General features: G+C 43.3%; 1 protein-coding gene across 1 annotated transcript; it reads left to right on the forward strand.

Moving 5' to 3' along the window:
* Positions 1-1,422: 1,422 nt before the first annotated feature.
* SMAD1 (SMAD family member 1) lies at positions 1,423-57,069 on the forward strand. Its single transcript, XM_040966933.1, has 8 exons — positions 1,423-1,427; positions 5,123-5,128; positions 11,372-11,785; positions 36,208-36,465; positions 38,731-38,847; positions 42,903-43,124; positions 50,687-50,943; positions 55,718-57,069. Exons 3-8 carry the CDS (start codon positions 11,386-11,388, stop codon positions 55,859-55,861), a joined length of 1,398 nt encoding a protein of 465 aa, XP_040822867.1. The 5' UTR covers positions 1,423-1,427; positions 5,123-5,128; positions 11,372-11,385; the 3' UTR covers positions 55,862-57,069.
* The last annotated feature ends 15,020 nt before the right edge of the window (positions 57,070-72,089 follow it).

Genomic DNA, 72,089 nt, shown 5'->3' on the forward strand with positions numbered 1-72,089 from the left:
ATCTGCTTTTCCAATGAAAATACGTAAATCTTTTCTTAAAAAATAAATGAAACTAGAATTAAAAAATAATTTTTTATGGTGCAGAAATTTTGAAAACCATGCAATTTTTTTTTGTAAAATATATTTTTCATATGGTTTTCTTTGAAGACCCCTTGAATGCTTGGATTTCAGTTATTTTTGCACTAGAATATGTATCTTTAAATTCCATTTTTCACAAGTTTTTTTTAAAGAAACCTCATGGAAGGTTACTACCAGTATAACATAGTACATTGTTTTATAGTAAATACATCTTTTTTTTTGAAATTGAGGAGGCACACATTTTAAGTTAATGATGGAAGTGTGGCATAGTAAATAACTGTCATTTATTGTCAAGTATTATGTACTGTGTATAATTAAACATGCTGTACATTTACGTGGATCTCAGTGTAGGAGACTGGTTTATACCAGCGTCACCGCACACACGTGAGCAGTGCATTGTGTTAGGACAGCTGCAATGTCACGAGGCAGCACTGCTTTTTTCAGCCCCATTGTAGTCTGCTGGGACCCCTGTCATCTATGTGATCCATCATTCACTGAAACGTCATTACAAAGCAAATGACCATAGTGGGAATTTTATTTGTTTAGTTTTATCAAAAATTGCCAGCAGAGCCAGCAGTTTAAGATGTCAGTTAAGCTGCTCGGTTCCCATGTCAAGAGTGTCTGGCTTCAAAACCTGGCTCTGCTTCGGATGCCATTTTCCTGCTAATACAGGTCCTGGGAGGCAGGGGTGGCAGTTCAAGGGATTAGGTCTCTGTCACCCAGGTGGGAGACTTGAATTGAGTTCCGGCTTCTGGCCGCTGCCCAGCCTAGGACTGATGGTTGCAGCCGTCTGCAGAAAGTGAAGAGGGGGGATCTCTTCTTTCATTGTCTTCCCCCACCTTGGCCACTCAAATAAATACAAATTTCATATGTTGCAAGTTCCCAGTTCTTGATTTCTGGTTAATTCAATGGTCTAGTTAATTGCTCATTAGGAATCTCAGCCATAATGATGGGTTACTCTTGATGTTTCAAAGCATTTACTGGCATTAAATCTGTGAACTATTTTGGGTTTTTAGTGTTTTAACCATAATCTGTAGTGTCTTCTCTTCTGTGAGCCTAGGTACATCAGATATTTTTAGGGTTTCTTTGCTGTAGTTGGGAGCCATCTGTTCTGACAACTCTGCCTCGGTTGATTCTCACTCCTGTGTGAAAATCAAACAGGTTAACCAGTGGTGGGTTTTGAAGTCATGAGCATTACCATTTTGAGTTCCCTGGCATTTTTGCGTTTGACCCTTGTGTATTTTATTTTAGCTAAGCATCTCAGAGGAGGCAAGAGTGCGTTCTTCCAGGTCCTGAACTTGATCTGATATGAGGTGGGGAGACACAAGCCAGCACCAAGTGTAGGACTAGTGGCTGCTAGCGCCGGTCCTTCTCTGCAGTACATCTGTTGGGGCTTTCTGTTTTTCTAGTGAAGTTTGTGGTCAGATGATTTTATAGGATTAAAAATACTGAGCTGTAAAATCTTACCGTATGCCAAGGATCAGCTTGAAGCTTCACGGTGAATCTGTTTTGGGAACTCAGGTCTTTGTTTTTCTGTGTATTTCAAGAGCGTTCCATTTATTTAAGAAGAAACTAGTGAAATAAATCCAGAACTATGTACACATATTTGTACATGCATTGTACGCGCACATATTATTTGGAGACACCCCTTCTACAAAGAAAAAAATGGGTCAAACAAATGTTGTACAAACTTGTTCTTTTCTTCTTGAATAGCTCATCCAGATTCTAAACCATTTCAAAGTGGAGTTAATCAATATCCAGTGCTTTTAATTCCTTAATTCCTTTGATCTTCATACCATGGTTTTTAATCATTAATTTTAAAAAAAGATTTATTTATTTTTATTGGAAAGTCAGATATACAGAGAGTAGAGGCAGAGAGGAAGATCTTTCTCGCATTGATTCACTCCCCAGGCGGCTGCAATGGTCAGAGCTGGGCCAATCCAAAGCCAGGAGCTTCTTCCAGGTTTCCCGCGTGGGTGCAGGGTACCAAAGTCTTTGGACCATCCTCAACTGCCTGCCCATGCCACAGGCAGGGAGCTGGATGGGAAGTAGGGCCGCTGGGATTAGAATTGGCAACAATATGGGATCCCGGTGTGCGCAATGCGAGGACTTCAGCCGCTAGGCTATGGTGCTGGGTCCTTTAATCATTAATTAAGATAGAATCAAGAGCCAAGGAACAAAAAGTGTGTGTGTGGGGGAAATTGTCTCATTGACAATGGACCATTTATTTTCTGCCAGTTACTGGTTTTTAGGTAATGTGAGTCTTTGATTTTCTTTTACCCCAGTCTCTTTTTGGAATCTATTATTCTTTGTTTATGTTATGTAATAGTTTAATTATTCCATCTCTGTTTGATGGGATTATTTGTTGGGTTGAGTTCACCGGATTTCATGCTAGTGTGAGAACTGCACAACAGTCTCTGGTCTGAAGGTGGTATTTGGGGTTGGGGTTGTGTTTGTCTCTTTGAAGACCTTGGCTTCTATCATCTGGCAGCTGTCTCGGCCCCACTCAGCGCCTTTTCAGATGCATGTTAGAGGTCTTTTCTCCTGCAGCTTTCTGTGAGCTTCCAGGGTCTCAGGGATTGAACAGCAGGGAGGGAATTTTGTTGATGCTTACCCACCTAGATAAACTGGATGAGCCAAGATAAAGAAACTACCTGTTATTGTGTGTTTGGCTAGTTTGATTTTCTTCATATCTACAAATTACACAGGACTTAAGAATGTTCTAAACATTTTTTCCCCATCTTTTAGTATTAAGAAATACACATAAGTTGTAGAATGCTGTAGTCGTGTCAGGAGGAGTTAGAGGCTGTTTCCTTATATGGCTTCGGGCTGTACTGATGGAAGTTTTTCAGTGAATAAGGAGAAAATCTAAATTCAAAACACTATTTTTAAGCTACTTTTTAAAATTATTATTATTTCCCAAACCAGATGTCATTATAAATCCAGTCTGACTTCTAAGTAGGCTGTATATGCAGCTTGAGTTCATTAATTGAATTCTGTTTGGGGGGTCGTAATTAGAAAATATTTGTCTAAAAAGACTTTTGAAAAATTTCAAAGCCGTAGTTTTTCATTAAAAAATATTTGAGACATTTGGAAATTTAGAAGAGAGATTATTGATCTTCCAAAAACATTCATTGATAGTATTTTGAGGTATTTGCATAGTTGTTCATGCTGTGTATACCATTTTATGTTCTACTTAAGGCTTTTCAAGTTATTATATAGTTTTCATTATTTCAATATATTGTCTAGCATTTATGAACATGAATTTAAAAAATCACATAATATTCCATTGAGTGAACATAGTTTAATTTTTAAATTTTCTTATTATACATAATGATCTGATAAAAATCTTGTGAAATTTTTTTCTTTATCACTATGAGAATATTTGCTTGGAGTAATTTCTAATGGTGAAGTTTTTAGGACAAATATTTTAAAATGTATTTTAAGACTGTTGGGAGGTTTTTCTGCATTTCTATTTCATTTTGTTTTTTACTTTTTAAACTAGATGCATGCTTTTTCTTTCTCATTAGTGTGAACTGTTTGTATTTAGGCCAGAGGGAAGGAAATCTCTGCTTGCTGACTCATGTTTTTATTTTGCACTTTTAACTGATAAGGCCATTTAGCTTTTGACATAAACTACGACAGGAAGTACAAAAAGGGGCAGAAAAAAGTTATCCTGCCAAGGCCGTAGTAGTATGGACTCCCTTGGGTTTCTTATGTGAGGTGGGTTACTTGTTTGACTTTTAAAAGCTGCTTGATTCAAATGGGGCAAAAATGAGTCACCAGCTTGCATTTGTTTTGTCTTTGTGCCTATGTAAAGAAAAGTCTGTAATTTTTTTTTACTTCAGCTTTTATGAGTGGCATCCATCCAGCTGGCCCCTGTAGTTTCAGGAGGTGGTAGGGTTTTTTATTATTATTATTATTATTATTATTTTGTTCCCAGTATGGAGGGAGAGGTGTCCTGTGCAGAGTGCACTGCCTTAGCTGTCTTTCTTATTTTTTTGTTAAGATTTATTTATTTTTATTGCAAAGTCAGATATACAGAGAGGAGGAGAGACAGAGAGGAAGATCTTCCGTCCGATGATTCACTCCCAAAGTGACCACCTTGGCTAGTGCTGTGATGATCTGAAGCCAGGAGCCAGGAACTTCTTCCATGTCTTCCACACGGGTGCAGGGTCCCAAGGCTTTGGGTCGTCCTGGACTGCTTTCCCAGGCCACAAGCAGGGAGCTGGATGGGAAGTGGAGCTGCTGGGATTAGAACCGGTGACCATATGGGATCCCGGCATGTTCAAGGCGAGGACTTCAGCTGCTAGGTTGCCATGCCAGGCCCCTTTAGCTGCCTTTCTAAAAACCAAGCTCTAATCCCAGTGATACCATGACTTAAAACCTCCCACTGGCCCACAGGATAAGCTGCATCATAGACTTTCACTGTCTTTCCTCTGCCTTCATACCAGTCTTGTGTCACTGCCAGCCTGATTTAAACCCTGCATCTCCATCAAATGTCTGTTAAGAACCTGCAATCTAGAAAAATGAAATGGTTTATGAAATCAGGCCCTAGAATCCAGCAGGATGGGTTCAAATCCTGGTCCTGTCACCCCCTAGCTGTGTACGTGACTGGCCAGGATAGTTCGCTTCTGTGTACCTTAACTTGGCTTGCCTGTAAAATGAGGGAAATGGTGGTGCTGACTTCAGAGTTTGTTGATAGTTGACAGTTGTAAAGTGCCTAAAGCACGGTCTGGCATGTAGGAGCACTCCATTGTTTTGCACAATTCTACTCATCCTTGAAGGCTGCCTGATATTTCCTCTTGGAAAAAACTTCCCGAAGTCCCTGAAATTAATTGTTCTGTTCTTTTATACACTTTATTATTATCTTCATCAGTTTGGGCTGTTGTCACAAAACATCACTGACAGGTGGGTTATAAACAACAGGGATTTATTTTTCACAGTCCTCGTGCCTGGAAAGTCCAGGTTCAGGGTTCTGGCAGGTCAGGTGTCTGGTGAAGGGTCACTGGCACCCCTCACTGCACTCTGCTGAGTTGGAAAGGACCAGGCATTTCTCAATGGTTTCTTCTTTGGCACTAATCCTGTTCATAAGGGCTCCACCCCATCACCTCCTCCAACACCATCACTTTGGGAGTCCAGCACATGAATTTTGTGCTGATGTCAGCATTCAGGACATGGCCTTGTTACACTTGCTTTGTAGTATTTATCACACTGCGTTCTAGTTAGCTGATATTGGGCAGATGCACAGGCTTTCTGTTCCAGTGCCCACGGGCCAGCCCTGGTGCAAGCACACCATTCCTGCCAGCTAAGACCCCTGGAAAGCATCTCAGCTCAGTCCCCCAGGGTCAGCATGAACGTTAGCTCTTTGTTCCCTGGGGTTGATCACTTCCATACCAGCCCCACAACTCTGAGTTCCTTCATGATGTGCTCTGCGTCCAGCACAGTGCCAGCGACTAGCCGGCACCCAGTTAACTGTGTTGGAGTCAGGTCAGTTGAAATAGGTGAAGTTCTAAAATGGTATTTCTTTCTTTTTTTTTTTTAAGATTTATTTCTTTATTACAAAGTCAGATATACAGAGAGGAGGAGAGACAGAGAGGAAGATCTCCCGTCCGATGATTCACTCCCCAAGTGAGTGCAACGGCCGATACTATGCTGATCCGAAGCCAGGATTCAGGAACTTCTTTCAGGTATCCCACATGGGTGCAGGGTCCCAAAGCTTTGGGCCGTCCTCGACTGCTTTCCCAGGCCACAAGCAGGGAGCTGGATGGGAAGTGGAGCTGCCGGGATTAGAACCAGCACCCATATGGGATCCTGGCACGTTCAAGGCAAGGACTTTAGCCGCTAGGCCATGCCGCCGGGCCCTAAAATGGTATTTGTTACACACTGTCTCATCTCCATGGGGTAGCAACTCCCCATCGGGATTTGGGATGACTTAGATGTGATGTCTTATTCTCCACTTGAAAACTATTCTAGGAGTAGAAGAAAAGGATATATAGGATAAGAATAAATAAAATCCCTCTACAAATTATATTTAGAGGACTGTGAAGAAGCTCTTTTCTCCTTTTGTGTGTGTGTATATCTATGAAAAAAACTAACCTTCATTAAAAAAAAATTGTCTTCTTGTAGGTGCATGTAGACCAAGTGTGACTTTTGCTAATATGCTTTTAAAAATATCTAACTTTTGGAGAAAAAATTTTTAAGATTTATTTATTTTTGTTGGGAAGGCAGATCAGATTTACAAAGAGAAGGAAAGACAGAGAGAAAGATATTCTGTTTGTTGGCTCACTCCCCAACGGCCAGAGCTGAGCTGTTCTGAAACTAGGAGCCAGGAGTTTCCTTCAGGTACTCCACGTAAGTGCAGGGTCCCAAGGCTTTGGGCCATCCTCTACCACGTTCCCAGGCTACAATCAAGTAGCTGGATGGGAAGTGGAGCAGTCGGAACACTGACACCCACATGGGATGCCAGTGCATGCAAGGCAAGGATTTAGCCATTGAGCCATCGTGCTGGGCCCTGAATGAAATTCTTTATTCAAAACAACAACAATTACAAGCACTGTCACAACTCTTATTATGTCCTGTTGGAGAAAGTTCAGGTCTACACATGACCCTCTGAGTTCTTCCGGGGAAATCAGTCATCAAACAGAATTTACTGCATGTCCACGCACCATACTAGACTCCAAAGATAGGCCAATAAAAGGATAGAATTCCTCAGTCATATGCGGTGGTCATTCCTGTGGCGAGAACGCAGATGTGTAGGTACTTTTTTTCTTTTATGTGAGGAATATGTATAGATTTGTTTCAGCTCCTTCCCTTTCTAATAAAAATGTCTAATCTCTTGGAAGGTAGAATAGACCATTCATCTGCTGGTTCACTTCCCACGGGCTACAATGGCCAGGGCTGGACCATGGGCGAGGTTGAGACCAGGAGCCTGGCACTACACCCTCATCTCCCATGTGAGTGCAGGGACCCCAAGTGGCTGCAACAGCTGGAGCTGAGCCAATCCGAAGCCAGGAGCCAGGAACCTCTTCCACGTCTCCCACATGGGTGTAGGGTCCCTAGGCTTTGGGCCGTCCTCGACTGTTTCCCAGGCCACAAGCAGGGAGCTGCATGGGAAGTGGGACTGCCGGGATTAGAACTGGTGCCCAAATGGGATTGTGGCATGTTCAAGGTAAGGACTTTAACCACTACGCTATTGTGCCAGGCCCTGAAGAAAGACTGCATCTTATGCTGTGCCACAAAACCATCTCCTGTGTTTAGGACTATAGATTTCCCTCTCTAACTGTGGGCTGGGACCATCTGTCATGATTTTTGGTTTAGAATGTGCTTGTAACAATTTAGTTAATGATTTGTTTTGACTGTAATTACTTTGATACATAGGTTATTATTTTTTAAGATTTATTTTTATTATTTTTTCATTGGAAAGGCAGATATACAGAGAGGAGAGACAGAGAGGAAGATCTTCCGTCCGATGATTCACTCCCCAAGTGAGTGCAACGGCCGATACTATGCCGATCCGAAGCCAGGAGCCTCTTCCGGGTCTCCCACGCGGGTGCAGGGTCCCAAAGCCTTGGGCCGTCCTCTGCTGCTTTCCCGGGCCACAGGCAGGGAGCTGGAAGGGAAGCGGGGCTGCCAGGATAGAACCGGCGCCCATATGGGATCCCGGGCGTGCAAGGCAAGGACCTTAACCATTGCGCCACCGTGCCGGGCCCCATAGGTTATTTGAAGTGTTCTTTTCAATAGTAATATTTTCTTTTTTTTTTTGAGTCATGATAAGATCATAGGATTGTATTCTCTGTGATTTTACTTCTTGGATACGTGTTGAAATTTGGTTAATGGTTTATGATGTGGCCAGTTTGGGTAAATAGTACATTTCCATTTGAGCTATTATGTGTTTTGCAGTTGTTTGGTGTGGTGCTATGCACATGAATTGAGTCAAGTTTTTAAACATGTTACTCATCTCTTTTCTTTTTTTCTGTTTGTTTTCTTACTATATTAATCTCCTAACATTGTGTGGATTTGTCTGTCATTTTACTCTGTCAATTCTCATTTTAGTTAATTTGAGACTACAATTAGTTAAAAAGTGGGGGATTGTGATGTTTAGGTGTTGGCTCAGCACTTTTTATCTGTTGCTAGTTTCCAAATACTGCTTTGTCAGTCTCTCTTCCTCACCTAGGAGTCCTCTTACGTGATGTTGGACATTTTTACCCTGTGCGTGTGCCTCTTCAGTTCTTTTATTTTCCACCTTTTCCCTCTGTTAATTTCAGCATGAGCATTTCATCCTGATCTTTCAGTTAGTAATCTTTTCTTACACTCCAACTAGTCTCTTTTTCAGCTCAAGTTTTAATCTCATTACTTTTTTGGGTTCCTGTTCTCCATTAAAATCCTTAATTTTCTGTTTCCTGAATACATTAATCGGTGATTGTTAATATTTTGATCTGAAAATGGTAACTGCAGTATCTGGATGAACCCTTAGGTCTGCTTCTGTCCTGTTTGTTTTGCTTCTTTGGTTGTGTCTTCTGATGTGCGTGATAGCCTCTGGCTCACTGCTCGGGTTATGAATAGACAGCAGTGGCGGCTTGGGCTGCTGCTGTCCTCCACTGAGGAAGCTGTGCTCGCCTTGATCCGTGGAAGGACTGAGCTGACCCAGGGCCTCATTTCATCTTAGGGCATACCCGGCAGGCATAGCAGCCAAAAGGGCCAGTGTGTTTGCCTGACCTCCCCTTTCTCTGCAGGCTCTCAGCTCTGCTTGTTTGTTCGTTTTTGTTTTGTTTTTGTTTTTGTTTGTTTCCTCAGGACCATGAGACTATTGAAAGATGTTCTTAGTTTTTTCAGCCTTTTGCTGCTTATCACATAGGTGTTGGCAAATACCTGAGATAAACACAGTGAAGAATGTTCCTCTCACTTCCCAGCTCTCTGTCCCTCCAGGATCGTGGCCCCGCCAAGTCTTGAGTAACTTGGTTATTTGCTCTTTGATGTCTTTAGGAAGCTGGACTTTGTGAAGAGGTTGATCTGACACCTGTTACCCCATCAGCCACAGTGTGTACAAAGCCGGCCTTTTTACCTTTTATCACCTTTTGTCTTTTCCTCTGGCGGAGTAGATGGGAAGTTTCAGTGAGACAACTTGACCGTAGAATTGGTACAGTGTGTATTCTTGTGTTTCACTTCTTTCTTGTCAATCAAAAGCAAAATTCTTTTTATGTTTATTTGAAAGAGAAAGAGAGAAGGAGAGAGGGAAGCAGGGATAGATATCTTTCACTCCTTGGTTTACTCCCCAAATATCTACAACAGCTGGGCCTGGCTGGGCCTGGCCGGGCCAACGCGGGGAGACTCCAGGTCTTTGCAGGTTCCCCACATGGGAGGCTGACTCTCAGGTAGTTGAGCGAACATTTGCTGCTTCCCACGGTGCGCATTAGCAGGGAGGAGGGTGAGAAGTGGAGTAAGCTGACATTTGAATTACACATTCTGGAGTGGGATTTAAGTGTCTCGAGTGACTGCTTAACTTCTTACACAGCAGCACCTGTTTTTAAAAAACATTTTTAAAAAGTCAGGAAATTGTGCTGCTTTACTTGTTCTGTTACCCAAGGACATAGACTTTAGTGAATAAATGTTCTAAACATGTTGTATTTACATAATAGAAATATGTTTGCTTTTTCACTTAGCCTGTGCAGTATTTGAGTAGCACCATGAAACAGATGTGAAGGAACTGACATTGGGCATAGTGGATAAAGCCACCACTTGGAATGCCAGCATTCCATTCGAGTGCTGGTTCCTGTCCCAGCTGCTCTACTTCTAATCTTGCTCCCTTCTCGTCACCTGTTAAAAGCAAAGGAACATGGCCCAAGTGCTTAGGACCCTGCTATACACTTGGAAGTTCTGGAAGAAATTCCTGACTCCCAAATTGGGCCTGGTTCAGCCCGGACAATTGCAGCCATCTGGTCAACCAACTATTAGATCTGCATCTTGTCTCGTTCTTTCTCTCTCTTCCTCTCCTTCTCTTGCTCTCTCTGTGACTCTTACAAATCTTTGTTAGCTGTTAGGACTGATGCTATTAACTGTTGCTTTCAGTAGTAGAGGTATGTTTTACCTTTATCTTTAGAGATCATGCATGAATCTGAGTAATACTGGTGTGTCTGTTGAGAACTTGGACTTCTTTGCCCTAAGATGTCCATTGGCATCTCTTGCAGAAGGAGTGTGTTTAAACTGTGTCTCAGTTTAGTCATCTGGGAAATGGCAATGATTGGTTTTAGGTAGATGATAAAAGACTGTGAGAAGGAATAACTGCTGTGTATTAGTCTGCTGTGACTCGTAATTAGTGTGTGGTGGTCATAATGAAATACCATAGAGCAGGCAAATCAGCACACTTATTTCGCACAGTTCCATAGCCTGGAAAATCCAAGATCAAGGTTCTGGACAATCGGGCTGCTGATGCAGGCTGTTCCTGATTGCCTTCCTGTTATGTCTTCATGGCCTTTCCTCAGTTGATGTGCATGGGTGCAGTGAGGTGGGGTGAGGGGTAGATCATGCTTTCTCCTTTAGGACCACCCGTCCCATAGGGTTCTGCCATCCCATAAATCCCCACCGACCCTTAGGGTCCCACTGTCCCATAGGGCCCCACTGTCTCATTGGGCCCCACCGTCCTATAGGGCCCCACTGTCCCATTGGGCCCCACTGTCCCATTGGGCCCCACCGTCCTATAGGGCCCCACTGTCCTATAGGGCCCCACTGTCCCATTGGGCCCCACAGTCCCATTGGGCCCCACTGTCGCATTGGGCCCCACCGTCCTATAGGGCCCCACTGTCCCATTGGGCCCCACTGTCTTGACCTCAGTTAAACTTAGATATTGCCTTAGGCTCCATCTCCAAACACAACTACATTTGGGGTTGGGGTTTCAGCCTATGCATGGGGTGTCCTGGGGGGTCTGTGCAGTCCCTAGCATGCTATGGTATAGATGCCCCTGAACAAGGGGTTGTATTTCAAAAAAACCTATGGTAGTCAGAACTATGGGTAGAAAGCATTGTAATTCATGGACTGTGTGTCAGAGTAGTCAGGGTGCTTAAGGTGGGAGACCCCCTCAGCGTGTCTAATCAATTGTGGTAGAGGTGATGTTATAGATATTTTTCTGTTTCTTGCCCTTTAGGTGCTGCTTTGCCTTGGTTTTTGCCTGGGAATGGTAATTGCTGCTTTTCAGGCCTTGCCGCTCAGAAACTGAAGAAAAGCCTATGTCAATAGGCTGACCCCACTGCTGCCAGCCCCCAGTGTCCACGGACTGCTTTCCTCCCCCTCCCCCGAGCCGCTACGGTCACCATGAATGTGACAAGTTTGTTCTCCTTCACGAGCCCAGCTGTGAAGAGACTTCTAGGGTGGAAACAGGGCGATGAGGAGGAGAAATGGGCTGAGAAAGCTGTTGATGCTTTGGTGAAAAAACTGAAGAAAAAGAAAGGTGCCATGGAGGAGCTGGAGAAGGCCTTAAGCTGCCCGGGGCAGCCGAGTAACTGTGTCACCATTCCCCGTTCTCTGGATGGCAGACTGCAGGTCTCCCACCGGAAGGGACTGCCCCATGTCATCTACTGCCGCGTGTGGCGCTGGCCCGACCTGCAGAGCCACCATGAACTGAAACCACTGGAATGCTGCGAGTTTCCTTTTGGTTCCAAGCAAAAGGAGGTCTGCATCAACCCCTACCACTACAAGCGAGTGGAGAGCCCCGGTAAGTGTGGCCTTTTGTGTGCTATGTGACCCTGCCGCTCATCTGTGCGTGGTTAAGAACACCAAGGTAACACCTCCTTTGGTTTTTCCATTGTAGTTTTCAAGTATTTGTACAGTGTGTGTGTGTGTGTGTGAGAAAAAGAGGGAGAGAGAGGGAGAGAGGGAGAGAATGAGAGAAGGTTTTCTACTTTTTAATAGCTTTAGCTATATTTTCTCAGGAACAGACCATGAAACTTGTGATTACAGTACTGATACTCTAATTTTTAAAATAGATTGTTTTGCTTCTGCTTTTATTTATATTTCATATTGTCTGCATTTCTGTAGGCAGATTTAGCTATGAAATGTGTTAAGAGAATTAAGAAGGAAGCCCAGGGTTGTTTCCCTCTGGGTATGGGAGGGAGGTACATCTGGGGGCAGTCGCCAGTGGCTGTGTCACTTGGTACTCAAGTACTATTTTAGGGGTGGGTGTGGTGGCACAGAAGGTTCAGCCCGAATCCCGTATGGGAGTGCTGCTTCAAGTTGTGGCACCTCTGCTTTTGGTCCAGCTTCCTACTAATGCATCCGGGGAGGCAGTAAGTGATGCGTCATGGCCTTGGGCCCCTGTCGCCCATATGTGAGATCTGGGTGGAGTTTCAGCATCCTGGCTTTGGTCTGGGCCCACCCTGGCTACCACAGGCATTTTGGGGAGTGTGGATGGGAGATCTCTGTTCCTCTTCCTTTGTTCTCCCTTTCAAGTAGACACAAATAAATAGATTTTAAAGGGAAGTGTACTTTTTAATCATCTGTGGTGGGATTTTGCTGTGGCATCGTCTGTATTCCCTGTGGAAGCTAGGAAGAGATTCTGTTCTGTTGTGGAGTCATTTGATATTTGTGCTCTATAAGACAGCCCCAGTTTTTGCCTGTTTGACCTTTTTGCAGGGACAAGGTGTACAGTTGGTCTTCTGCAGCCATAGGGGCTGCATCCATGCATTCAGCCAGCTTGTTGAGCATGTATTGATTTTTCCCTGTTACTCCCTTAGCAGTGCAGTGTAACAACTATTTACATAGCATTTACGTTGTGTTTGGTATTCTGAGTAACTATAGGGTGATGCAAAGTAGGAGGATGCATTTAGCTTATTTGCGGAAACTGTGCCACTTTCTAGAAAGGACTTGGGCATGTGCAGATGCAGTATCGTTAGGGGCTCCTGGAGCTCATCTTCTAAACACCAGTGCCTGTTTTGAAATTTGTATGCATTTGCCCTCTGCATTCTAGACAGTTGGAGCAATTGAAAAGTGATTAGGTATTCAGTCATTTAATATCTTACTGTCAGATTGGGGCCCGTTTTGGATTACAAAGAATCTCCAATGTGACTGTGTGTAAAATCACATGGCTTCGTAATGCAAAAACCCTGATCTGGGGACATCCTCCCATGTCTTTAACAAGTACTCAGGTGTTGCTGATAGAGGTATTAGGATGACCTAGCTCATGTGATATTGCTGTGAGAGATAGCAAAAATAAATTTAAAGATTAAGGAATAATGTAATTAGCATCTTTTTCTCTCACTCAGTTGAGGACATAGAAGCTGATGGCTAAACAGAGCTACCTGTTACTGCCCCTCTGAACCTATTTTCCTTCAGTAACTAAGCTTTTGAATTTGATGTTTGTCTTTTTCATGCAGTGTTTTTATGCTATTTGTGTGAGTTTATTATAATATGTTATTTTGTTTATTTGAAAATATTACAAGTTTTCCTTGTAGAACTTGCTATATTCATTTGACATTATGAGGCTTCAATTTTTTTCTCACTTTTTAATTTTTTTGTGATTTCTGTGAAAAACCCTCTGGGAATTTGTTGGAATTTCATTGATTCCATTTGCAGAAGATTAACCTTTTACCCCCTTGAGCATAACATTGTTTAGTAACCTTTAAATTTCCTCATACAGCTTTTGCACATCTTTTTAAGATTTGCTTCTAGATAACTGGTTTTCAGCATGTCATTTGAAATGACCTTTTACATTTTGTTAGTGTTACTTTTGGGTAAAAGTAAAATTAATTTTTTTTCCTCCAATAACAGTACTAATTTCTTCTCATTCCTTCCAACATAAACATTCTTTATTGCTAATTATGCCGGCTGTGATGTTAATTCTCTTTGAAAAGAAAATGCACATAAAATGTGTAATCCTCTTTTAGCCAGAAGTGGAAATGGAAAGAAGCATTTAGGAGAATGATACATAGTGTGGAAATCACTTGCATGTTTATGGAGACATTATTCAGAAGATCCAAGGTAGAGAACCAACCTAGGTGTTCACTGATGGATGAACGGATAGAACTACAAATTCTTAAAAATCATTCTCATAGACCTACTGAATCTCCCTGGGGTGAAGGCCAGCAATTTAAGAGTCTGTTGCATATCAAAGTTAGAAAGCAAGTCCTGTAGTCTAGGTGCAGTTGCCCTATAGTGAAGAGAGAAGCTGATGACCCAGTTTCTTCAGTTAGTTAGCATTTTGAGTTGTGCATGTCCAGATGCAGACATGAAATTGACTTGCTCATTCCAGAATTTTCTTTCTGATGCCTTGAAGATGAGCACTCCAATAAACTGTGATTAAGATGTCCGTAAGCGGATGGGGAAGCAGGAGAAAGGCCTAATATTAGCTTTGCAATTGTTTTTTGGCTTATATTTGACTGTGTGATCAAAAATAAGCCTATGGATTTAAGTAATTGTAGTTTTCCTATAACATTTTTAAGATTTGTTTTACTTTTATTGGAAAGGCAAATCTACAGAGAGGAGAGACAGAAAAAGACGTTCCTTCCACTAGTTCACTCTCCAAGTGGCCACAATGGCTAGAGCTGAGATGATCTGAAGCCAGGAGCCAAGAGTTTCTTCCAGGTATCCCATGCAGATGCAGGGTCCAAGACTTTGGGTCATCCTCTTCTGCTTTCCCAGGCCATAGGCAGGTAGTTGTATAAGAAGTGGAACAGATGGAACACAAACCGGTGCCCATTTGGGATCCTGGTGCATGCAAGGCGAGGATTTAGCCACTAGGCAGTTGTGCTGGGCCCTACTCTATAACTTTAAATAGAATAATGTAAAAAGTGAGGGGAAATGGAAACTTACAGAAACATGTTACTGCAGCTGGAACAAGTGGGCCGCTGACTGGGGCTCTCACTGCTCTCCAGGATCAAGGCTGCATCTTGCTGTGGTTCAGTTCAATTCAATTCAGTTAACCCAGGAAGTGCTCTGATACTGACTCCCAACAGCTGGTCTTTAACTGTGTTCTGGAGGCTATTCTGTAACTGCCTGCTGACACCAAAGCCCCACCAAAACCCTTTCATGGAGATTCCCTATCATTGGCCCTTTTTTGTTTGTTTGTTTTTCGCAAAGTGTTTGAAAATTAGCTGTACCCTGATCCTAATCCATTTGAAAACTTGTGTTAAACTGAGCTTGAAAATCTGGGGTTTCACTTTTGGTCTTTAAACACACTGGCATTAGCTTCCAGGTGCTTTCATTTTCAGCATAATGACCCCAGCTGTTCAAAGCTTACCGCACCTAAAATCCTCTTCACCTGCCCACTGGAGACGGATTGTGACTCCATGTAATCCATGGCTTGGCAAACTTTACCTTCAAGAAAAGAATTTGCAGAAATGGAGAGCAGTTGTCACCAGGGTTGAAGGGAAGGATGCGGTTGGGGTGTGTGGGAATGGTGCATAAGTCATGAAAGGGCAAAGTTAGGGATCCGTGGGCTGATGGAAACTTTTTTTCTGGATTTTGACTGTGTCTCAGTATTCTGATTATGATATAAAGACAAGTTATATTCCTCTATTGCTACAACTACAAGTGAATCTGTAATTATCTCAAGTTTAAAAATGGCGTGTCATCACAATGTAGCTAATTCAGTTCATGGCTCAATCGGATTCTTGATTATGCTGAAAACAACCATTGTGCTTTGGCATGGAGGAAAGGCACCTTGGGTTATACTTTTCAGTTTTGTCAGGTAGTTTTAAAAGCCTGAGCAGTAATTGAGATTTAATATTAAGTATTAATTTAATAATAAAATTAGAAATTTACAACAGCTTTACTATATTGTGAGATCCCAAGTTTGAGCCTAATTAAAATTTGATTTTAAATCTTGCATGGCAGGGATCAAAGTACTGACTTTTCCTTTGGGTTTTTCTGGGTAATGATATCTAAGAGTCTGATAATTGATGTTGTATGCCACACACTGAGATACCGTTACAGGTGTTTTGAATAGTTTGAAATTAATTAGCAACAATATTAGCTATGAAAACTAAAGTAAAGCAATGCACCATATGGTCGTGTACATCTAAATTTCTCTACAGGGATTTATAGACTCTCGGGAATTGTGCCCAAGACAGCCTGGCATGTCATTTCAGTACTGTGATTAATACAGCTGTGAACAGGATGCCGTTGGCCCGTCAACCTGGGCAGAACCTTGGGAAATCACGGTCACTCAATTCCATCCCAGGTGACTGTGCAATTTGCCATTTAGGTGTTAGTATATTTTACATATCAGGGATTTAAATGCACTGACAGCTAGAGATGCAATAATGTAGAAAAATACTAAGAAAGTAGTAGACCAAGGAAATCAGCACATATGTGTTCTGTAGGCGTTACTGTGCCACAGATACGCAGCTGTGTGCAGTGCCAGGTCCCCAGTATCAACTCCAGATTGAACATGCATTTGAAAATTTGCAACTGTACTGAATATAATTTTTTCTTATTGCCTAAAAGAAAAGTAGCATTACTGTTTCTCATAATGTTCATGTTGTATTGGGTGTTAGAAATAACGTAGAGATGACTTGCAATGTGCAGGAGAATACATGTAGTTTGTATGTATCCTCAGGTTTTGGTATTCTGAGTGTGTGTGAGGAGGAGGGATTCTGGAATTAGTCTCTTGTGAGTACTGCAGGGTGAATGAAGAGCTAGTGTATGCTTACAATCCTAGCCAGGGTGCTTCTCTGATTGCCGTGCTGTAGCTGTCGCACGAAGGGAGGAAGCTTTGTGGGTTAGGAGGTAAAGAGAACTGTTTGGTCTTGAACTCTGAGTGATGGGAAAGAGGCCTTGAGGCTTTCCCTGCATTTATCCTCCATCATTTCCTTTTCACTTTTCTCTCTGAAGTATCAGCTGAGAAAGTGAAGGCATTTTATGTCAGCCCGAGTCATTTCAGATGCAGCTCTCTTCTATCCACGACTAGTGGTTCTTAGGCAGAAAGAATGTTGGCCAGCTAGAAGCTATTAGAAACAAAACCCCCAAAACAAGGCTGAAGAAAAACATGAGTTTTGAAAGCAGTGGAACAGCATTTGCCTTAATAAATGAAAGTGGTGTGTATAGTGATTGCAGCTGTTTGGAGATAGTATTTTAAGTTAGGAAGTAAAACCCGGGTAATACTTCCAAGACTGGCTTCGGGTGATGTTATAGCTAAGACCTTTAGAGGTGTAATTTTTGCCTCATGATTTCCACAGGCAGTGATTTCTAGAAGGTTTGAGAGATGGCCGGGGGGCGGGGAGCGTGGGGAACTATGTGTGATTGGGAGAGAATCAGAGGCTACTTGTTCCACATCAGGAGCCTTGTAATCATAATGGACACTTCAAAAGGGAGAGAAATTAAATGGATGGTTCACTTATGAGATGGTCTCGAGCTCATTGTCTTGGTTTGACTTTTAGCTTCCATGGCACTGGAGAGCAAAAGGCTCAGAGAAAAGACTGCCCCTCCTGCCCCACCCCCTCAATGTCCCATTCCTTTGCTGTTTTCCACCTCAGAATACAAATGTTCTCCCAAGGGACTAAGCATTGAGTAGTCATTGTGAGCCCAGTCATCAAATCTCTGCCTTGAGGTTCAGGAAAACGAAGCTTGCTTGTGGAGGTAATACAAAAGCTGGAAGAAAATAATTCATTTTAGTGAGCACAGCTGGATTTGGGGCAGCTGTAGGACAGGTGCCATGGGAACCATATTAAAATTCAAGAGGGCTTGAAGAGCAGTCAAATGAAGCCCTTGAGTGCTTGCTGGTGGTTGGAGACTTGTGTTTGCCCCTGGGTTCAGTGTGGATTTGGCCTGGTCGCTGCAGCTCTTGCACACCTGTGAGAGCTTCACCCAGATTGTACTTTCTCTGACATCAGTGTCCTCCAGAGGTTCCTGTAACCCTGTGGCCTTCAGTACTGCTATGGGTCACAGGGATATGTCACTAGGATTGATTACAGTTCCCTGGTTAGAAAACCTAGAGACTGGAAATGAAATAAAAACATTTAGGTCAACCTAGGGATGCTTGGCTAGTTGCTTTCTAATCCTTTAAGCTTTAACTTTTGTATGCTAGAATCTTAGCAGCTCTTACGTCACATGATCAGATGCACACGCTGCTGCCTGAGTATCATTGCCTTTATTCCCAGTCCACCCTCCAAATGCGCTGCTCCTTGTAGTTCTTCACTCGTGATGCAGAAGGAATTGCTTTTTCCCCAGCTCATTGGCTGCCTGCCTGCCTGCCTGCCTGCCTGCCTGCCTACCTGGCTTTGGAGGTCTTCAATAAGAATGGGCAGAAGAATGTGGTTTTATTAGGGATAATTGAGCAGCTTTGGTGAATGAAAAGCAAATATATGGTAACAGCAACAGTGTTTTGCTGTTACAGAGCTTTTTTCTTTGTTTCCTTTACTATTATGTCTAGCTAATGTTATGATGCCTTTGGCAATCTTGTTTTCTCTAAGTATCTGAGAAGTTTACTCAATGTATGTTGGTCTCCTGAACAGACACTGAAGTAAGATAGTCAAGTTAGGAAACAGTTATGATCAATGTTTCCAAAACATAAAACCTACAACTTTTACAAAAGGGGGAAAAAAAAAGAGCTGCTGCTGTTGGGGCACTGCAGGTTAAGCTGCTGCCTGCAATATTGGGATCCCGTATGAGCACCTGTTTAAATCCTAGTTGCTCCTCTTCTAATCCCAACTCACTGCTGATGTGCTTGGGAAAACAACGAAAGATGGTCCAAAGTACTTGGGCCCCTGCAACATAGGTGGGAGACCAGGATGAAGTTCCAGGCTCCTGACTTTGGTCCTGTTTTGGGGCCATTTTGGGAATGGACCAGATCTAACTCTCCCTATCTATCTGTAACTTTGTTTCAAATAAGTGAGTAAGGGAGAGCAAGATGACAGAATAGGATTAAGACACATTGAAAGTGACAGAGAAGGATTAGCAGAGGAGAAGCAAAGAGTGTCCAGTTCCAGAAATAGGAGTGGGCAGACCAGTGACAGAGGGACACCTGGAGACCCATGCACACAGGAAAGCAGCAGAGACCGTGGAGTGACACTGCAGTGAACAGATGCAGCAATGCAGTGGGAGCTCTGCCTGTGGTCAGGTGGAAGGGAGGAACACAGGAGGTGAATCCAGTCAGAATTGTGGTTACTGCTCATTTTTGAAATCAGACCATGAGCAGAAGCAAAGTGGCAGAGCTCTATTGGGCAAGTGTGAGAACAGGGTGAATTTCATGGTTCAGACCTTCCACTAGTATCACATCAAGCACCATTTTGACGGTAGCAAAGCCCCAGGGGCCAAGGGGGGATAACAGCAAGCATCCCAAATAGGACTGGGTTGGCTCCAGACCTGACTGCCAGCAGGTTCTGGCAAGAAGAGGAAAGAAAAAAAATACATGCAACGGGTGTTATTGACAGCCCTGTGGTTTAGTTTACATCACAGCTGGTGTCTCCCTAATCCTGGATACTGTTGGAATCATGAATGGGAGAAAGGCTGAGCAGACAATGGTACAGCCACGTCGTGGCATCACAGCAGGTGGAGAATGTGACTCTAGAGCCCTGACTGTCGAGGCCGTGGCAGAAGCATGCAATGGAAATCCAGGACTGAAACTCACTGGAGGGAGTGGCATGTATGACACAACGAGAACCAGGCACTGAACAGAATCCGTAAAGTCAACCTGTAGACTTGTGGATGACACAGCTTAAAAATCAGCCCCAAGGACAATCCGCTGATCTGAATTGCAATGGCCAAGGCACAGGCACAATGAATTAGGTTACCAATGCCTCCTCTGCAAAGGAGCAAGAGACCATTCAATCTCAGAATTAACTGATAGAGACAATGAGAAACTGCTGGATGAAGAATTATAAAAAATAGTTATAAAGCTCTTTAAAAGAGAAGCACATACAGGAGTGTAAGGAATTGAAAGAAAAGGTTGCACAAGAAATAGCAACATTGAAACAAAATCATAGTGAATTATTAGAAATGAAAGTTACAATACAACAAATTAAAAATTCAGTGGAAAGCCTCAATAATAGCATGAATGAGGAAGAAGACAGAATCTTAAAATTGGAAGACAGCTCCTGCAATCATGCTGAAAAAAGTTGGAAGAGGAACTAAGAAAAGCACTCATGAATTAAGAGACACCATCAAAAGGCCGAACATAAGAAGTATGGGAGTTCCTGAAGGCATGAAAGAGAAATTGGGTTAAAAGATGTATTGAATGAAATAATAATTGAGAACTTCCCTAACATGGAGAAAGAAAACACAGGAGGGGCACAGAACTCCCGATAGTGTTGACCAAAAATGATCAAGCTCTATTCAATTGAATACAGGGAAAAGATTCTTAAATATAACGTCAATTAACTTATAGAGGAACCCAGTCAGACTCACAGCTGACCTCTCAGAGACTTGAAACCCTAGAGGCTAGAAGAGAATGGAGAGACATATTTCAGATCCTAAAAGGAAAAAATTGTCAGCTCACTCTTTTCCTTTGTATTTGAAAAATGAAATAAAATACTTCCAAAGCAAGTGAAAATGGAAAGACTTTGCCTCTACCAGACCTGCCTTACCAGTGTTGCTTAAAGACGTACTACAGAGAAAAAGAGTAACACCTGCCAAATCCAAAGGTAAGTGTGGAAAGTAAACTCACAAAAGAAACATAAATCCAACAATGAGAAACCCAGTGCTAAAATGACACAACCAGATCACTATCTGTTGTTATTAACCATGAATGTAAATGACTTAAACTCATCAACCAAATGACATAGACTGATGGCCTGGATCAAAAAATGAGACCATCTATCTGTTGCCCACATGAGACACATCTCAGCAATAAGAATTTGCAGAAACTGAAAGTGAAAGGGTGGAAAAAGATTCCAGACTAACATAAAGGAAAAATAAGCTGGGTAGCCATTCTAATACCAGATAACACAAATTTCAAGATGAAAAGCATAGAGATGGAGAAGGACATCACAGGTGATTAAGGGATCCATTCAGCAAGAGGAAATCATAATAATAATTGTATATGCACTAAGTGCTAGGGCACCTAGCTGCATGAAACAAATATTAATGGATTTAAAGGGAGAAATAGACTCCAGAAATGACTAACACGGTGAAAAGACAACCAACAGAATGGGATATCTTTGAACACTTCACAACTGATACACTTCACAACTCATAGGAGACTAATATCTAGGATTCACAAAGAATTTCAGAAACTCAGTAACAGCAAAACAACCAGCCTGTGAAGAAATGGGTGAAGGAAATTAACAGGCATTTTTCAGAAGAAAAAATTCAAATGGCTAATAGACATGAAAAAATGCTCAGGCTCTCTGGCTTTTAGGGAAATACAAATCAGAACCACATTGAGGTTTTAACTGTCCCCAGTGATATTGGCCTACATTCTGAAATCTCCTAATATCACCTGCTGACATAGATGTGGCAAAGAAGGTGCCCTGCTTCACTGTTGGTGGGAGTGTAGGCTAGTGTAGCCATTATGGAAGTCAGTATGGAGAGTGCCAAGACAACTGAAAATTGATCTGTATGATCCAACTCTTCCACTCCAGGGAATCTATCCAGAGGAAGTAACCTCTGCATATGAGAAAGTGACCCGCCTCTCTATATTTATAGCAGCACAATCCGCAATAGCAAAGATGTGGAAACAACCCAGATGTCCATCGAAAGAATTGGATAAAGAAATTGTGATACATTTCCTCCATATAGATACATCTACCCAGCCATTAAAAAAGAAGGAAATTTGACTGTTTGCAACAAAATAGTACCAACTAGAAATCGTTGTGCTCAGTGAAATAAGCCAATCCCTAAAGGGCAAATATCATATATTCTCTCTGATATAAGGCAAACTTCATGCAAAATACAAAATAAATAGACATAGGTTAACAAGTATAATATATATATATATGTATATGTATGTATAGCTATTTATTTTCATAGATGAACTATATAATGGAGACTAGCATTCCTGAAAGTGGAGACAGCTTGCCAGTATGCATTTCTGCTCCCAGTGAAACTGTTAAATATACCTCAATAATATGATGCTGTGCTTTCTGCCTTTCTCTCTCTAAAATACCATGGTGCATGTGGATGGCAGAACATTGAACTTGGTGTCTTTTGTTTGTTTTGTTTTTTGTTTATTTTTTTAATTGCAAAACTTGGATACACATAGAGGAAGAGAGACAGAGAGGAAGATCTTCCATCTGTTGATTCACTCCCCAAGTGGCAGCAACGGCCAGAGCTGAGCCAATTTGAAGCCAGGAACCTGGAGCCTCTTCCAGATCTCCCATGTGGGTGCAGGGTCCCAGGCTTTGGGTCATCCTCGACTGCCCTCCCAGGTCACAAGTAGGGAACTGGATGGGAAGTGAGGCCAGCGGGATTAGAGCTGGAGCCCATATGGGATCCTAGCACATGCAAGGCGAGGACTTTACCATTAGGTACCAGGATCCGTGAAAAAAAAAAAAAAAGGACAGGAATTTGGGCTGTCCCTGGCCAAATGAGTCCAGTCAACAAAATAATGGGCAGAAATGAATTACACCATGCAGGAGGCTGGGAGAAGGTTTCCAGGGATAACTGATGATAATGCCTGGAGAAGGCAGAGGCCCTTGCATGCAGTAAGGCTTTCAGCTGTAACAGTGGAGTGAAATTCTTGAGAGAATCAGGAAATTGGAACCTCTCTAAGAAGTTGCTTATTTCCCAGGTTAAAATGTGGTAGGGGCAATCTAAAGTATAAAGGCTTGCACTGGAATTTGGCCCTTACCAACGTGAGCCAATGTTGCTAACCCATGAGACAGGTGGACGATTGTATCTTTTATTTAAATTAAATAACTGGCATGAAAAGGCTGCACTCCCTCATGCAGTCTTGAAATCATGTGTGGCTGAAACAGCCATACAAGAGAACATAACTCCTGTATATGCATAGAGTAAAATTGAATTATCATGTGAGCAGGTTATGTTGCTGAGAAAATGTTAAAAACAAAATGCAATCTTTGTCATACACAGAGTACCTACTTCTCATTGCTGGCTCTGTGCCAAGCACCTTGCTTAACACCTCACATACATTCTCGTATAATCTTGAACATAACGATGAAGTGCCACATGCAGAGCCAGGATTCCAGTTAAAGTGTTCACTCCAAACCCCACTGCATTGTCTTGTCTTCCCCCTCTTCCATCAGTTTCCTCGTTAACTGGGTGGTGGGACAGGGGACAGTACCCAACGTTTTCTGTAGCAGGGTATGTGGTCTCACTTACTTCTGACACAGCTGTGTGAGCGTAAGGTGGATGGTCCTGAGCTGCCTGTCGGCACCCATGCTTCCAGTGCTGTATGATGGAGGCTTTGTGCATTGTCCCATTGGTCAACAATCCCCATAACAAGTATAGCTGTGCTGTCATGTGGACTGTGTTTAATGAGATCACACTGAACACAAAATGATGGGAATATAATTAATTCAGCTGCAATTACAAAGTAGGCAAAGCTGCCTGGTGTGATGCCTGGGAATGGTCACTTAAATAGCAGCGTTATAGGTAATTAGGCGCACCAGGCCAGTTGCCTTCTGTGTGATAACTCCCTCTCACTGAGTGCCTGCCAAGCCAGGAACTTCGTTAGAACTCGCAGGTGCTGCACAGTGATGAGGAGCTTGGGTCCTGGAGCTAGGCTGCTGAGGTTTGAATCTGTCTGCATTTGTTACATGTATTTATATGTTTTTACAGTTTCATTTGAGAGGCAGCTCACTCTTCTGTACACTGTTCACTACCACAAATGTCCTTAACAGCTCGGACCGGGATGAAACCAGGAGCTGGGAACAGCAGCCCTGTTTCTCGGGTGGCCATGACCCCGCCACTGGTGCCATCACCTGCTGCTTCCTAGACTGTGTGCTAGTAAGAAGGCTGGAAATAGGCAGAGCGGGGATTCGACTCAGGCTGGCAGATTCAGATGCAGGGATCTCAAGGGTGCCTTAACCGCCAGGGCAGATGCCTGCCCCATCACTCAGTCTTCACGAGGAGTACTTGATCCGTTGAGGATTCAGTGGGTCACACTTAGTATAGCATTTAGCATGTGTAAGAACTTCACAAATGTGAATTAAAAAAGGAAATCCAAGCAAAATACTGTTACTCCCATTTTACTAAAAACAATGAAGTGTAAAGCGTTTGGGGCGAGGGTGAGGTGCTCCTGGATTTTCCCACCTGGAGGATCGTGACAGCTCCCAGCAGTGCATCCACTGCTTTGCCAGGAATGGAAGGGGCCCTGGCCAGCCTCTCGGCCCTCAGCGGCTGCCCTGGTGGCTCCCCGGCCTTGCCCTTGTTAGAAAGGGTCTTTGAGTCCTATACCCATCACGCATCCATGCAGGCTAGTGAGGGCCTGGACCTAAGTGGTCCAGCCTGAAGCCTGCCCATCATAGCTGAGGAATTAATTCCAGCCATAAGAGCAGCTGGCCACCCCAGATCCGACCCGAGGCCTCCTGGCTGGAGCCCTGTGCTACACTCTGTAGCTGGCATCATCCTCCTCAGTGTCCAACAGGAGACTAAGGATGCAGCCACACTGCTCAGCACCTGTAGTTGGCTAGAAATCAAAGCTGCTCTCCCCATGGTCCCTGGCTACAGGTTTGTCCCTGGCTTGTTCGGAGCCAGTGAACACAACATGTTTACATATAAGATTCTAACTCTGGAACTCCAAAATGTGCCTTGGACTTGCTGTACTCATGTGTACCTGATGTTTTTACCCTATAGCCTAAATTGTACCTCTAGCAGCTTTTGAAGTCTGTATTAGTATAGCACCTTCCCTTTATGGAAATTAAGCAAATAAATGTTAGGCAACGGAAAAGCCACAGGGGTCAGTGGAAGGACAGAGAAGACTGCTGTGTTCCCTCATCGAGCCCCCCACAGTGCTGTTGGGGCTGGTTTGGTACTCCCCTTGGGTAGATACTGAGGGAAACTTAGATAGGATGCCTCCATTCCCATGGCTAGGACCCCAGGCTGTCCTGATCCAAGCTAGTGTGTCTTACAGAGCACCACACTTTGCGGATCAAAAATCTGCACACAGTGACTTTTGCAATCCACCTAGCCCAGGGCTCTCCTGACCTCCTTCTGTCTTCCTGTGCGAACTTATGAACCACCCAAGACTCTGGACCAATGCTGTGGAGCATGGTAGAGGTGGAATAGGTGATCTCTAGAAACTTGACTTATGGTGAGGAAAGCAAACCTCAAATTCCACGGCTGATTGGAGGCGTAAGTCAGTAGAGCTCTGTGGTGGATGGACAGAGCAACCCCTCTGCATCTTTGACCGGGCTGTGTTCTCCTCACTTCCTGGAGCTGCTGGGATGAAGTCCAGCCATCTGCATTTTCTACACAAGTTTCTCCTAATTCACAAGTAGGGAGTTTGAGGACTATATTTGGTGAAAGATCCCAGTGAAGGTCCCAGTGGGACACAAAAAAGAATCAGTTCTACAAGGTGTGGGTTGAAAGGCCAGGAAGATGCCTGAAGAGCAGTGATATTGGAACTGAGAAAGGAGTATAGTCAAGTGAGCAGAGGCGCAGAGCTGGGACACTGACTAGCAGATAGGAGCTTTGGGAAGCCATGGCCTGGCTCTTGAGGATGCTGGTGGTCGGAGCTCCTGCAGGCCAGACTGCAGCAGGAATCCCATGCATTTTCCTAAGCTTGAATGTGCTGTCACTGAGTCCAGTTCATTCCTCTACTGCAAAATACATTTGCTTACTTACCTTGAATTTCTACGCTTATAGTTAAGAGTGATTCCTACAAAGTAAATACTGCAGCATTGCCACCTGGGAGCAAAACTGGCTTTGAAAATGATGCTCTCCATACAACCAAACAGAAGAAGAATGGAAAGAATTTTAAACACACAGCTTGCACAATCCCTCCTCAGTTTTGTAGTACTAAGAAGTGTCATCTGGTGATGGTCCACCATTTAGCCACTGTGTGACTTTGGGGGTATGGCTTGACTGGGGTGGGCCTCCCCCGAACAGAATTCTTGTGAAGACAGCTTGTGCCTGTCTTGATGGTCCTGTATCTGCACTTCCTGTCATGCCAGTGACCCTTACCCAGTATTTCCATCTTCACCAACAGTACACAAACGAGAAAGATCAAGTGCCCCCACTCAGAGATTGTGACCTTTACATTTTCCTGGCAGTTAGACCTTGATGAAAGTTGCAGGAATGCTTTCTGCAGTGTCAAAGTTTCCAGGAGTATCCTGAGGTAGGACTTGGATTTCATGTATATGCTGTACCTTTGAAGCGCACTCGCCCTGTTCATCGCTTTCCACTTGCACAGCCCCTGTTTTGAAGGCATGGTGCAGTGCTCTGTGTAGTGTAGATGCTGGGAACAGCTGCTGTGCTGGTTCTCCCTTCTCCCAAGGATTGCTGTCACGACTGTAGCCTTGGCCATTTTTCAGCTCTTAAGGAAAGTCATGGAAATAAGTGTCCCTAGACTGAGCCCAGGCACTATGGGAGCCCGAACTTTGATGTGCAGCACTCGTCACTCAGAAGATGCAGCAGGATAGCAAGCACTGGGTCCCTTGAAGGACAGTCCCCAGTTCTTTGGTGTAAGGCATCATGACCGCTCAAAAGCTGGTGCTTGTTCAGTCTCAAAAGTAGCTGTTCGAGCTAGGGCTAGAACTCTGGTGTTGGGACTTAAAGAAATGGCTTCTACCACCTCACCGAGAGCTCAGAAGCTCTTACAGGGCACCTGAAATGGTGCCTGTGGGTGGCCTGTGTGCCGTGAAGTTCATGTGGACAAGCATAGGCAGGCATCTGGAAACCTGGTGATCAAAACTTTACCTGTTTCCCGAACATTGACCTATCACAGCGTTTGTCAGGGTTTGTCAGACTAGGTCTGCTTCCTGGACCGCTCTGCCAGCACTGACAATTTGGTGATGCAATGGCCAGCAGCTGCTTCGGACCCTGGAGCAAATGGCCGAATCTCCCATGGCCAGGATGCCTGGCCAAGCTCAGCAATCTTCGTGTTTCTGCTGTTCTTTCTCATGCCTTTCTACTGTGCCTTGGCAACACAGAAAAGCTAGGCCTGGTGGCAGAATCACAAACATCTCCTGGAGCTTTGCTTCCAGAAGCAGTCACAGTTTGATTTTCCTGCTGATGGGGAGTGAGGGGGGAGGAAGGACTTTCTTTTTTTACCCTGAGAGAGGTCTGGCATGAAAAACAGCTCCCATCACTGAGAACTGAAGCAATTCCTCCTGAGAGCAGAAAGGCTGCGAGGCGCCTGCTGCCTTTCAAAGATGGAAAGCAATTAGCACTTTCTCCTGCAGGCAGGGTGGATGGGGGTGGAGAGGTGGAGAAGTCACAGGACTGCCCTTTCTTAGCAGATTCCTAAGGCATAGGAAGTGAAAGAAGGGCTGGATTCTGCTAGGGGCCAGAGCTCCTAGAGTGTAACCTAGCACAGCACGACTTAGACTCAAGACTAAATCTGTGTTGAGAAAGGTGTTTTAACACCGGAATACTCTTTCAAAGAAAGTGGTTGTGATTTCAGTTAGCCTGTGGAAATACTCCTTAAAGGAAGCCCCAGGTCGCAATGTGATGGCTCAATGGCTAAATCCTCAGCTTGCAAGTGTCAGGATCACATATTGGTGCTGGCTTGTGTCCTGGCTGCCTCACTTCCTAGCCAGCTCCTGGCTTGTGGCCTGGGAAGGCAGTCAAGGACAACCCCAAAACCTTGGGACCTTGCACGCACATGGGTGACTAGAAGTAGTTCCTGGCTCCATGCTTCAGATTGGCTCAGCTCCAGTTGTTGCAGCTGTTTGAGGAGTGTACCAGCAGATAGAAGATCTTTCTGTCTCTCCTGTCTGGAAGTCTGATCTGCATTTCCAATAAAAATAAATAAATCTTTAAAAAAATTAAAAATAAGGCCTGACACTATAGCATAGTGGTTAAAGTCCTCGCCTTGCACACACTGGGATCCCATATGGTTGCCAGTTCTAATCCCAGCAGCTCCGCTTCCCATCCAGCTCCCTGCTTGTGGCCTGGGAAATCAGTGAAGGATGGCCCAAAGCCTTGGCACCCTACACCTGTGTGGGAGACCTGGAAGAGCTCCTGGCTCCTGACTTCAGATTGGCTCAGCTCCAGCCATTGCGGCCACTTGGGGAATGAACCATCTGATGGAAGATCTTTCTCTCTGTCTCTCCTCCTCTGTATGTCCACCTTTCCAATAAAAATAAATAAATCTTTTAAAAATTAAAAATAAAGGAAGTCCCAGATTCTAATCTCCAGTAGAAAATCTTGAAGAAACCAAGGACATGGTTCAGCAGAGAGGCAATGCTTTGCGTTTCTGTTTTCTCTTAGGTAGAAACTGCCTGGCATATAGAAATAGTAAGAGGAGGACCTGGCTCACTGTCCAGCTGCCCCCCAACCCCTGCCACTTTACTGGTTCTTCCTTTCAGCCTTGAGTTTGCATATCCCAGCTCTCTAAATTGGATATTCTCTTACCCAAGAACTAGAATTCACAGAATATGCATGTAAATGGGTGCCTAAGCAGAATTCACTAGTCTACATGCTTCTTCCTTCCTTTGGTCCCACTAGAAACCAAGTGTCTTCTTTTTATATGTTTATAAAAAAAAAATTATCAGAAATTGTTGAAATAAAAGGAAGTAGTGTCAGGTGGAGGGAGTCTGGATATTGAATATTCAAATAGGACAGGGCTTGGTAAGGGCCTTGTTGCACATGGTCGTCTCCACTTGAGGTGCAGCATCCGTGTGGCCGTCTCGGCATCTTGTGCATGAGGGGAAGTGGGGCTCAGGTGCATGATGCACGGCGGGCTTGGCCAGCCTGCAGTGTGTGGGATCAGGCTGGCAGCATGAGGAGTTTGTGCAGTAGTGACTGTAGCCGAGTGTCAGTTCCTGTGCTAGCTCCCCCTGCCTAGCGCGTATCAGAAGCACACAGATCTGATTTTAGCGGTGATTCATTCATCATGCGTCAGCAGAGAGTATCAGCTTGTCTTTTAGCCAAATTTATTGTTCTTCTGGAGTTTTCTTCTTCAAATTGAGTGGCCCTAATTATAATTGGCCTAGAAATACTCTAGGACTTATTCATCCGTGACTGGAACATACTATGTAAAGCAGAATCCAAAGAGAGAGGGAATATAGAGCTATGAAGGCATTGGAATAGCATAGTTGAGTACACACTGCCTTTGTTTGAGTCCTGACTTGACTTCTAAGTTACCCTTCTCTGTGTACTGTGACCTGCCAGGGGGTGTAAAGTGCTCAATGTGATCGCAGTTTGCAGTTAATATTTGTAGTGGTTATGGTGCAAATGTGAGTTTTGTGAAACGAGGTCATCACCTGAAGATCAGTTTGCCACCGGGATTGTGGCATAGCAGGTCAACCGCCTATGACACCAGTGTCCCATATGGTTTCCCATTTGTGTCCCACCTATTCCACCTCTGATCTGTCTCTTTGCTAATTTCCTGGGCAAAGCAGCAGAAGATGGCCCAAGTTGGGCCTCTGCTACCCATGGGAGACCTGTATGGAACTACTGGCTCCTGGAGTGAACCAGTGAATGGAAGATCTCTCTCTCCCTTTGACTTTCTAAATAAATAAATGCCAAGAATATCAATTCATAGAAAGTCAGCCTGATGTCTCCTTGCTTGTACATAAATGGCCATTTTTCTGGAGACAAGTTTATAGTTCTTACTGTAATTTTCTGAGAACTTTCTATGGTAGAATTGTCTGGACACTGAATAAATAGGAAATCCTCCTGTTCAGAGTGTTAGCACCCACCACAGCCTCTTATGCCATGTACCAGGTCCTTACAATCCTAAGTAGTATGCAGAGCTTCTTGATTGTGAAGTATGTAAAATGTCACTTTCATATTCAGTAAATAGCTAGGAGTGGAACATATGATATGAATTTGTAAAATAAAACAAAATATCCATGTAATTTCACAGTCCTTGTTAAGAGCTACAGGAACCCTAGATGAATTTACTGCTTCCTATCACCAGGTTTATTATTCCAGAAAATGTTGAGAAATACTAGGAAAATGTTGCGAAGATTCTGAGTTATTTGAGTGGATTTCAAGCAATGTGCGCACCTGTTGTTTGTGTTAAATAAATGTCAGAAATATCTAACAGCAGTGTCCTCATCTGAAGGTCTGTGAGTCACTGTCTGATTCCTTTTTTCATTGCTGAGTAGTGTTTCATGGTTTGAGTATTCCTTGATTGATTTATTCATTCCTTGATTGATTTATTCATTGATCTGTTGTTAGGCATTTGATTTGTTTCTAGTTTGCAGATATCACAAATAAATGTGCAAGTCTTCGTATGGGATGCTTTTTCTTGGGTGTCTAGGTAGGCCTGGAATGGCTGGTGAAGCTTTATAAACAGCTTGCCTGTGTGTTGTCTGGAGTATATGCCATCTTACATTACTATCGTCAGTATAAGAAACTCCCTATTGCTCAACAGTCTTGTCGGTGGTTGGTGTAATCATTTCATTAACTTAAAATATCAGATCTAGGTAGCATAAAACTCACCACTGTAACCATATACTTCATGGATATTAAATGCATTCACTATGTTGTGTAACTGCCAAGACTATACATGTCCAAATGTTTTTATCTACACCAAAGAAACTATACCCATTAAACAATGCTTCTTGCCTTCCCTTCCCTCAACTCCTAGGAACAACTTTTTGACAGTCTTTATGAATTTGCTTGTCCTAGGTACTTTAAAAAAGTAGGATCATAAGATATTTACCCTGTCTCTGGTTTATTTCATTAAGCAATGTTTTTAAGGTACATCTTCTTTGGTGAAGAATCTTTTCAAGTTGCTGGTCCAACTTTTAATTAGGTTTTTGTTCACAAGTTTTGAAAATTATATATTCAGGACACAAGTCCTTTTCTGGTATGTCATTCCTTCAGGTTTGCGGCTTACGTGTGTTTTTTGTAAGGCAACACTTCAAAATGAATGTGCTCTAACAAGGATATGGGAAAAATCAGGAATTCAGTATGGAAATGGACAAATATTGGAAAAACGTCAATGAGAGTTGATAAAACTTGGGAACAAATTTTAAGATTTCATAAATAAATTTCAGTGTGTCAGAGGGTAAATAGATTTATATAGAAATAATAATATTCAATGAATAAAAGGAAAGTGAATGAAAGGTGCATCTCTAAAAGAATAAAAAGACTGAGAGTTACTGATACAACAAGATAATGAAGATCCAATTTGTGTAGAATTGGAGTTCCCACATTTCTGGAGCTAGAGGGCATGGCTAGTAATTGAAAACTATAACCCACGGAAACTTTGCAGAAATAAGAGAAAAACTAAAGTTAAATATTAAAAACACTTATATGTACTTTGGAAAATTCACCAAGAATAATCAGTTTGGATGCATTACCAACAAAACTGTTAGATTTTAAAGACAAAGACCTAAGCGATTCCTAGTAAAATGTACATGTTGTTTATGATGCTAAAAAATTAGCTAGAAATCAGGCATCGTGCAGATAGATGCGGGCAACAGTAAAAACAACATTTTCAATAAATTTTTAAAAGACATTGGAAATCAAGCTGCATTGAAGTGTAGGCTGTAGAAAATATTTTTTTAAAGAGTTATTTATTTTACTTGAAAGAGTTACAGAGAGAGAGGGGGAGAGACAGAAAGAGATCCTTCATCTGCTGGTTCACTCTCCAGACAACCGCATTGGCTCTTAGCTGTGCTGGTCCAAAGCTGAGAGCCAACAGCTTCTTCCGAATCTCCCACATAAGTGCAGGCACCTAGGGCCTTGGCCTATCCCTTGCTGCCCTGTCAGACCATCCCAGGAACCTGGATTGGAAGTAAAGCGAGTATGTCTAGAAAGGGCACCCATATGGGGTACCAACTCCACAGGTGGAAGACCAGCACAGTACACTGTGGTACCAGCCCAGACCTCCGTAGAACATGTTTAATGTGCAAAGACTCAAGGGGGAACATTGTTACAGTGAGCTCTGCCCCGGAGAAGTCTGCTGGAGGACCTCTCTATTAAAATAAAATTTGTGGTAGGCTGCCGCTTGGGATGTCTGCATTCCTTCTCACAGTAGGTATCACACTGTGTTCCAATGTCACAGTCAGTTACTCTGCTTCCAGCCCAGCTTGGTAATACTCCCTGGGTGGCAGCAGGGGGTGGATCTGGGTGGATCCAGATGCCTGATTGTTGCTTTATGGCCTGGTCATGCCCAGGCAGTTAACATTTGAAGGAGAAGACTAACAGGTAGATTTTCTCTCTCCCTCCCTCCCTGGCTCCCTCTCTTTCCACATATTAAGTAGATGAAAATAAATATTTTGGAAAGAAAAGAAGGCATGTAGGAAAACTTTGGCACAAGAGCTGTTGATGAGCATATACATATAGAGATAAAAGTGATGACATAGGTGAACAAGCCGTGTGCGGTTCAGATGGTCTGATGAAGTAAAAGTGTGCACCTTCAGCAAGGTAAAGACAGAAATAGGCGCAAGTAGCATAAAATCCTTTACTATCAAGATCATAGGCGAATGCTGAAGGAGACATTTAAAACTGAGGAACTACAAAATATAAAGTAAAAAAAAATATTTCATGACACTAAAGGATATAAATATAAAAATAGCCATATAATCACAACAGAAAACCAACTTTGGAACTTCATTTAAAAATATAAAAACCAGAGTTCCACTACCTAAACAAATGATAAATGTAATACAGTGCTATAACAACATGTCACTCACATAAGTAAGTGAAAATGGACTTCAACTCACCTGTTAACTTCCTATTGCCTCATAAATCCTAAGTCCACTCAATGCTGTATTGAAAAGATATGTCTCTCCCCTAAAGGGATCCTTTCTTCCCTCCCTCCTTCCTTCTCTCCTCCTTTCCTTCCTTCCTTCCGTCCGTCCGTCCGTCCGTCCGTCCTTGCCTTTGACAGGAGACAGAAAGGAGGAGAGTGGGAGCTTCCATGTGCTTCACCACCCACATGACTGCAAGGGGCAAGGCTAGCCTGGAACTCCATGCTCATCTCCCACGTGGGTGCCACGGACTTAAGTACTTCAGCTGTCCTCTGCTGCTTTCCCAGGCACTTGTGGCAGATAGCTGAATTGGAGTTGGATTATCAGCGACTTGAACCTGTGGGATGTCAGTGTTAGATTACAGCTTAAGCTGTTGTAGCACAACGCTGGCCCCTACCAACATTATAACATTCTTAGCACAATACCATAATCCTGGAACTTTAAACTACATACATTTTTCTACTCGGGGAAGTTTAAATACATTTTTATTAAGTGACTCATAGATGAGTGACAATTGCAAAGAAAAATTACATTGTTTCTCTTAAAATTTCTACATATTTAGGTTATAGAATATAATTAAATCAGTGATTAGAAAAAAATATAGTCTTTTATCCTTTTCACTAAAAATGATGGCGGTCAAAGCCAGCTAGTACAGACAGTACCTGTGGAGCACAGAGATGAGTTTTGGCTTAGCAGAATCCCCAGGTTAGGTCCCAGCTCCTTTGCCTTTGACCCAGTGCTTTGCTAATGTGCATTCTGAGAGACCTGAGACAATGGCTCACGTGCCCTGGTTCCTGCTGTACTGGTAGGAGATGCAGGAGGAGTTGTGGATTCCTCACTTCAGCCTTGCTCAACCACAGCTGTTCTAGGCATTGGTGGATAAATTGGTGGATAGAAGATTCTCTTTCTCTTTCTTACCCACTCATGATTTTCCTTTTTAAGTAGATGGTGGGGGGAGGGAGCTTTTAATTATGTTAGCTATTTTTTCAAAGACTGATTGAAACACAGTGATACTAGGGACATGGACTGAAATAGAATGGGATGAAATATCTATAAATAGACTCAAACATTCTGAGAAAAGTGGTATTTCCAATCACTGGGAACATGATGGACTTTTTACTAAATTCCACCTGGGTAAGTGGCTAACCATGGAGGAAAGGTAAAAGTTTTCATGTCACAAATGAAACTAAATGACAAGCGGAGCAGAGATCTAAATGAACCATGACACTTCATACACGCTAGAAGAATGCACATGAATTCCTCCTTGTCAGTCTGGGGAAAGAGAAGGCATTCTATGACTCAGGGCCCATATACAAGAAACTACTGATAAAGTTGACTACCTGAAAAAAAGAAACCGCTGCCCATGAGTGAAGTCAGATGTCCAGTGGGAAGTGGTGAGTCATTCTGAGCAGCTAAGGAAAGGAGACTCTGGCTGCACAGGTAGCTCAGAGGCATCGGGCTGCATCACGGCCTGCCTGGGAAGGTGGTTTCCCTTGGTGTCTGTGGAGCCTAATCCAACAGAGCAGAGGAGCTTGGGCTTGAAGTGACTGCTGACAGGTAAAACTGGAAATTAGTTATGCTTCTTATGGCATCACTTGGGCAGTTCCCATCATTCTGCTGAAAAATGAGCCTCATTCAAAATATTTACTTCTCAAAGATCAAAAGGTAGGGAAATCAACAAACCTTACTATTACTAGGTTAATTAACAATTTAAAATATGACATGAAAAAAGTTCATACTATGCAAAATCTATTTTTACTTTAAAACACTTTCAGCTCATAGGCAAGTTATAATCCACAGGTTAAGTACATTAAGTACATTTTTTTTTCCATAGAAATAACATGAGTTAAGAATGGAGTTTCTGGGAAGCCTCCAAAGTCTAAATTCTTCATGCCGCTCAACAGTGCTTCCTTAAAAAAAAAAAAAGAAGAAGAAGAAGAAAGAAAGAAAAAACGTTATATTTGAGAAGCAGAGAGACAAATAGGGCTCCTACCCACTGATTCATGCTCCCAGTGACCACAGTGGCTGCTGATGCCAGACGCCACATGTGTGGCAAGGACCCAGTTACTTGAACTGTCACCAGTGCCTCCCAGCGTGTGCATTAGCAGGAAGCTGGATCCAGAATGCCGGGGTGGCCCTGAATCCAGGCACCCTGATGCAGGAACTCACGTGTCTATACCACTGGCCTAGGAGCCTGCATTTAACCCGGTGCTCTGAGTCCTGACTACAAAACAGCACAAAAAGCCAGCCGACTTTACACCTCCTCTGTCCTGTGAAGCATGTAAGATGGGTGGGTTTTTTTTTCCTGGATTGGGGCCGCCTGAACAGGAAGGCTTCCAGAGGGCTTGGTTGGTTGGAGGAGCCGGCTGGTGACACTGGTGGGGGCTGTGGGAGCTCTAACTTAGGCTAGAGTTGTGTCGTGACTGAGCCCATGCTTCCCTTCCTGGGTCATAGGAGTGTGTGATGACTGTGCCTCTTGAGGTTTCTGAGGTTGGTGAACATGCTATGAGTAGACCCTCAGCCCCCTCGTGGAAAGAGCTCCTGGGAATGTTGAGTTCTGTGGTTTCATGCCCTCTTCCAGTTTGCCAAGTGTGCCTTGTTTGCATCTTCCTGAACAATCAGGGACTGGTGACTTAGAGAAAAGATGTTGGCAAAGTCTTGACTGCTAGGAGAGGTCACAGCACAGACTCTCTCAAAACATCTTCCGGAAGGTCTTCTGCAGCATCTGGATGGTATAGTGCTCCTGAGCACAGGCACCTCCGAACGTTTGTTGAGACAAGGAACAGAAGGAAGTTTATTTTGGTGCACAGGCATTTTGAAACTGACATGTAGTGTTTTCAAAATACACATTTCCTCTGAATTTTTTGAAGGCCACTTCTACGCATGGATTTCTAATTTTTTTGGTACCAGAATAAATCAGTTTGGTTTCCCACGAGCTTCCTGAAGCACCTTTCTTGCTCTAATTTCACTACCTAAACTGCTTTTTGCTTTAGAGTTCAACATTAGTGGTGAATAGCTCAAACTCTTCAATGAATATTATCTCTTCACTGTAAAATGTCATTAACAGGGCTTGAAGTGGATTTTCAGTGGTACTGTGCATTCTTCATTGTACATTTTGTTGATTTATTAATTATGCATTAATTCTTCAATGAATGAAGAAGAAACTCAGAATGGGGAGCCTTCAGGTTTCTCATCCAAGAGGGTGTATTTTGCCACCTGTCTCCAGGCAAGCCATCCTTGGGTCTGAAGGGACTGTTGTGCAGTACAGAACGGTTCCACTGGAGTCATGGTTTTGAGCGAGCAGAGGGCAGCCTCCAGATAATTTGTCGTCACTTAGTAAGCGAAGCTCCAACTTCCTGGCTGTGTTGTTACAGATTTTTATCATTCTCATGTTAGTCTTTCTTGTGTTTTCTTTCCCAACTTGCAGTTCTTCCTCCGGTGCTGGTTCCACGACACAGCGAATATAACCCTCAGCACAGCCTCTTAGCTCAGTTCCGCAACCTGGGACAGAATGAGCCTCACATGCCACACAACGCCACTTTTCCAGACTCGTTCCAGCAGCCCAGCAGCCACCCGTTTCCTCACTCTCCCAACAGCAGTTACCCCAACTCGCCAGGCGGCAGCAGCAGCACCTACCCTCACTCTCCCACCAGCTCAGACCCAGGAAGCCCCTTCCAGATGCCAGGTGAGTTGGCCGGTGCACGGGCATTCTGAGGGGATCACCACGTTGAGGGGGGCGGTGCTGGGTGAGCCTGAAAGGTGGGAGGAGCTTGTCAGCACCAGTGCGGAGTGCAGTGCTCTGATGCTCTGGGACTGGGCTGGCTGGTGGAAGCCTCGTCTCCAAGGCAGCCAGCTTGGTGTTTTATTTGTCAGGCACAGTGGCTTGGACAAGATGTATTTTTTTTCCCCTTGTTTTTAAAAGGGTTAGAAACAGCTGCATCCTTCTGGGAGTGGCATAATTGTCATCGTCTTTGCTCTTGATAAAAGCCAGAAAAACAGTGTGTTGCACACATTTGCTGTTAGCAGAAACACAGCCTCGATTCACATCATTTTGAACGTGGAAAAATGCTCGCTGTAAGTGCAGTCTCAGAAAAGATTATTTCCCAAGGGGTCATGCCCCCTACTGAATTAAAATCATTTAGACAGTGATGTAATCTCAAGAAACATATACTTTAGCAGCAAAAGACTTGTGACAGAGGGGCTGGAAACCATCTGCTTGTTGAATTTAACAGAGGAAATAATTATCCTCTTTTAGATATGTCTAATGGTGAAGTGATTATCAAAGTAAATTGTTAATTAGGACTTCATATTTCTCAGATTATAGGTTAATAACTAAGCATCTCAAAAAAGTAGATTACTTTCAGTAGTTTGAGAATGCTTTCTTTCATTTCTAAAACTTTTATTAATGTAAGGGAACAGATTTTATGCATTCCATAGGTACAGGTCAAGGAGATAGTCCCACTTCCCTCACTGCCCTGTTTTCTGCCCTGCAGTTCTCCTCTCTCTCTTCCCAACACTATTTGCAGGGTCTTAATTTAATCCACTCTGTATTCATAGGCTGAATTTGCAGCTAAACGTAATATTCAACTAGCAGCCTTGACACCTATTAGCATGTTAGGAAGGGAAAATAGACACATTTGTTTATTGAGCCACATGAAAGGTTTGTCTCTGGCTGCCAGGGATTATGGCACAGGTCAAGTAGAGGAAATGTGGGAAAGATAACATTGCATGGCATGCCAGGACAAACTTGTGAGAAATGTGGGCCGCCACCAGCCGTTGTTGGGCAGTACCCATGCCACAGTTGGACAGTGACATTGTTCACCACCTTGGTGGCAGGGATCTCCTGGATTCAGGCTCAGAGGAGTCTCTGGCTTGCAGTGAAGTAGAGTCAACCTCAACAGCTGCGGGAAAAAAAGTGACTTGAAAGAAGCTGGGGAATGGGAATGAAAGGCATCCAGGGAAGGTCCCTGTAGGCCTGTCTCAGTCCTCTGAGACACTGCCTGTTACTGGTTAGATGGTGGGAGTTACTGGGCCATGGGTTACATCCAGCCACGGAAGCCACCCAGGCATCCCAAGGGGGCAGCAGCAGTCGGTGTGCAGCAGTGAGCCCCACAGGCAGGCTTCCCGGAGACCCTCAGGTCTTTGTCCTGTATGCTAGATGGACTCCCAGGAGCCTTGAAGAAACTTGTTTTTAGACTAAAAAATTATGCGAAATCTGAACCCTTTATCTTCCAATAGCAAAACACAAGGAGTTGTGATATTGTTCTGTGTTTCAGAAATCATGTTTGTCCTCCTGTGCCACCTGTCTGTGTGCTCTTCAGGCGAAGCATCTGTAAATTCTGAAATAGGAAACTGTTACAATAAGTGGTTTATTTCCCATCATTTTATTAGTAGAGGTTTTAAAATAGGTGGTTATTTACATGGATAGGGGAAAGGGAGTCCTGACATGACAGATGGCTGACAATCTTGGAAGCTTTAAAGGAATTTAGGCTGGAGTGATGCTCAGCTTGGTCTGTAGGTTCTGTTCCTGAGACTGCCTTCCTTAAGTCCCGTGCAGTCTTCTGTGTACCCGTGAAACTGAAGTCGCAGAGAGCGTGTCCTCTCCAACAGAGGCCTTGTTTTAAAAATGGCATGATCCTGGCTTGGGTACGTGTCTTCTGGAGCTGACGTAGAGACTTCCTCCCCCAACTTTGCTAGCATGCATGATGATTTTCAGAAATTGTACGTCAAGCCCAGGGTCTGTAGTGTCTACTCAGTTTTGGCAAGAGGTTGAAATTCCAGCTTGTTCTCTGAAGAATTTTGGCATAGAGGAGAGTATAAGCAGGCATGGGCTTAAAATTGTGTATGTGGGACACATTGAATCTGTTTTCTCTTTGTATAAATATTTTTAATTACAAAAAAAAGAGAGAGAGAGAGAAAGAAACAGAAGTCATTCTCTTAAATTTTGCAGCCGATACGCCCCCACCTGCTTACCTGCCTCCTGAAGACGCCATGACCCAGGATGGCTCCCAACCAATGGACACAAACATGATGGCACCTTCACTGCCCGCGGACATCAACAGAGGAGGTAAAATGATCTCTGATGTAGAGTCTAATGTTTATCCAACTGTTGCATTCTCTCTCAGAATTTTTATTGCTCTTTTAAAAAAAAAATAGCTAATAAAAATAAAGCACCGTAATAAGAGACTCCATAGAATTCTTTGTATAATGAGTAGGTCTTTAATGAACAGACACACTGATCCAACTAAGAAAGGTCTGAGTATCATTTTGCTTTTTGCCATCTCAGTACTCATTGTGAATTGGTGATGGAAAGAATCTTTTCCGCTGGACAAGGAGAAGTTGAGAAGCAGTAGACAAAAGCTGAAGTTGAGTTTTCACAGGTGATTTTGAAATCGCCAGGGCCTCTAACTGGGCTTTCCACAAAAGGTTTCTTCTGTAGTTAGACCAGACGTTCATGAACCTGACCTGTTCTCAGGCTTTGGAACACACACGCTGGCAGCATTGGCTTCTTTCTTGTTGTTTTTATTCCCGACTTTGTTATCTGAGAAGTGGGTCATTCTTTGTCTTTTCACTCTGAAAAGTTTATAAGCAGAGCTGAACATTTATGAGATATTTTGCAAGCAAAGAGTAGCTCTTCATTGGCAGTTCTACTCATCCCGGCCATGACCAAGCAGGCAAAGCTTTCATTCTTCCAGGTCTACAGGGGCCAGTGGACTAGGCTGAAGGAGCAGAGACCAGGCAAGAAAGTAGAATATAGAATTGCTGAGCTGCTGTAAGAAGCTGTGGCCACTTTGTTGAATGAAACTACCCCCACGGAAGCCCTTATGGAGAAAATAGTGCTTTGCTGATGCACACAAGGCATGGTTCATTCAATGTGTGTAAAGTTTATGCAAACTGAAGTTAGAATGCACCCCGACTGCTGGATATGGAACACTTCAGAAAATGGAATTTAAAGAAATGACTTTTTTCAGTGCAAGAAAATTTTGAAACCCATACATAGTTTTTTAACAATACACTATTTCCTTGATTTGTTTCAAGATCACACACACATGGATTTAAAAAAATTTGTACAAAAGTAAACTTTGGATGAAATTTTTGTCTGAACTTTCTGAAGCTGCTCTGATGTGTCTTATTTCATTCTTGCTCTTTTTTTGAAATTCAGATAAGAGGCACCTAAAACTTTATCAAAGTTGCTTCGATTGTTGAGGCACTGATTGATTTGCTGATGTTTGTAGATACTCCAGTGGTAGCTGTGTGTCATTCATGGTCTTTGTCCAAACCCTCAGAATGTAGAGCAGCAAGATGAACCCTGAGGTAAACAGTGGACCCTGAATGATAATGACATACAGATGTTGGTTCATTAATTTTAACACATATTCCATCCTGATGGGAGAATTCGTTTGTAGAGGACAGGGAGACATGGGAAATCTCTCTACCTCACACTCAGTTCTGCTGTGAGGTTAAAATAGCTATAAAACATTTTGTTTACAAATATTAATATTGAAAGAACATTTCTTAGATGTACAATGTAATGCATTCAGATCTATGCCCTTGTAATCAACAAATATTTTATATTTTTTAATTGCTTCCATATTTTATTGTTTCTGATTAACTCTAGACCATCCTTTCAGTTATGGAATTATGAGCAAACAAATAAAAATTCTTTTAAAATTAATTTGATTTATTATTTTTTTAAAGACTTATTTATTTTTATTACAAAGTCAGATATACAGAGAGGAGGAAAAACAGAGAGGAAGATCTTCCATCCCAAGGGAGCACAATGGCCGGTGCTGTGCCAATCCAAAACCGGGAACCAGGAAAATCTTCCGGGTCTCCCATGTGGGTGCAGGGTCCCAAAGCTTTGAGCTGTCCTTGACTGCTTTCCCAGGCCACAGGCAAGGAGCTGGAAGGGAGGTGGAGCTGCCGGGAATAGAACCAATGCCCACATGGGATCCCAGGCTTTCAAGGTGAGGACTTTTGTCACTGGACCACACCGCCAGACCCAACTTTGATTTATTTTAGAGGCAGACAGAAAGAGAGACACTATTCCCTGATTCATTCACCAAATCATCACGATGGCCAGGAGTAAGCCAGGCCAGAGTCATGAACTAGGAACTAATCCAGGTCTCCAACGTAGGGGGCAGCGGCCCAAGTACTGTTACCATGGTGGTACACATGAGCACATTAGCAGGAAGCTGGCATTTTTAAGTGGAGCTGGGCCTCTAATCCAGGTGTTCGAATATGGGATACAGGTTCCCCAGGCAGTTTCCTAACCATTGTGCCAAACACTCTCCTCCTGAATAAAAACTTCCATTGGGGAAAACAACACCTGTTTCTCATGTATTTGGAGTCTGTGTTGGAAGAAAGGGATAGCCACAGAGAATGGACATAGCATTCTATACCTTGAAGAGTATTTTGACTTCATAACTGTTGTTAAGCCTAAAATGTGTGGTTTTAGAAAACAGACCTTTAAACTCCTTTCCTTTACATTGCTTAAAGTAGTCACCATTAGGAAAGTTTACAGTTGGCCGATATTTTGATGAGAAGGAATGTTAACCTCTCTTTTTGTCCTTGGTGGTGTTCCTGCAGTTAGAGTCTGTCGGCACGGGACAACCCACAGGCCAACTCAGTCTGCTGCCTGCTGTGTTAACTATAGCTTGGTTGGAGCACAGCTATGTTCACTCACAATGTGTTATCTATGACTGGTTTTGTGCAGCGTCGAGTGGAGAAAGACCATATGATCTGCAAATCCATTCTGGCCTTTATAGAAAAAAATTTTGGCAAGCTCCGACCTAGACAAATAGCATGAATAATCCCGATAGGTGATGAATGTTTTCTGTTGATGATGTCGCCACCTTCACTAAGGTTCAGCACTCAGGAGTTGCTCTTCAGAATAGTACAACTTGACGGGTGGTGATTGTTAGCAAGCAGTGCACATTTTCAGCTAGTCCTCTAAAGCATGCAAGCAACTGATGTGCGCATTTCAGAGAACAATTTCTTTGTTTTTTTTTTTTTTACTAGATTCTAATGTAAAGTATATTTTAACCTTTGTGAACCTGATATGAGAAACATCAAGGTGCTTATGCTGTAGCAGTTTCACAGTCCACACTTCCGATGTGGATTTGCTTTCCTGGCGTCTTTCTTTCATTTGTTGTTTTTTTTTTTCTTTTTTAAATGATTGTGCGCTCAAGAGTTCATAACTCTCAGATCATTCCAGTCTGCTGGAAATACACGGTTTGTATTTCTGGAATCTCTACAGCGGCAGTACAAGAGGTTTTACTACAGAAGGAACTTATCTTTAAAACCTTTTAGCTGCAAATGTTTAGAAGCGTGTTCTGTTTGGAGATTTGTTAGTCTTAAGAGATTTGACTTAACAAGCTGCATCCTGTCAGTAAAGTTGGGTAATTTCCATTGTTGGCCCATTCTGGGAATGGAGAGACAAAACACACCTGCTCTGCATGACTTAAAGCAAATATAAGGAAGTTACCGTGAAATCTGGATGAGAGAGATATGATTCATTCTGGAAGAATGGCCAGCTGGCAAGATTTCTTCCTGAGTTTGAGAACTGGAGCAAAATTGTAGCTGTAATCATTATTGGCAACTTAGTGTGAAGTCAAGTAACTTCTTACTAATAATTAGAGGTTGATTTTCATTACTCTGAAAAGACATAGGTGCACTAAGACTTTGCCAAAAGTCATTGCTTTTTATGCCAGCACCTTTGGCCTATTTCCTGCCCTCTATTGTTCTCTTCCTACTTGTTTTGTTACTTGTCACTTCTGCATTGATTTAGATCCTAAGCTAGGGTCTGTGGCTGCAGTGCCATCCCCTTGGCTGTACATTAGGGAGGAAGTAGGTCAGGATCCAGCAAATGCAGTTGCTATGCTGGTTAAGCTTGCATTTTGATTTTCAGATACTAATTGGAGGACATGCTTTCCAGCTAAAGGAGGATGCCACACTTTAAGAAGTTTCTGCTTTAGACATCATAGACAAGTTACATATGTTAAAATAGCAATGGCTTTTCTGTATTTTTGTTCCATGATCCTAAGCCAGTTTTAACAACAGTTTCAGTTCTGAGAGCCGGAGGGGCAAACCTTGGTTGATACAGCCATTTCTTTCTTGCAGATGTTCAGGTAGTTGCCTATGAGGAACCAAAACACTGGTGCTCTATTGTCTACTATGAGCTCAACAACCGTGTGGGCGAGGCATTCCATGCCTCCTCCACGAGTGTGTTGGTGGATGGTTTCACCGATCCTTCCAACAATAAGAACCGTTTCTGCCTTGGGCTGCTCTCCAATGTTAACCGGAATTCCACTATTGAAAACACCAGGCGGCATATTGGAAAAGGTGAGTTCTCACTTTAACCCCTTCCAAATGTTTTTCCGATGTGTCCCTGTTCCCCCAGAGCCTACCTAGTCACTGCTGTTTAGCAGACTCCAGCTAATGTTCACTTGCTGCAATCTGTGAATATTTCTCCAAATTGTGTTATCTGGAAGTTCTTCCAGTTAGTGTAATGTTTCTGGTCTGCCAACTCTTAATAGCATCAATATGTCAGCTAAAATAACCTATCCTATCGTAACAGTTGACTTTCTAGATCACACAGTGGGACACGGTGAGTGAAGCTGTCACCTGGAAGTAGTCCATATTCCTTAGCAGAGTGCCTGGTTCAAGTACCAGCTGCCCTGCACTCTGATTTACCTCCTTGCTAAAGCATCTGAGGGGCAGAGGATGGATGATAGTCGAAGCATTTGGGTTCCTGCCACCCTACTAGGAGACCTAGATGCCTGCTTCCTCCTGACTTAGCTCTGACTGTTGCAAGCATTTTGGGAGTGAATTGACAGATGGAAGATCTTTCTTTCTCTGTCACTCTTTCAAAAATCTTTAAACAATGACTTAAAGCCTAAAATTGAAACAAATAAACCTTATTTCAAATGAACACCACAATTGAGCGAAAACTATTATGTTTTAAAGATTTGTGTATTTATTTGAAAGGTAGAGAGAGGAGAGGAGGCAGAAACAGACAACTCTTCCAGTCTGCTGGTTCATTTCCCCCAGATGGCCTCAACAGCCGGGGTCTCTATCCAGGTCTCCCACATGGGTGACAGGGACCCAAGTACTTTGTGTTCTGTTGCTCAGACACATCTGTAGAGTGTAGAATCAGAAGCAGAACAGCCCAGGACTCGAGCCAGCACTCTGATATGGTATGCTGATGTCACAAACAGCAGCTTAATCCACGGAGTCACAGTACTGACCCCCTGAGGGACTGTTAATACACTAGTACAGTATTTGATAGTGTGAGTGTGTCCTCACTCTGGAATGGGTGTGGTGGTGTCACGAGGAGGGCTTCCACATGAACTCTGGACTCTTTTGTAGCCTTGATTATTTGTTAGTGAAATGAGTAGACCAGTTCTGTGTCTTTTAGACGTATTACCGGAGTAAGCAAACAAAGGGGTAGAAGGAGCTTTGTTGACCCCATGAGGTAAGGGAGATACAAATGTGGAGGCGGGGTGGGGGGAAACCCTCTGTGGAGGATAGTGGGGAGGTTTCAGTATGAAGTCATGATCTCCACAATACATGTGTGTGAGTGTGTGTGTATGAATAGGTGTCTGCTGAAAGGCTGAGAGACAACTCATAGCAAAAAGAACACGTAGGGCCAGAGCATTATGGCTCACACCGTCTCCCACTAAGGATGCCCAAGACTCCTTGGACTTGACTCTAAGGCTGGGGCACATAGGCAGAAGATAAGCTTGAAACATTTCATTGTGGCAGAAAATAGACATGCTAATGGCAACGATGAGGGTGTCACAGGAGCCAACCTAAGAGCTTCCACTGTCCAATTATGAGACAAATTGAGATCCAGAATAATTGTGGTAATGAATTGTAAACCACTGAGAAAATACTACTTTATGTATTCAAAGCAGTAATAGAAATGAAAGAAAGCAGAAGGCTGATTGGCAAATGTAGAGTGAGTGCAAGAGTTGGAAAATAATTGTTTTACAGGCAGCATAATAGCAAGAGTCATCAGTGGCTACTAAAAGACATGAGAACTTTTTTATGAATCTAGATATTTGCATGGTTTTAAAGTGTCTATCTGTGGGGCCAGGTGTAATAGTCTAGTGCTTGAAGTCCTCACCTTGCATGTGCCAGGATCCCATACGGGCACTGGTTCTCATTTCTGTGGCCCCGGTTCCCATCCAGGTCCCTGCCTGTGGCCTGGAAAAGCAGTGAAGGATGGCCCAAATCCTTGGGACCCTGCATCTGTGTGGAAGACCTGGAAAAAAGGCTTCTGAATCCTAGCTTCGGATTGGCTCAACTCCCGCTGTTGCAGCCACTTGGGGAGTGGATCAGCAGACAGAAGTTCTTCCTCTCTGTCTCTCCTCCTCTCTGTATATCTGACTTTCCAATAATAGATAACTAAATAAATCTTAAGTGCCTGTCTGTGGGAACCGACATGTGGCAGCTCGTTAAGTCACCATTTGGGACATGGACATCCCGCATCAGAACACAGATTCCTGTCCCTACTGTTCTGCTTCTGATCCAGCTGCTTGCTAATGTGCTTTCCTAGCAGCAGAAGAGGGAGCATGTGCTTGGGCCCCTGCCACCCACATGGGAGACCGCAGTGGAGTTCCTGACTTCTGGACTTGCCCTGGCCCAGCTGTGTCATTGGAAGACTTGACCCACTGGAGGAATAAATCGGCAGGGGGAAGATCTCTTTCCCACTGTCTCTCCCTCTCTGTCACTCTGCCTTTCAAATAAATTAAAAAAAAAATCTTTTGTATTGTGTGCCAGAAACTACTTACTAATTACAAGAAAACTGTAGCAGCTGTTATACAGTAGAGAAATTATAAAATCTGTATATTGGTTGTAACCAGATATTTGACTGCCCCCGTCAAAACTAAGATATTGAATTATCACAGGGGTGGGTGTTGGTCTTAGCAGTGAAGATACTGATTAAAACACCCACATTTCACAGTGGAGAAGCTGAGTTTGATACTTGCCAGCTTCCTGCCATCAAGAATCCTCAAAGGTAGCAGAGATGGCTCAGCTAGGCTGTTCTTTGCCACTCACAGATGGAGTTCCTGACACCTGACTTTGGCCCCAGCTAGGGTTGTGGGCATCTGGGAAGTGAACCAGCCCAGCTGATGGAAGCTTTTTCTTTGTGTCTGTATCCATCTGAATCACACACACACACATCACTAATACAGGACGGATGGATATCCTGTACCTCCAGATGTGATAGCCAGAGAAGACCATAACATGACTCATGCAGAATTCTGACTGAAAATGCAGAATTGAGCCTATTCCTGAGGAAATACCAGACAGACCCAAAACATTTAACATGTTACTCAAAAAGGTGAAAGCAAACTGTATGTTCCAAGTGAAAAGAAATTTAAGAGATACTGCTATATGCAATACCCGACCATTGATAAAACCCAATACTGAACAGGGAAAGATGCTACGAAGAACATTATTGAATGGTTAGATTAGCTTGATGTTAAATGTGTTGATATCGCTCACCATGCTGTGGCTATGCTATCCCTTTTCTTAAGAAATACACTTATGTGGGGGCCAACGCCATAGCATAGAGAGTAAAGTAAATCTGATCTCCATCTCTCTCTAACTCTGCCTTTCAAATGACTAAATTTTAAAAAGAAAAACCAGAAATAAGTAGTTAGGAAGTGAATAACCATGATGAAATGGTTAAAAGAGGAAGATACCTGTCTACTCCCCATCTGTCTCTGTAAAAGAGCCCTGTGTGTGTGTGTGTGTGTGTGTGTGTGTGTGTGTGTGTAGAATGCATGGTCAAGAAGATGGAGTGAGCTGTCTCAATAGATGATTGGAAAATGGTTATATGCTTGTTTTTCATTCTTTTTGTTTCTTCTGTGTTCTGCTTTAAATTTGTTGTAAGCTTGAAATTATTTCCAGAATGAGTTTTTTTGTAAAGGACCTGCTGTGAAATTTAGAATACTGAACCAGATTAAAAGTTTTTTTTAATAAACACTCAAAAAGCATTTGAGAGATCCTGGCTGAGGGGACCACAGTAGCTCTTAAAGCAGGAAGAGTCCTGAATGGGCTAGAGGAGAGAAGAACTTAGATTCCAAACATGCATAGCAGTCTGGCTGGAATCCCCTCAAAATGCGTATCTGGGGACCGGTGGGGTGGCGCAGTGGCTAAAGTCTTCACCTTGCATGTACTGGGATCCCATATGGGGGCCGGTTCTAATCCCTGCTTGTGGAATGGGAAAACAGTCAAGGATGGCCCAAAGCCTGGGGCCCTGCACCTGCGTGGGAGACCCAGAAGAGGCTCCGGGTTCCTGACTTTGGTTTGGCTCAGCTCCAGCCATTGCGGCTGCTTGGGGAGTGAAGCAGCAGATGGAAGATCTTCCTCTCTGTCTCTCCTCCTCTCTATCTGCCTTTTCAATAAAAATAAATAAGATATTTTAAAAAGAAGAAAAAATGCATATCAACACTATTTGGCATACACTTGGGGTAGAAGGGCATATTCTCCCTTCAATTCTAAAGCTACTACCCCAAAAGCTGTGGACTATGGTATGTTACTCTTTTAAAATAAAACAGGGATGAAGATCGGATTCTGGGAATGCTGTTACTCAAGATCGTTTCAAATGCCCTGAGTGCTGTACTCAGCTGTAGAATTACAGATCACAGAAATGAGCCAAGCTGATCATTATTTGTGGATGATAGGACTGATAATATTCTTAGGTAGATCCTTGAAGTGAAATTAGTAGGTGAGAGGCTCTTGAGAGTTTGCCAAGTTACTTCCCAGGGAGCATGGAGTAATTGACACCCCTGCTGCAGGAGGTGAGCGCCTTCCTCAGCCATGACACTGTAGGGATGGGCATTGTATCTGTTCCAGGGATGGGCTTGCTTATGTAGAAACCTGCAGAGACTCCATTTGTTAAGTATTGCCCAAGTCCCTTTCCTTTACAATGGCAAGCACCAGCTGAAAACCAACGTGAAAGGCAAAGTCCGTTCCCAATAGGAACAGGACCATACAGTTTTGGAAATAATCTAAGCTTTCCTTTTGTGAGATTTACAAGAAGAAAATAAAGCTGTGCTGAGAGAGAAAGAAAATTTGCCCCAGTAGACAGTCCTATTCTGTTTAAAGGGAGAGCTTAGTACTGTGAAAGCACCTTAAGGTTGTTAGTCCTTCCTAATTTAACTTGAACTTTAAAGCAGTTCTTGTCAGAATCACAATGTGGTGTTTTTCAAAAGCTGGATAATGTATTTTTTCTGTTACCTGGAAGTATAAGCAAGTGAGAAAAATGAGAATAGCTAACTTATTCAATAGATGAGTAAGGAAAAATTTCCCTATGTTAGAGTTAATAAAACATTCTAAAACTTATAAAACTACAATTAAGTTGTAAAACTATAATTTGCATATAGGCAAATTGAACTCAGACTGTATATTTTAAGACTGTGTATAAAAATTTAATGCATGTTAAAGTGAAGTATAACAAATCATAAGGTCTTCTAATGGTCCTATAGTGGCAGAGTGAACTTCTGAGTGGGGCCAGGGGTAAAAACTCTGACCTCATACCATAAATGAAAACACTATAATGAGTTGGATATTTTTAAAGAATTACTTAAAAGCTAGAAGAAAATGAATCGATTGGAGAGGTAGAAATTTTCCAAGCACAAAGCAGCGTGAGGCTGGCCTAGTAACTCAGAAGCCCAGGTCCCATACTGAAGCACATGGGTTCAATACTCACCTCTAGCTCCTGACTCCAGATTCCTGGGTTTCCTGCTAGTGTAGACACTGAGAGGCATCAGTCATGGCCTGGGTAATCGGGCTGCAGCCACTCAGCTGTGAGGTCTGGATTGATTTTCTGGCTCCCAGCTTCATGCAGGCCTTTGACCATTGTAGTAGGCATTAGAGGAGTAAACCAGCATATGAGCAGCACTCACCCCTGGCCTCATCTCTCTCTCTCTCTCTCCCCTCCCCATCACTCCCTCTTTCCCCCGCTCTCTTAAATTAAAAATAAAATATTGCTAGATATTTGACTAAAACACTTTAAACTTCAATAACTTAAAAAATGTATCTATTGGAGAAACAAATGGCTCAAAAAAAAAAAGCCATGAGAGTAGCATATAAATTAAAAACAATTGAACTATTTTCTAGCTATTATAAGTTAAAGAACATTTTTTAAAGATTTATTTTCATTAGAAAGTTAGATATATAGATAAGGAGGGAGACAGACAGGAAGATCTTCCATCCAATGATTTACTCCCCAAGTAACCACAATGGCCAGAGCTATGCCGACCCGAAGCCAGAAGCCCACAGCTTCTTCCTGGTCTCTCATGCAGGTGCAGGGTCCCAAGGTTTGGAGCCATCCTTGACTGTTTTCCCCGGCCACAAGCTGGATAGGGAGCTGGATAGGAAGCAGGGCCGCCGGGATTAGAACCGGCACCCATATGTGATCTCGGCGCATTCAAGGCAAGAACCTTAGCCACTAGACTACCACGCTGGGCCCATTGTTTTTGTTTTAAGCTCAAGTTCAGTACAAGCAGGAATAAAATGAGAAAGGCTCTTAGACATTACTAGTGAAAGTGTAAGTTGATTCCAGCATTCTGGAAAGTCTTTGGCATAGTGAATTAAAAACCTTCAATTACTTACTTCACTTCCAGGAATCTCTAAGAATATTGTCAGAAATTGCCCAGAAACATTTGTCATGTTATTGTTGCAATAATAAAATTGTCAACCCAATAGTCCACTAATTGGAGAATTGTAAAATTGTTACATACATACACCATCATGCAGATATTGTAACTGTTTGCCAAAAATTTTAATGAGACCCAAATGGGAATATAATGTGTCAAACTATTAGCAATTATTACCTCTAGCTTACTAGAGGATGATAATACTTTCTGCCTCTTTACATTTTGATTTTTCTTTTTAAATTTTCTCAATTAAAAATTGTAATTTTTAGAATCGGGAAGAAGGTATACACACACACACTTTTAAATAATTTTTCCTACCTCATACCAAAAAATAAATAAATAAAAAATAGGCTTCTGCCTCAGCAACTTTGTGATTATTCCAAAGTGTTAACCCTTGTGTACACATACAGACACAGCACAATGTTTGCATGGGACATGTATTTTCGCACCCAGGAAACCATGCCAGAACATGCGAGGCGGATGGATGGAAGGCACAGGGGGCATGGCTTTGCTTCCTTGGTGGTCTGTGTAAAATCATCTCTCTTTAATGGTGTGAGGGTTGCTGCAATGGGTGGATTTCCTTTTTTACTTTTTGAAAAAGCTGGGTGAGGTCAGTGTCCTATGCTCCTGGCACACTGGGTCTCGCAGGAAGAGGTCTATAGGAGGCAGGAGCCTGATGGGATCCTGTTTCACGTCGTAGGAATTATTCTAGTTTATTTCTGCTTTTTTTTTCACTGAACCTCATAAGCTGTCAGCAGTATCTCTTCCACGTGCAATTTTCTAGTTCGATTTTCTTTTTACCTATGCACCGTAAAACCTCCAAAGCAGCTTAGCTGCTTCTAGAAGGTCATGTAGTATGAGACTCCCACAAAGGAACCTGTCTTCCGATGCTGTGTTTGTAAGGTGGGAAAGTAGCTTCTGTCTGCAGCCAGGTAGACTTGGCACTTATAAAGCACTTATCAAAGTGAAATTGTTCTACTTGTAATTATTTTTGAGAAACTTTTATTCTGTTATTTCCTAGGAGCCTCCTTAGACACGCTTTGACACCTGGATATCTTGTTAACTAACATGGTTAACCTCAGATTTTATTGGTTGTGTAAGACTTAGATGTGTCTAACCAGGGCAAGCTTAAGTCCTGTAAGATGTGTGTGTGTCTGTTGGAACTGCACAAGTGCCATTCCGCCACACAGCAATGGCTCGCGCGACTGACCATGTGCTTTTTTCCTGCAGGAGTTCATCTTTATTACGTTGGAGGGGAGGTGTACGCGGAATGCCTCAGTGACAGTAGCATCTTTGTGCAAAGCCGGAACTGCAACTATCATCATGGATTTCACCCCACTACAGTGTGCAAGATTCCTAGTGGGTGTAGCTTGAAAATTTTTAACAACCAAGAGTTTGCTCAGCTCTTGGCCCAGTCGGTGAACCATGGTTTTGAGACCGTCTATGAGCTTACAAAGATGTGTACCATACGCATGAGCTTCGTAAAGGTGAGTGAGCTGGAATGCCTCTTGGGAGGGCTCAGCATGCGTTTATTGCTCTAGGCTCTCAGTGGGTAAGTCCGTATGCTCTTGACATACTCGGTTGTCCCTATGAGCTAGCCCAGTATTTATGCACTTTTACAGTTTAACAGGGCTGTCATTTAGGAGGGTATAATTGGAACATAGCAGTTAAACATCAATAGCGGTAGGAATTATTACCCTTTCTTTATTCAAGTAATTCTGTCCTGCTATTTAACACCATTGGAATATGTTATATTATATGTTTAACACAATTTAAACGTGATAATGTTGTTGCTTTTGTTTCTGTGATATGTAAGTAATCTGCTAAAAATGCATCACACTGGAAACAGTTCTTGTGGTCTTTTTTAATGGTTCCAGTAAACTTCATGATTTTCGACTGTTACAGAAGTTTAGATCTGGTCTAACAGCCAGCATCCTATAACCAAGTACCTGGTTTTGATACCTAGCTTAGCTCCTGTCCTCAGCTTTCTGCTAATACAGACACTGCAAGCAGCAGTGATGACTCAGGTAACTGGGTACTTACCACCCACAGCCAAGACCTGGATTGAGTTCCTTGCTCCTGACTTTAGCCCCTCTCAGTCCTAAGTATTGTGGGTTTTGTGGGGAGTAAACCAGCAGGTGAAAGCTCTGTCTCTTTGCCTCTGAAATAAACAAATGGACAATTAAAAAGATTCACATCTAAAAGTAAAGTTGGGGTTGGTATTTTGTGTAGCAACAATTAAGCAGCCGCTAGGGACACCATTATTTGATGTCGGAGTGTCTGGTTCAAATCCTGGCTGCTCCCTCTCTAATCTGGCTTTCTGCTAATGCACACCCTGGGAGGCAGGAATGAAAGCATAAGGACTTGGATTCCTGCCACACACATGCATGGAGTGCCCCACTCTCACTTTGCCCTGAACCTGCCTGGCTGTTGAGGGCGGTCAGAGAGTGAGCCAACAGATGGGACATCGTTCTCCCTTTCTTTCTTTCCCTTTCTCTCTCTCCTTACATCTCTCTGTCTCCCTCCTCTTTCCCTTTCAGAAAATAAAAATAATAATTAGGATAATAAGGTCCTCAACCAAAGGAAAACAGATGCTTTAGCTCTAAAATTATATTTGAAATTTTGAGAAATGAGGCTCATAATAATGAAGTTGACATGTCATACCTGCATGAGTAAAACCCTTCAAGGTGCCATTGAAATTTAGAATGTAAAAATTTGATTGGATTTCATGAGTCAGTGCCCTCCTGTATTGGCCTTCTTTCTTGTCCCCAAGTTCTCAGGGATAAATTTTCATCTTGTTACTTGGAGAAGTAGGCCTAATTATACGTGAGGCAGTCACCGTGTGTGTCTTGTCTTCAGAAGCTCACCCAGCTTGTTGTGAAACCTGTTTTGTCATGTTTATTCCTGAGGATAATTTGAGAACCTTATGTTGTTAATTATCCTTTATATCCAGTATGTCCTTTCCTGAGTGTCATTTCATCAACTACAACTTGGAGTCACTTCAGCAGACTCTCCGTGTTTTAGCATGTTTTTTTCTGGATATAGAATTCAGCAGTTCCTTGGAGTGGAGGCTGTAACCTCTTCAATATTATAGGAAGATGTTTTTCTTCCTGAAGGAGTTTGACCTGTATACTGTGCACAAATGACCTTTCTTACCTGTTGATGACACCCACTCTTTAGACTCTGACTTAGCATTTTGGCTAATATGATTATTGAAAATATTTACTTATTTTTATTGGAAAGACAGATTTACAGAGAGGAAGAGAGAGCGTGAAAGAAATCTTCCATTGGCTGGTTCACTCCCCAAATGGCCACAATGGCTGAACCAGAGCAAGTCCAAAGTCAGAAGCCAGGTACCTCTTCTGAGTGTCCCATGTGGGTGCAGGCTCCCAAGGCTTTGGGCCATCTTCCTCTGTTTTCCCAGGCAGGGAGCTGGATGGGGAGTAGAGCAGCCAGGACATGAACTGTCACTCATATGAGATGCCAGTGCTGCAGGTAGAGGCTTAGCCTGTTGAGCCACTGTGCTAGACCCAACTTGTGGGCTTTTAAAAGAGGACAGTGACTTTCCCTTTACTGTGGGACTCAGGGGCTCTTGCCTGGTCCTCACATTTGTCATCTTTAGAATGGGATTGTAGAGAGCGGGCAACTGCAGTAATTACTGTGCAATCCCTGATAATTCTGTTACTACCAAAGGGTCCTCTAGGAGAACTTAGAACTCTCAGACTCCAGTAAGCCTTTCCCTCAAGCTCATTGCCTATTGATTATATGGTCCATTTTAATTGTTGTACTTCTGTACAAGTTTAATAGTGTACTCAAACACAATTCTTACACCAATAAAAGTATTTGTGACACAAATCTATACTTGAAAATGTTCAGTTCATTCATTCCACAAATATGGTAGCACAGTTCTGTTAAAGAGGTTTTTTGTGTAGTGCCCATTTGATTGCAGTATAATATGTCATATGCTATGCCTTAGTGTGGAGAGTTAGGCAAGCTCTAACACCTGAGATTCTGGATTTAGAGACTTGAAGCTGAGTAAGTCTTATCAAGAAATCTTGCTAACACCACCGCTAGTGGCTGCTTAAGCAACAAGAGGGCCGCACACGTTGTTCTTCCCCACTGAAAATCTTTGAAGTATCTAAAACCCTTTGCTAATGTTAATAACCAAATGTATACTGTTTCCAAGGTGATCATTTGGGGACATCATTATTAAACACGCATTTTACAAATTATTCACCTTAAACATGCAAATATCTGAAAATGCTGAGTCAGTTCTGCTGAACAAATATTTCTGGAGCCTTTGCTTTGTGCTGATCGCCGTGCCTGGTGTTGGAGGGCAGAGATGAAGTTCTGCCTTCAGAGAGCTTACTGTTTTTTTTTTTTAAGATTTATTTTTATTATTTTTTTCATTGGAAAGGCGGATATACAGAGAGGAGAGACAGAGAGGAAGATCTTCCATCCGATGATTCACTCCCCAAGTGAGCGCAACGGGCCGATGCTATGCCGATCCGAAGCCAGGAGCCTCTTCCAGGTCTCCCACGCGGGTGCAGGGTCCCAAAGCTTTGGGCTGTCCTCGACTGCTTTCCCGGGCCACAGGCAGGGAGCTGGAAGGGAAGCAGGGCTGCCGGGATTAGAACCGGCGCCCATATGGGATCCCGGGCATGCAAGGCGAGGACCTTTAACCACTTGCGCCACCGCGCCGGGCCCAAGAGAGAGCTTACTGTTTAGTGGGGCAAAAGGCGTATAAATGAACCTGTTGCTTGGTGTGTGTGTGTGTGTAAGTGTAAGATTTACTTGTTTAATGGAAAGTCAGAATCACAGAGAGAAGGAGAGACAGAGAGAGCTCTTCCATCTGCTAGTTCACTCCCTAAATGGCTGCTACATCCAGAGCTGGGCTGGCCTATTCCAGGAGCCGGAAGCTCCCACATGGGGCCTTGGACCATCCTTTGTTGCTTCCCATGCCATAAACAGGGAACTGGATAAGAAGAGGAACAGCAGGGACATGGATGAGTGCCCATATGGGATGCTGGCTCCAGTAGGGAGAGGATAACCCTACTATACCACTGCACTGGCCCCAAACAAACCTGTTGAATAAATGTAGAAATTTTTTGATACATATACAAATGTATGGTTTACACATGCAAGTGTGGTTCATGTCATAGATTTCTCCTGGAACTTTCATTATTCAGGTGTTTTTCTGGAAACTGCTGAAGTAGGTAGACAGCAGAGATCGGCAAAGCCTGAGCTTCTCTGATACCCCTCGTGACTCAGGGCTTGCCCAGAACTTTGTATTCTACCCTCCATCCATGGCAGTGAGTTTTGGATCTTTACAGTACCAAAAGCCTTGTTCTCTGTTTTTTTTTTTTTTAAGTTTTACTTATTTATTGGAAAGTCAGATATGCAGAGAGGAGGAGAGACAGAGAGGAAGATCTTCCGTCTGATGGTTCATTCCCCAAGTGAGCGCAATGGCTGATGCTATGCCGATCCGAAGCCAGGATCCAGGAACTTCTTCAGGGTCTCCCACGTGGATGCAGGGTCCCAAAGCTTTGGGCCATCCTCGACTGCTTTCCCAGGCCACAAGCAGGGAGCTGAATGGGAAGTGGAGCTGCCGGGATTAGAACCAGCGCCCATATGGGATCCCGGGTGTTCAAGGCGAGGACTTTAGTTGCTAGGCCACGCCGCTGGACCCATGTTCTCTGTTTTTGGAATGACTTTCTGATTTTGACTTAGTGTTCTCAGTTCTGTAATTCAGAAGCTGTCTAGCCCAGGTTAAGCCTCTTGTGCAGATGAATGGTGGAATGTTGATTTAGAGTAGTGGCTAGGTGTCTGAGAGCTTTGGGCTGCTTTCACTGTGTTCCTGTCACTTTTGCTTAGAGACACAAAGACCACGTGCTTCGTGCTTCGTGTTGCCAGGAGGAACTTCAGGGGCTAAATGTAGATGTAGCAGAGTGTGAATCTAATGTAGCTGTTTGTTTGTTTCCATGATAAAATGAGGATGTACTAATAGCAGTTACAAGTAATGAGATGGACAATGAACATCAACGTTAAATAGTGCCTTTGTTAAGACAGCTAAAATGCATTGAAAACTGTCCATGCTTCTTCCTGGATGGACTTCAAGGAGATGATGCCCATTTTCTGCAGGCACCCGCCAGATCACACATGTGCATGTGTGCAAATTTTTTCGTTGCTGATACAGTCACAGAGTAAGTTGTAACCATTGAGTTAATTAAACAAGCTGAACTACTTGTATGCTTTCTCTAGGGCTGGGGAGCAGAGTACCACCGCCAGGATGTTACCAGCACCCCCTGCTGGATCGAGATCCACCTGCACGGCCCCCTCCAGTGGCTGGATAAAGTCCTGACTCAGATGGGCTCGCCTCACAACCCCATCTCATCTGTGTCTTAAACAGCCTCGGGCTTCTGCCCCTTGATGAACGCTATTGAGCCTTGCATGTACTTGAAGGATGGAGGAGTCAGACACAACTGGGAACTGACAAAGGAGCCTTGATCGTACTTGACCTCTGTGACCAACTGTTGGGTTCAGAAATCGAAAATCCTTGGTAACATACTGTTGATGTGGAGAACCTGTTTTGTTTACATTGAACCATTCTGTTGTAAAATCAACTAAAATGCAGATTCTTACCAGAATTTGTTATATAGCTTAAGGAGAGATGGCCAAGCCAGGGACAGATTACCTACTAAAAGAATGGGCCTGAGAGATTGTTTTGTGTTTGGCACTTTAAGGTCATCGTTTGGCAGAAATTTAGCATTAATAGTTAGTCATTCTGAAGTGTGTTTTTTATCAGGTTTTAGAGCCCATGTTTGAGTTTCGTTCCATGGGTTTTCATGATATTTTAAAGCTATTTGTTTAATAATGATTTTTGTTCATTTTTTTGAGTAAAGGTTAATCTTGATGATATACATAGTTATCTTCGTAAAGTCGTATGCTGACCATACTGCTGTCAGAATAATGTTAGGCGTATGCTCTCTGCTAAATATGTATGTACAGAACATTTGGAAGCTAAGAATTGATTAGACTAGTGAACTTAGGAGCCTTTGTGGGACTGGGGCTGGGGGGAAGGGACAGGACAGCTGCAATTGTGGACTGTCCTCCTGGAAACATTCAGGTTGTTGCTTTGAAGAAACAAACTGACGTCTGAGTTTTGCTGTGTTTCTGTTTTTAGAGATTTTATCCAATTCTTTTTTTTTCTCAACATTCTTCTGTCCTCCAAAAAAGCAGTTATGCAGCTGGTTAATTCCTGTAACTGTGAGAGCAATTGGTAATTCCTGCCATTCAGAAATCAACTGCCTATGTGTTTCAATACCAATTGTATGGAGTGTTTCAATTTAATAAGCAGTTTTTATGGAGTTTACAGTACAGAAATAGACTTTAATTTCCAAATGAATTGTTTGCCAAACCTAGTAACTCTGTTGAATATTTGGAAGAGTTTAAAAAACATCCCTTTCAAACTCTTAATTTTTTGTACTATGTTTGGTTATATTTTTCTTCTGTTTATCTTTTATACTCACTTATGCTCTCGTACATTGAATACTTTTATTCCAAAACTAGTGGGTTTTATCTACTGGAAATTTTAAATAAACCTGTCATTATTGCTTACTTTGATTAAAACTTGTGATTTCCTTTCTTCACATACCATTCGATTTTAGGCTCAAGAAGATTTGCAACTCTTTTTTCTCAAATATTCTCTGCCTAACAAAGCTGAATGAAAAAGGCAATAGAAAAAGGATATCAGATCTTGACAAGTTTAAAAAAAATTAAAAAAATAAACAGCAGGATTTTATAGCGTGTTTTTTAACGTGAGGAATTTCAGCAGTGGACACCACCTAGTCATCCAAGCGTCCCAGGTGGTGAGTGTGGATGAGGCTGCTCGGGGCCAGTTTAAAGATGTGCCAAAGGAGAGGGGCTGAGAAATAAGAAGAAAGGACTACTTTTGCAATCTCCTGAGGACTGCTATGATCCTTAGCACCTGCCCCTCTCCCTTCCTCCCAAAATAGCAAGAAGCACGGAAAAACAGGTTTATCCATACAGGACACAGGTTTGAGGGCACTGAGATTGTTTCGTGGCTAAATGCTTGCCATTCTTCCTCCTTTACGTTCTTATATCTCTTTAAAGGAGTGTATTTACCAGCCCTGGAATTAAGGGACTTCCCCACCCCACTCCTGTCGAAAACCATTTCAAAGAAAGGAATGCTACCTCTTTCCCCCAAAAAGGATGATGTTTATTCCCCAGCACTCTCTGCCACCTGTTACCTCTGAATACCCTGCTGCATGTGGGGGAAACATTGACTAGAAACTGGTTGCAGCACAGATTCGTGCCCGACTTGCTGTGTTGCTGAAGTTCTCTGTATCTATGTTTTCTTCCATGGAGATGATGTGTTGTGTACTTATCAGAAAACTGGAGTGAGGATTGGTGAAATTAAAAAATGTGTGAAATGCTTTAGAAATGTGAGTCCCACGCAAGTTAGGACTCACTATTTTGAGCCAGTTCCCCTTTACATACTGCTTTCCACTTGGTTAAGTCATTTATGCACAGGACATTAAAATGAAGGATGGTGACAGGTGACAAAGAAAGAAGGGACTAAAACTATTGGGCTTCATGAAGTTAACTGGAAGTTATCTAAAAACAAAGATCTTGGTTGAGATTGCTTATCCTTTTTCTGGTGGAATGCAACTTTCTGCTTTCCGTGAGTTTCCTTGATTGCCCACTGAGCCAGTTGTACAAGTTGTTGACTCAGTGCACCAGTGCTCGGAGGCAACTTGAAGCTCCATCAGATGAAACGCCAAGAACATGCTTACTGGTTGAAGACCCTTGGAGTTGATAGCATGAGGCATAATTAGACCCTTCCTGCTTAGAAGCAGAGCTGTTTGTATCTTTAGCAAAATCTTAGTGAAAACCATTGTCATTAGCCATTAGAAGCATGATGGGCGTTTTAGACATTTTTAAGTAAAAGAATGAAAAAGTGGAAGCAACTCTGTTCTCATTACTAGAAAAAAAGAAAAGAATCTGATCTAAATAACACCAAAAAGCAATGTGAACTATTTCAGAGCAGATGCATTTGATGCCACTAAGAAACTAGTAGCTGGGATCGTAAGGCCTGGAGGCCCTGGAGCTACAGCCTCATGCCATCATTTAATAGTATTTGACCTCCAGCAAAGTTCTGCATTTCTCTGCACCTGCTTCCTCATCCATAAAATGGAGGCCATCAAACTGACCTCATGAGGTCATTATGAAAAGCAAGTCAGTATGTGTAAAACACTCTTAGCACCTATTCCTGTTGCTTCTAACTAAATCTGTCTGGGAAGACAACCTGATGGGAGTTGGAGACCACAGATATTTGTTGAAGACCAGCTTGCCTGAAAAGCATTTCATAAACACAAATGTTATCCTCAAAGAGCCTGTTGGCTAAAGAAGGAAGTCTAAAGGAAGAAAGCTCGTCATTTGTGGGACCCAGGTTTCTACTTATTATTATTATTATTATTATTATTATTATTATTATTATTAAGACAAGTGGAGAGATATTTTCTATCCACTGGTTCATTCAATAAATACCTCACAACAGCCAAGGCTGGGCCAGGCCAAAGCTGGTAGTTCTGAACTCTACCCAGGTCTCCAATGTAGGTGGCAGAGATCCAAATAACTTGAGCCAATATCTGTTGCCTCCCAGGCTATATATACATCAGCAAGAGACTGAATCAGAGCAAAGGATCCTGAACTCAAACCAGGCACTCCAGTGTAGGTTGCAGGTATCCCAGGCATAGACTTAGCCTGTGCCATCATCCCCATATTGCTGCTTTTGTCCTGCTTCGAACATGTATTGCTACTCTTTTTTATTCCTGACACCATTTTTCTTATAAATGAAGAAACTGGTTCAGATGCTAAATAACTTGTCCAATGTTACCTAGCCTAGTCAGCAAGAAATCAGAATTTCAAGTCTCACTGTGCAATCTAGTTACGTCCCTCTAGTCCTTTCTCTTACTAGTTTACAGATATATGAGCTTAATGTAAAATAACATAATGAAAAAATGCAAAATAACATAAAATGCAAAATAACATAATGAAAGAAAGAAAAAAATAAATAGACTTGATTAGATGGAGACAAATAGACCTTACAGAGAAAGTGTCATTCAGAGTTGAGCCCCGAATAAGAAGCGTCACATAACTGAAGAGATTTGTCAGCAAGGGGAGACAGGTGAGAGCCTCTGTGATAGGTGCTGTTGTGTGGTTTGCCTTTGTGTGTGTCACCCAATTTCTAAAGATGTGCCTGGAGTCCCCAGGTTCCTACAGGATTTCATAATATAGAACATGATGTTTCCGACAACCATGTCATGGTCCGAGCAGCAACCTGCTCTCTGGAATTCTGGGAAAGAAGGAAGAAAGCTTTGCCTGCGTGGCTGATGACACAGTAAACCTTGGGAACTATCTCTTGCCATTCCATCTGTTGTATGGGCTGGAGATAGAGGTCTTACTGTTCCTGGGTGTCAGGATTGATGAAGCCCTGTTCTTTGCTATCCTCAGTAGAACACACTGGACAGATAGCCCCCTCTTTTGCTTAGTGTGTTTTACTTGCAAGTATAGGTTTAAGTAGTAAGACAATATTTGACTTTCTTCTTTTTAAGAAATAATGCCTTTTTAAAAGATCAGTTTGCCACAGAAATGCTTGCTCACTAAAGCATTTTTAAGTGTTAGATGAAAAGTTTATTGACCTTTTAAGTTATCTTTGAGCCAATTAGGACAAACTGGCATGGAGTCAGGGTCTAGAGATTACTATGCCCATCTCATCAAGGATAGAGGGGATGACTAACTCCATTCCTCCAGCACTTCTGGATATAAATCCTGGGCCAGAATGGTTGTAGGGGATCAATTCTTATCCTGCCTTTGAGGAATCTGGATGCTATGGGAAAGGCAGACAATTAAACAACCACTGTGCCTAGATAGCAAGAGGCACTATGGGGTGCACACCCATGCCACAAGAGCAAGGGAAGCCTTCTTAGAGAAGGTAGTGTCCCAGACCTAAGTCTTGTTGCACTAACTAGGTATTAACCTACAAAGGGCGGGGAGGGTGACAGGTGTATCAGGCAGAAAATAAAAAGGCATGAGTGGGAGAATCAAGCCCCTTGAGGAGTATCTGGGAATTGACTGTAGCTGGACTTTAGGGAGAGTAGCTGGTGAAGGAAATGAGTGTGAGGGAATGTAGAAAGAAGCTACCCAAGACAGAGAAAGAGTCACAAAAGGCCAGGGAAAAGTTTCAACAAGAAAGTGTGATCATCACTGCAATTAGTGAAAGATAGAGAAGGCTAAAGATTTAGAAAAGGCTTAAACTTAGGAAGTCTGATGACTCTACAAGTTTTGGGGAGTGGTTCATGAAACCAAATGATAAGGGTTGGAAAGTCTATGGTATGGAGTACAGGAAATGGAAGCAAAGAGTATTTTTATCCCCCAAGTTTATTGAAGAGGAGGACATGGCAATGAGATGTTGGCTCAAGGGATGAATAGATGTGAAGGAAGCCTGTGTTGGAAGCAGGAGCTACAAACATACTGGAAAGGTGACATCAGGTTCCTTGATGAGTCATCTCCTGGCAGGAGTGACTGCAGAAGAATGGAAAGGTTAGAGCAGCTGCTGTGAGGACAGGAGGCCACCAGAAACCAACCACAATGCTGTCAAGTGCACAGCTGCACAAGTGACCTTGAAAAGGGCACCATCTGTTTGGTTGTATAAAGGCTCTGAAACTAGACCACAAGAGCAGAAAAGCATGTTGCAGAGGATCCTGGAGCTGAGGACGGACAAGGAAGCCCTGGCGAAGTTCTCTTGGACCAAGGATTGTCCTTGGAAGGATGGCCTGTGTGGTCCTGGCTAAAAACTCAGCGGGGTCCCAGAAGGCAAATGAGTGCCTGAAATGAGAGCCAACAGCACTGTCTGTGTGAACAAGCACCAGTCTTCAACCATAACTCCTCAGGAAAGGAGAATGTAGGAATCCCCAAATTCTGAAATGTGATTCCCAGAGCAAATATTCGTAAATGGGTGGCAGAGAGAAGAACTGTGGGAGTCACTAAACAAGCCAGAAGAAGATGTGTTTTGCTTTTATTACCTCCTTGGCTAGCACCTGATCCAGAAGAGGCATTCAGTAGGTAACGAACAAATGATAAGGTCCAGTGTCATGGACATTGCTGCCCTATAGGATGATGTAGAAAAACTGTGTAGCTAACCATGTAATGAAGCCCAGTGGTGAGAAACAAAAACTACAAGTCATCAAACAGCCAGGAGACCCAGACTTGGAAAAGAAGACAAAAGCTGTGTCAATGGACATGCTCCATCCAGTCCCCTTGGGAGCAGAAAGAAGGCAATGGGAGAGGACCAGGTCTCCCTCTCCCCTGTGCTTCGCAGAGGTGGGAACTGGATCAGAGCTTGGCAATTTTCAGAGGTTTTCATCTTCTGTCACCTATGACTTTTTGAGAGTCTCTGCAGACGACATTCCAGGAGAACTTCTGGAAAGTTTGTGGTCCAGGTCACAGGTGAAGTGATGCTGTGAATGTAGGAGCTGGGGAAAGGAGCCAAGTGTGAGAAGACGGTGAGGCTGGGGCAGCACACTACTTCAGGATTCCTCCTAGTGCAGATTATGGACTGTTGGCCTCCCCAGCTCACATCAGTAATGACATGCAGTGTACTTCCTGCCTGCAGTGTGACTGTAGGCAAGGAGAGGTTACAGGAAACAGGATCGTGGTGACCAGTACAAGAGCTTTTCCTCTGTCACCGTTTGAGCTAGTGGAACACGCTTCTCTCCACCATGAACACTGATTTCTAGCAGCAGGTGACAGAAAGAATCATGGCTCTGAAAATCTAGTTGCCCAGTGCCAGCTCTAGGCATCATGGGCTTGGAGCATTTGGTAGTTCCTGAATACCAGCTAAAGGGTGGGCAGTTGGCACAGCAGTTAAGGCACCACCTGGCATCCCCAGGCCCCACATCAGGGTGCCTGCCTAGATCCAGTCCCAGCTTCACTGCCCATCCAGCTGCCTACTAATGTGCACACAGAGGCAGCAGGTGAGGACTCAAGTAGCTGAGTCCCCACCACCTACATGGGAAACCTGGGTTGAGTTCCTGGCTTCCAGTTTGGGTCTAGCCCAGCCCTGACTTGTGGCCATTTGGTGGAAAAGCCCTGAGTGGGAAGCCTATCTCTTTCTCTCTCTCTCTCTCTTTTTGTCTCTCTGCCTTTGGAATAAAATGAAAATAAAAAAGGACGTTTTAAACACCAGCTAAGTTATTTAGAACATCTTAAAAGGATATGTTCCATTGATAACTTATTTTCTTATACCAACAGTTTCTATTTATTAAAAAAAAAAAAAAAGGCAGAAACTAATGATGTGCTGTGACTTGCATACCTACCCTACTCTGATTGCATTAGATCTCACCAAAGCAGAGGATTATCTATTGACAGAAATAGTTGTTGATTTCTTTGTTCAATGTGGATTTATTTTTCTTTTGGGAGAACTTGGATTGTACATACTAGAGGTGGTTTGCCAAAAAATCCACTTTTTTATTTAAGCATGGTAATTGTGTACCAAGTACAGTTGTATAATTCTTAGGTGGTTTCCTTTTTAAGGCCATTGTCCTCAAAGAGGGTACAGTAGTCAAACCTCTGGCCTGCAGGTTCCAGCCACTGAAATGGAAGCATCTTATCCACAGAGCTGGAAGTTCTGTGTTAGCAACTGCAAGATCATCATCATTTTGGTTTGAATGAGCCCAGTGATTAAGAAGTGAAGGCTATTGTATACAAGAACTTGCCAGCAACTTCTCTAAGGAGCAGTTCGAGAAAAGTTGATGGTTTATAAATTCCTTTCTTGATTCCTCTCCCCAAAACAACTGAATAAATAAATCGAAGTAGCAACTTCTTTTATCCATAATCATAGACTAAGCTTGAAAAAGGAAAAATAAAGAGAAACAACAGCCCATCCCATAAAGCAGCTTGTTCTTTAGGATTGGACACATGTGAGAACATTTTCTTCTTCCCAGTGGTTTTAGCCAGGCAAACACTGGAGAATTAGTCATGGACATCTTATTTTCATCCCATGGAAGAGATTCATAGGTAGATTGCTCAAATTTTATATTAGTTATTTGAGAGAGAGAGGGAGAGAAGGCACTGTTATCCACTACCTCACTCCCCAAATGCCTGCCATGAGGGGGACTGGGCTGGGCCTCCAGCTGAGGCCATTGTCCTCCACATGAAGGGGACTGGGCTGGGCCTCCAGCTGGGAGCCATGGTCCTCCACATGAAGGGGACTGGGCTGGGCCTCCAGCTGGGAGCCATGGTCCTCCACATGAAGGGGACTGGGCTGGGCCTCCAGCTGGGAGCCATGGTCCTCCACATGAAGGGGACTGGGCTGGGCCTCCAGCTGGGAGCCATGGTCCCCTATGTGAGCGGCAGGAACCCAGTGACCTGAGCCATCACTGCTGCCTCCCAAGGTCTGCATTAGCAGGAAGTTGGATTTAAGATCCAGAGAAGAGAATCGACTCTGAGTGTGACACAGATGTCCTCACAGCTCCACTGAGCACTTGCCTGGACCTACATTGCAGATGTGATGGTTAGGATTAGACACTTTAATTACACAGACCTGTGTTTGATACCAGTGCCATGACTTTCTAGCCATGTCATCTCAGGCAAGTGCACTGATAGCTTAGCTTCAGTCTCATGATCCATGAATCGATGTAATCATCACCCTCTCATTGGCTGTTGTGAGGCTGTGATGTTGTGATGCCTATTAAATGCTTGGCACTTAGCCCCACAGTGTGTGCTTATAGATGCCTTAAAGCTCCTGGCATTGATGACGAAAGCCTACAGGGCTCCAGAACAGTTTCAGGAGTGCTCAGCAGGTGGAGGGGAGGTGGCAGCCTGCACAACATCCTGAGGATGTGGTAGAAGGCTTGAAATCCGGGTCTTAATCCCCACAGCAATAATAAGCATCATGGTAAAGCAAAGAAAGCAAAAACAGTGCTTGGCTGGACAGCCCAGGGAACATTTGTAAAGCAGGTCTGTCAGTTTCTCCTGAGGCTTCTTCCAGCCTGGGTCCCTGTGAGGACTCTGTGCTAATGGGAAAGAAGTGACTCAAGTTTAAGGCTAGGGGCCTAAGCAACGGTGCGTTCAGGGTGCTTTGTGCAGCAGGTCATCATTTCCACAGCTTCTCCCACCCCTACTTTATAGACTTGCTGCTTGAGAGTCCTTGTGATTCCCCACATTAAGAAAATGCCTTTACTCCTGGTGCCATCCTGTGATGCTGCACCTGGTCTCACACCTGCTGGCTTCTCCTCGGAAGCTGGGGTCAGAGCTGCTGGACACCAGCTTCTCCTCGCTTCTCTCCCTCTGGCTGGTGTGCTGTGCCATTTGCAGGACAGATGTTCTGGGAATCCTTCCACCCATGAGGAATTCGCCACCAGGGCCACACCTTCCCCTCAGCTCTGGCTCTTTGCTTCTGGGCGATTCCAATCCCAAATTCTTGTTTATCCCTTTGCAGGCAAGGATTATTTTGGGAGGGTAATTTGACCTCTGCCAGTCAGGACATTGAGGTTGCTATTCTACTTCTGGAAATGTAAGCTTCATAACTGGGTGAGCTGGCAGCCACTTTGCCCTGGGTGTCTGCCTAAATACACAGCAGATTCTCCCGTTACCAGTCATTGTGTATTAATAACTCACTTGTATCTAGTAAAACCCATTAACTCGTGGCCCTCCCAATTTTCCTCACTCACCGCCCCCATGCTTGCTTAAATATATTTAGAAACTTGAATTAACATGGGTCTTTTTGAGTGGGGAAGGAGACAAGAGAAGCCAAGTTAACATTGACAGGATGTGTAATTCTAAAGAAGAAAGCGTTAAACCCAACACCACTCACATGTGTCTTTGAAGCTGATCCTCCTGACAGGAAAATCCTTTAAAATTTGAACTAGCGAGACTCTGCCACCAATGAGTTGTGACATGGGTTGATCTATCTTTAAGGTGGGTGTGGCAGTTCTATAAATATCTCAGGCCTCAGCTTGTAAGGCTCAGGAAGTGAGGAGCAGGATGAGGTAAGGGAGAGAGGAATGGCTTTATGTCAGAGACCCCTGAGCGTCTGTCCCCTTCTCTGGATGATTTCTGGAAAGTTTCCTAGATCTCACAAGATGGGATTTTTCTCTCAGAAAAGGAGACGCATTCTGTTCCAGGATGTTGTGAAGATGATGCACAAAGAAAAGCTTCTTGAACCTGTCACCTGAAATTGTACCTAATAAAAGTACTTGCTGCAATGATGTTTAGCAAACAGACAGGGTAATTTATTTTTTTAAAGGTTTATTTATATTTTTTATATGAAAGGCAAATTTACAGAAAGAATCTTCCATCTACTAATTCACTTCCCAAGTGGCCACAACAGCTGGAGCTGCACCTGTCTGAAGGTAGGAGCCATGAGCTTCTTCCAGATCTTCCACTTGGGCATGGGGCCCAAGTACTTGGGCACTACAAGTAGAAACAGCCTACAACACCACGGCAATGGTCCCAGGGTAATTTATTTTTCAATTCATGTATGTCCACAGTAGGGCCCCCATATCCAGTTTCACATTCTGTGGTTCCAGTTACCCAAGGTCAACTTCAAAGGATTCATAAGCTTTCAATTGTACACCTTCTGAGCATTGTGACAATGAACTTGTGTAGACCTGCACCATCTTGCAGGAGATGAGAATCACCTAATTGTCCAGTGATGATGTGCCACCTTCCCACGGGTTGCTTAGTAATCATGTCAGTTAGCAGATCAGCCATGGCTGCAGCACAGTGCCTGTGTCCAAGCAACTTCCATTGTACTCAAGGAAAGCTCTAAGGGGCAAGCACAGTGATGTCAAGGAGGCATCAGGATAGCAAACAGCAAGGGGACAGAGTAACCATGGTCCTTTGTGACAACACTGCAGGGCAGGTAGAAAACAGAACAGCCTATAGAGAGCTTGGCACTCGTACCTTCAGGCATTCACTGGCACTCTTGAAACATGTTCACTGAGCTCAAGAGAGGGACCACTGCATTTGGGAATCCACTGTAACGACTCGTACTGAAAAGCATTGAAGTTGTACGGTAAGAAAGCTAGACTTCAAAAAGGCTGCTAACATTTCATTTTCTAATATGAAAAATGGAACCTCTCAGACCCCCTTTGGTAAGATGAAAATGATTTCTAAACTGAAAAGTCTCAATGCCTAGCCTATAGGTAGCCAAAAAACATTAATTGACTCGCCCTGTAGTTCTTCATGAGTGCTTAAGTTTAAGAACTCTCTTATGTAATGTGCCCTTAATCCAAACATTAATTACTACTTCTGTATTGTAAGACTATTATGACATCCATTCTCTGCACATTGAGAATTAATGTTAAATTCATGCGAAGTACATCCTCATGATTTAATAAATGAGTATAATTAGTTCTAAAATTTTTGTCCATAAGCCAAACTGGTGTCATCCATCACTAAATATTTCCATTAAAATTAATGTAAAAATTTTTGAGTGTTTCTCTTAATAGAATAACTAATGGAGTAGTATGCTTCCTTTAATAGTGTGAAAGGTGCCGCAGATTCCTCATTCTCCCAAGGACACCTTCAGCCTCCCAGTCCCATGACTTTGGATGCTTTATGCTACATTGATTCTGTGTCCCCAGCCACACATCCCTTGGGAGTTCATACATCTAACGTGACATCTCCATACAGGTGCCATTTCCAGTTTACTATACCAAGAGCACAATCTCATGATTCTCATGCCACTCCCCCCATCTACCTGTCTGCTCTTGACCTTCTTGGTCATCCAGGTATCATCACCATTCACTCAACTGCTGAAGACAAAGACCAGTGCCACTGACAAACACTGTTGTTTCTGCCCTCCAAATACCTTTTCTTTGTTTTCACACTTATTTTATTTTTATGTGAAAGGCAGAGTTACAGAGAGAGGAAAAACTTCTACCCACTGGAACCAGCACCCATAGAGGATGCCAACACCAGAGGCTGAAGCCATCCTACCTGGCCATGGCTTTGGCTCCTAGAACAGATGTATCTTCTCTTAAGAAAGTGCTGCAGTATCAGCTGGCAGATGCTGGCACTGGGGGCTAATTCTGTCAAGCTAAACTGCAGAACCTCCTGGAAAGTGCCTGATCTGGGAGTGGGCCTAGGAGGGAAGTAGTGGGCTCCTCCCTCTTGAGTTACCACTCCCAGAGGAGAATATGAAAACCAGGACTGGGGCAGACGTGGCTGGACAGAACGGCACCCACTAGCATGTGTGTGGGCTGGATAGTGGGCAGATTGGGTTGAACTAGGCTTCAATGCCCATTGACATCTATGAGAGCTGAATGGGATGTGGGACAGACTGGACCAGTCTGCTGTACATACTGGTAAGCATGGGAACCAGAGCAGGAGGTGGGCCTGGTGGAGTTATTGCTGGTCACCCTGATTAGGCTAGAGCTCCCACTGGTTTGCATGAGGGCAGAGTGTGTGGTGGGCAGAACAAGGCTGGACTGCAACACCCATTGGTTCTTGTAGAAGACAGGGCTGGAAACAGAACTCACCCAGCAATTGCAACCATCAATATATGCATAAGCTGATCAGGGTGACAGACTCTGCTGGCCCCTGCACTGGCATGTACACCCGGGAATCAGGTTTGGGATCACCTCAGACAAAGTTTCTTTGGGGATCCCTCCAACTGGACTGCTGATCACAGAACCCCAACCATGAAGAAAAGTGCAGATTCCATGGTCTGACAATGGAGTGCAAGTGTCAGAGCTGAGACAAATTCTTGGAGTTTTCTTTACTGTGGAAGAATTTTGTTTCATTCGCAAAGACAAAGCAGAACTTTGCTGGGATGAAAATTTTCCCCTTTTAGAATTTGGAATATGTCACTTCATTCTCTTCTGGCATGTAGAGTTTCCCATGAGAGCTCTCCTGTGAGTTCGGTAGGGGTTCCTCTATATGTCAATTGATTTTTTTCATATTTAAGAATCTTTTCCTTATGTTCAACTGAAGAGAGCTTAATGATCGTGTGTCATGGTGAAGATCACTTTTTGTCAACTCTGTTGGGAGTTCTTTGCTGCTTCTGGATATTGTTTCCCAATTCTTTCTCCAGATTAGGGAAATTTTTCTTTATTATTTCATTAAATACACCTTTAAAACCAGCTTCTCTTTCTGCACCTTCTGGGACTTCCATAACTCTTGTATTTGGACTTTTAATAGTGCCTCTTAAATTTTAAATACTTTTTTTTTTAGCTTGACCCAGCTCTGCTTCCAGTTTTTTGATTGTTTCTCCTTTGTGAAAGGAAATATCTCCCAAGTCTGAGATTCTTTCTTCTGATTTATTCATTCCATTATTGAGACTTTCCACTGTGTTCTTAATTTCTAATATGTCAGCTTTCAAATAATTCATTGCTGCTATTTCCTGTGTGGCATATTCCTCAAATTCCTTGAATTACTGTTTGTGCTTCTCATTGTTGTTCAGAAACTTTATAACAAGTATTCTGAATTCTATATCCCCCACTTTCTTGATATCTTCCTCAGTTGCCTCTGAGGGTGGTAGAGGCTTTTGCTCTTTTGCAGTAGAGTCTTCAATAATACTCATTGTGCTTCTGTCTCTTCTTTTATCTTTGGTCATTGCAGTTCTAGTTAGCAGGTCCTTCTCCTTAGGGCTGGTTTCTAAGCTGTGTTACCCACAGGTCTACAAGTCAATTTTATGTTCAAGCAGTGTCTTGCATTAGAATAACAACAGCTGTCCTAAACAACTGAGTTGTCAACACCACTGATCTTGTGGACACCTGCTGGCAGTTAAGCCTGAGGGCCACCTGGAGCTATTTTGGGTGGAGCCTGTAGAGTGCCATGATGTAACTGTTTTCTCTGGGAGACCTGTGCAATGCATTAAGCTGGAAGTCAGTTTTGCTCCCAGTTTAGCGCTTGCGCAGCTCAGCTGTTGTCACTCCAGTCCCACCCACAGTGTCTGATTCTGTGAAAATGGCACCTGCTCATTCCTGTTTTAGCACATGCATAGCTTACTCTTGCTCCTCTCAGCCCCTTAGCCCTTGCCCCTGTGCAAAATGGTGCCCGTCTGGGCACAGATGAAGATCCGGAGCTGCTGGCCGTCAGATCCAGGACCACACAGACTCTGCAGGATGTGAAGCTGGCACTGCTTTCTCCATGGGATCAGCTCAGTGTACTGAATTAGAAACATGCCTGCTCCAAGCCATCCACTCAAATTCACACACCTTGCCCCACTACACAGGATGGCACCCCATGTGGCACTGCTGAGAATCTGTTCTGTGAGATACACTCTGTTCCTGCGCTGTCCCTCGGAATAGGATGCTCCTTCTCTGTTCATTGTTGGGTCAAACAAATCAGCAGGAAGGGCGGTTTTTTGCCTGCACTTGCCTCCTGAGCTCCTGGTTAACTCCCACCTGGCTGCCTCAGGTGATCTGGCCACCACTGATCTCTGGCTGCCACTGGAGCCTGGATTGTTGGAGTCCAGGGTGCTGTTTGCCGACTGCTGGTGGGTTATCTGGTCACTGCAACACCACTGTTCTGCTGCCACTGCTTCCCAGTGTCCACGGGTCTCCAGATACCACTCTGCGAACTGCCTGACCTCTATCTTTTCCTCAAATCTGCTCCTGTCTAATGATTCTCTGTCATCCCAAACCTATATATACCCTATACCACCATCTTACTTTGGACCTCTCTTCCCAGTGCCATCATCCCATACAGGTGCTGGTTTGAGTCCTGACTGCTCCACTTCCAGGCTAGCTCCCTGCTTACAGCCAGGGTAGGCAACAGAGGATGGCCTGAAATCCTTGGGTCCTGCACCCGCACGAGAGATCTGGAACAAGCACCTGGTTCTTGGCTTCAGATCAGCCCAGCTCTGGCCATTGTAGCCATTTGGGGAGTGAGCCAGCAGGTGGAAATCTTTCTCTCTCTCTCTCTAACTCTGCCTTTCAAGCCATTAAAATAAAAAGTTAAATAAAGCAGTATGTACTGAATGAGATCATTTTGTTAAGAAACATAAATATATTTCTGAGAAGAGAACTGAACTAATAAACAGAGGTTAATAGTGGTCATGGATGGCTTTGCTAACTTTATGCAAACCAGTTATTTTCAGTTTTTTTCAATAAGATAGTATGATCATTTTTAATCAGAAAAACAGACAACATTCAGTGTGATGCATGACAAGAAGTGTTGAGACCACTTGATAGCAACTGAGCCACTGATGGTTGCTGTTGTTCAAGTAAGACATGAGTGGGATGCAAATAAATAACTATATGGAGGATTCCTGTGGGCCAGTCCTCCCTGAATGTGCTCGGCAAAACACATGTCCACAGCACAAGTACAGTTTTAAGACCTGCGGCAATGCCTGCAACACACTTCAGATAGGCCCTACACACCTCTTTGTGGCCTCAAAATCTACTCCGGAAAGTCCTGCCAGGAAGACACCTGTTGCAATCATTTCCTCCTCGGCCACAGATCCTTTTTCCGTGGAGCACTGATGAGCCTTCCATGACCCCTTGCTCAGGAAAATACCGCCTCCCATTAAACTCTATCTTTAAGGCCCAAAGCATCTTGTATTCTTTAATTTGCCTGAAGAAGGGATTCTACCATCTGAGGCTTGCTCGGCAGTATGTCCTACAAGACAAAATGGAAAATAAACACAGAGCCAGCCAATGGTGACAGACATGCTTCAGCTGCCTGAGCTTGGGCATTAAGCTTGTCTCAGAGTTCTCCTCCATAACTAAGACCAGAACTTTATGCTGTTTCTGCAGGAAAGAGGGCAGAGGGCTTTCCACAGCCAAACCAGGCGAGATTGCAGCCCTCCCCTTCAGGCCCACCTACCTCCAAGGCAGCCCTCCTCCATCTCCTGCCTCCTCCCCTACTCCCTCTTTCCTCCTCTGTCTAGCCCAGGAAACGCAAGTGTCCCACAGTCTACCAGGCAGCAACCTTTCCCTGTGAGCTTGAAATTCAGGGTATCAGCAAGGTTGCCTGGCCCACCCTTATACAGCTCCTCCACCAAATCATCAAGTCATTATTTGTTCCTCCCACAGCTGAAAGATAGATCTGGATCATAACACTCAAGGCAATTTTTATGTTGCTTTTTATGCTTTATTTTCATTTGAAGGGCAGAGAGATCTTCTACTCAATTATTCATTTCACAATGCCTATAACAGGACTAGACCAAGCTGAAGCCAAGAAGTCGATCTGATTCTCCCATCCGGATGGTAGGGAGTGAGTATTCATGTCATCATGGGATGCCTTTCAGGATGCACATGAGCAGAAAGCTGGAATCAGACATAGAGAAGACACTTGAGCCTTTAATAGGGGATATGAGAGACCAGAGGAGTGGCTTTTTTTTCCCAAAGGTAAAGTTACAGAGGGAGAAGAGGCAAGGAGAGAGAGAGAGAGAGAGAGAATCTTCCATCTGCTGTTTCATTCTTCCAAGTGATTCCAACAGCTGGAGTTGGGCCAAGCCAAAGCCAGGAGCCCAGAGTTTCTTCCAGGTCTCCCATGTAGGTGCAGGGGCCAAAGCACTAAGCCCATTTTCCATTGCTTTCCCAGGGACATTAGCAAGAGTTGGATCAGAAATGGAGCAGCTGGGACTCAAGACTGG

The sequence above is a fragment of the Ochotona curzoniae genome, unplaced genomic scaffold (assembly GCF_017591425.1).
Source record: "Ochotona curzoniae isolate NIBS_2020 unplaced genomic scaffold, NIBS_Ocur_1.0 scaffold_4506, whole genome shotgun sequence".
Taxonomy (NCBI): domain Eukaryota; kingdom Metazoa; phylum Chordata; class Mammalia; order Lagomorpha; family Ochotonidae; genus Ochotona; species Ochotona curzoniae.

Coding starts and splice junctions, on each gene's coding strand:
- SMAD1 (XM_040966933.1), top strand. CDS start 11,386: ATGAATGTGACAAGTTTGTTCTCCTTCACGAGCCCAGCTGTGAAGAGA. Junction 36,466..38,730: donor AAGCCCCTTCCAGATGCCAG/GTGAGTTGGCCG, acceptor TAAATTTTGCAG/CCGATACGCCCCCACCTGCT. Junction 43,125..50,686: donor CAGGCGGCATATTGGAAAAG/GTGAGTTCTCAC, acceptor TTTTTCCTGCAG/GAGTTCATCTTTATTACGTT.